Source organism: Hibiscus syriacus, unplaced genomic scaffold (assembly GCF_006381635.1).
Source record: "Hibiscus syriacus cultivar Baekdansim isolate YM2019G1 unplaced genomic scaffold, ASM638163v2 tig00000340_pilon, whole genome shotgun sequence".
NCBI classification, from domain to species: Eukaryota; Viridiplantae; Streptophyta; class Magnoliopsida; order Malvales; family Malvaceae; genus Hibiscus; species Hibiscus syriacus.
The window spans coordinates 11066458-11138546 of record NW_024061783.1 but is presented as its reverse complement, the minus strand read 5'-3'; the positions used below and the strand labels follow the sequence as shown (position 1 = coordinate 11138546).

The 72089-nt window shown below is 33.0% G+C and overlaps 1 protein-coding gene across 1 annotated transcript; it reads right to left on the bottom strand.

The window, feature by feature from the left end:
• Positions 1-35959: 35959 nt before the first annotated feature.
• LOC120204319 (protein NRT1/ PTR FAMILY 4.3-like) lies at positions 35960-38285 on the bottom strand. The gene is made up of 4 exons (XM_039204424.1): positions 38129-38285; positions 37746-37963; positions 37047-37490; positions 35960-36964 (listed from the first exon to the last, which is right to left on the bottom strand). The coding sequence occupies exons 1-4, from the start codon at positions 38268-38270 to the stop codon at positions 36014-36016; spliced, it is 1755 nt and encodes a 584-aa protein (XP_039060355.1). The 5' UTR covers positions 38271-38285; the 3' UTR covers positions 35960-36013.
• Positions 38286-72089: the final 33804 nt, after the last annotated feature.

Here is a 72089-nt window from a genome sequence, read left to right as displayed (position 1 = left end):
CCACATTTCATAAATGTATGCATTATAAGTTAGAGGAAATAACAAATAAAGTAATATTGAGTCTAATAAATACTCACAAAGAGTTTTGGTACTCTAGTAGCTGTTGGATATAGAGGTGGAGTAGTTGGTGGTGCAACAGTTGAAGATGATCGATGTATTGGAGGTTCACCAGTTAAAAATGATCTATTTGTTGGACGTACTGGAGTTGAAGCTGCTCGAAGTGTTGTTGTTAAAGGTGTTGGAGCAATTTCAGATGGCCTAGTGGGACTTGTTGGAGGTGTGATAGGTGCACTTGCTATAGGTGTTGCAAAAAGTGGTGTGTTGAGCCTCGAATTGCCTTTCACCAGACCTCTACTATAACACCCCCAACCCGTACCCGACCCAAATACGAGTCTGAGGTGTCACATTGACTTTTCAAACTTTGACTCTTGACAACATTCAAAGAAAATTTAAAGCTTTCATAAAATCAAAGCGGTTTAATTACATAAATTGACCACAATAACCAAATTCGATCAGAGCATATTTAACTTAATCAATTAGTACATGCCAACTGTATTCAAAATAACCAAACACATTTAAATCATCTATTTTCTGATATGAAATTTGGTAAGGGAGATGCTGACCTGTCTTGCTCTTCTTCGCTTCTCTTCTCGCTTATGTGACCTACGTGTGAAACAATCACACGCTAAGTCTATGACTTAGTGAGGCATAAACAAACTGACTATAGCATATCATAACTAATTCCTATTATGCACATTTCATGTAATCATGATAACCCATAAAATGCATCCAAACATAAATATATATATATATATATATATATATATATATATATCATATACTTACATATTGCTTCACAAAGAAATACCCATAGCATCATATAATTCTGGTAACATATTTCCTAACCCAAAACATATAAAGCATATGTAGTAAATTTCTCATTATCTCTTTAATAGTCTTATTTTCTTCTTTATGTTTTTAGTCATATGTTCTTGTACCTATTCTTCTTAACTAAGCTATATACACATCACCATTATATCACCTATATCATTTCACCATAAAGATTACAAACAAGGCACATAATATCATACAAGGTTCTTTTATATCATCTTCTTTATTAGCCCATGTACACATGTGAGAACTATAGATATGTGAGTCTATAGAGGTTGTGCACTAATGCTGTCACCACAGCTCGTATAAATGCACCAAAGTGCCACGTAGAATTGCACCATAGTGCCACGTAGAAATGCACCGAAGTTCCATATAAAATTTCCCTAAGGACCACGTAGAAAATTCCTTAAGAATCATATACATATACAAAGGATCAAGTATGTGTCTCAAAAGACATAACATATGTTCCAAGGAATACATATATGTCCCGAAGGACCGCGTAGACCCTCGACTCATGGCATGCCAACTATACCCCTAGCTCTCATGACACATAACATGGGCATTATTATCTATGTCATTTCATATTCACCCATTCATAACACTTATCTCTTATCGCATGTCTGATCTCTTATAATCATGTAATCACATAGCTCATGTCATTTCTTGTGAAATCATACATATCATGTAAGACATATCAGACATGTTCACACAAATCACTTCCATATAATTCACATGATTTATTATCTCGTAGATCATATCACATTTTCATACAATATCACAAATCATTGTCATATATGGATATCACATTTATACTTAATCACATAGATAATGTTATATAGCACTAAAATCCCACAGTTCCTATTTCGTAGCTTATATATATATATTGTTCTTATATCTTTTTATAGACATATAAACACCTAGATCATAATTTCCTAATTTATTGTACATAATCATGTCATCATTTATATTCATAACACCTAGCTCATATTTTGTTCTCTTATGCTTACATAGATCCTATAACATATATTGTAGCATACTAACATGTATCACTTATATAAATTCATTTATATCTAAATTTCTTATTTCTCTTAATTCAAGTTTACATTACTCTTATAACCTTTTCCTATAACTTCATAGATCTTTACCATGTAATTTCTATATCATAGCTCATCTAAGCAAATTAATCTTTCTCATACATCTTATCTCTCATATGATTATCATTATTTATGTACAGATCTCCTAATTGATATTCTATTTTCATATTATCCTATAAATCAATGCTAGTTAGTTTATCTCACTTTTCATTTAATACTATAAGTAAATTATAATAGTTTCCATAAACTTGACTCATGTAATTTATGTTTTGCTATTATATCTTCATCTAAACATATATTTACATGTTCATGATCACTTAACTTATTTTCTTGCTAAGGTTATCACATACAACGTTTATTATTATACATGATTCGTGACCTTATAACTTATTTCACATATTCATACAGCTCATAAGATTCACATATAGTTACATATTTCGTTCCCATATAACCCATATCATATAAATTCACATCTCGTAACATATAATATGTACAAAGTATATACACATAATACAAATTAACCATGCTTCTATTCATGCAAACATAAAATATTGGAAACAGAATTGTCACAAGTCTAATTTCCATATAATAATATGCACAATCTAATAATATGCACTCACCTTGGCCTCACTAAGTTCCAATCCACTTTTATGATTTCCTCTCTTTCGATCGAATATTAACTTGATAATCGTTCTAGAACTTGTTCATGTTCGATATCTACATAATCATACATTGATACATATCAGTATCCCATTGATATACTCTAATATATCATTTCTTATACCAAAAGAAATATCTATTTCAATTTCCCCTTAAAGTGCATCGATGCATTCTACAGTGCATCGATGCATTCTTTAACATGTGCATCGATGCACTACCCATACATCGATACACAAATCACCTTTGATGTTTTCATTTTAAGGGGGTGCATCGATGCACTCCTTATGTATCGATGCACTCCTTATGCATCGATGCACTAACTGCATTCGATGTTTCCATTTTTAATGGGTGCATCGATGCACTTCCTGTGCATCGATACACTCTGAACAATTTTTGGAAATTTACCCTTGATGCATCGGTGCACATTGAATGTGCAGCGATGCACATAGCCCAGAATTCATTTTGAAGCCCAAAAATCATCAACTCTTCCCTTAATTCTTTTATTTTAAGCCCCTATTATGTCATTAAACTCAACTATCATTACTTAAACCAACTTATATCCATGTAAATCATCTTTAACCTTAAAATCCTATCTTCCTTATGAAATTCAAGAATCATTCTCAATTTCTAACATGTTCCAAATTCTATTTTATTACTTCATATCTCTTAATTAGATTGATGACAAGTCAAATTTAACTTCCAATTCAAGTTATGAACTCTATTCTAAGATTTCTTTTAAGAACCTCAAATCTTTAATCCCTCCTAACTCCATCATACTTTGATTTTAAGATAACTTAAGCTTTCTTTAAACTTAGTTATCATCTAATAATCAAAAACCAATCTTATATTTAACCAAAAACCCAATAATCAGAAAACTCACCTTTGGCTCTTGGTTTTCACGCGTGAAGGAAGAAGAAAGATGAAGAGAACTCTGGAACTTATTTTCCCTCTTCCCACGTGGTTCCTTATCTTATAAGGGAAAAATAAAAATCTTCTTTATCAAATGACCATTTTTCCCTTTGCTTAATCTAATAATTACTAACAACTTTTATGATTTATTTCCAAATAAATCATTGTACTAATCAATCGTTCTACTCTAGTCACCAAATTCTGAAACTTTACAATTTGATCACTAACCCGGTATTGAGGATGTTACATCTACATGTCCTTATATTGTGGTATGCTTTACCACATTTCTTGCACTTAATTTCTAGGGTCCTTTTCCCCTACTAGGACCACTTTTTTATTCATCTTCTGTAACACCCCCAAACCGTATTCGACCCAGATCCGAGTCCGATGTGTCACATTGAATTTTCAAAACTCTGTTCCTTAAAAATCCACCAAAATCTTAAATTCATCATTTGAGAAAATGAATACTTTATATTAATAAATACAATCAAATTGTTTTGCAAATCGATCAGAGAATATTCAATTCAAATCTTGTAACTACATGCCAACTAAGTTCTATAAAACAAAATACATATATTTAATATGTTTCTGATATGATATTTGTAAGGAAGATGTTGACCTGTCTTGCTCCTCTTTACTTCTCTTCTCGCTTTCCAAACCTACGTGTGAAACATTCACACGCTAAGTCGATGACTTAGTGAGGCATTAACGTATAAAAGTAACTCTAACTACTTATCCATGCATGAACATATCATATCATGATGCCACACCAAAACAATATAACATTATATACAATGTAATATACACATATACATATCACACATTATTTCCATCGCTAACCTTATTCCACTATCAACATTCCTATAGTTTATATCTTATAATCATATCCTCTTATATATATATTCTTTTAGTCAACATATGATTCATTTAACCGAGCAATACACACATCACCATATAAATCATATAATACAATTCATATCATAAAAGCATATACATTACATGTAATATATTTATTATTATCTCTTTGTTAGCCTATGTACATATGTGAGAACTATAGATATGCGAGTACATTGAGGTTGTGTACTATGCTGTCACCATAGTTCGTATGGGGTCCCACTAGGGGCATGTGAAATTTGTCCCAAATGACCTATGTATATCCCGAATGACCTATGTATGTCCTGAATGACCTATGAACTCTCGCTCTTGGCATGCCAACTATACCTCTAGCTCTCCTTACACATAACATGGGCATTATATCATTTCATATATTCATATAATCATATAGTTCACTTTCATATGTTTCTTATCTCTTGTGATCATATAATCACATGACTTTGTATCATATTCCACATATTCATATCACATAACTCATGTCACTTTGCATTGTTTCACATAAGCATATTTCATATCTTGTTCACATATATTTCCTATATAACCTCTATCATATGATTCATATAATTCATTATGTCAATATCATATAACTTATGTAAACATTTATATATATATCACTTATATTATATCTTATCACACTATCATATATTCATACAATCATGTCACACATATACAATAACATATAACTCATACACACATGCTCATGTTCATGAATTTATGCATAATACTATAGGAAATAGACTTGTCGCAAGTCTTATTTCCATTAAATATCATATACTATCTAATATGCACTCACCTGGCCTCACTAGTCAATATCAATTCTTTATCTCATCTTGATGGCTATTACTTGACACTTTGTCCGAACATTGCTCTCTATTGATATCTACACAATAATAAATGGATCCATATAAATATTCTAATTGATATACTCTAATCGTTCATTTCTTAAACTAAAAAGAAAGGCTAATTACATCTTTTATTTAAGGTAGGCATCGGTGCACTCTGTAGTGCATCGATACATTCCTTAACATGTGTATCGATGCACTAACTATGCATCGATAGACAAATTATGTTCGGTGTTTTCATTTTAAGAGATACATCGATATATTTCCTGTGCATCGATACACACTGAATAATTTCTGGAAATTTACCCTTGATGCATCGGTACATGTTGAATGTGTATCGATGCACACTAGCCCAGAATTCCAATTTAAGCAGGAAAATTACTCAAATTCTACTTAAACCCTTTATATTTCATCCCCTATCATATTCTTAACTCTCATATACATACTTCAACTCATTTCCACTCATTTATCACATCTTAAATCTCAAAATCTTAACCTCCATATGTAATTCAAGAATTATACCAACTTTAGAACATGTTCAAATTCCAATTCTAACACTTCATACATCTTAATTATATGAATGACAAGTCAAATTTAATTTCCAATTATAGTTATGAACTCTATTCCAAGATTTCACTTATAACCATGTCATTTTTAATCCTTTCTAACTTAATTATCATAGAGTTTTAAGCTACCTTAAGCTTTACTTAAGCTTTCTCACTATCCCAAGAATAAAATCAACCTTTAAAATGAAAGAAAATCTTAACTATTGTAATATCCCAAAATTGGGGTTACTGATTAAAATGGAAATTTTGAAACTTTGAGGATTGATTTTAAAAGATTGAAAAGTATAACAAATTAAATAGAAATATTTAAGTAGTGGATTAAATTGTAAGGATGTAAAGAATGAAGGTTATTATGGTCTTTTCAACATTAAGGATATTTTCTCTTCTTTATTTAAGGATAAACAAGTGGGATTTAAGGGAGAAGTCTAGAAGCTTATTCTTCTTCTTGCTTTATTCTTCCCGTGAGCTCCTTGGTTAAGGTGAGTATGATTTCTATGGACTATTTCTTAATGTTTAAGTGAGTTTTGATTCTTAAGGTATTAAGAAAGCTTAAGAAAAGCTTAAGTTATCTTGAAATTAAAGGATGGAGGAGTTAGGAGAGATTAAAGATTATGAACTCTTGAATGAAAATTTGGAATAAAGTTGATAAGTGGAAATTGAGATTAGATTTGACTTGTCAATGAATGAATTAAGAGATTTGGAGTGATAGAATTGGATTTAGAACATATAGAAATTTTGGTATGATTCTTGAATTCCATTTGGAAGGTAGGATTTTGAGGATAAAGATATGATAAATGAGTTTAAGCATGAGTATGTAAGTTAAGAATAAGAAAGGGGATGATATATGAAGCAATTAAGCTGAAAATAGTGAATTTTCGTGCATAAAATGGAATTTCTAGGTTGTGTGCATCAATGCATCTTCAATGTGTATCGAGGCACTCTCAAATAAATAAACATCAAATGCAATTAGTGCATCGATGCACCCCCTTAAAAGGAAAACATTGAATGTAATTTGTGTACCGATGCATGGATAGTGTATCGATGCACATGTTAAGGAATGCATCGATGCACTGTAGAATGTACCGATGCACTTCAAGGGGAAATAGAATTAGACCTTTCTTTTGGTCTAAGAAATGATAGATTAGAATACATCAATTGGATATTGATATGTATCAATGTATGATTATGTAGATATCGAGCACGAACAAGTTCCGGAATGACTATCAAGTTAAGATTCGATCGAAAGAAATGAATCATAAAATGGGATTATAACTTAGTGAGGCCAAGGTTAGTGCACATTATTTAGAATATGATGTTTAATGGGAAAGAAGACTTGTGACAAGTCTATTTCCAATAGTAAAATGCATGAATTCCTAGATAGAAGTATGTATTTGTTATGGTTCATATATGTGCATAAGTCGATGTGGTGATATGTTATTATATATGTTGCATGATTTGTGTAAATACATATTAGTGTGATAAGTTATGTGAAATAGTGAAAATGATCTATATGATTATCTAAGAATGTGAAATAAGAGGTATGATAAGGATATAAGAAATGTTATTAACAGGTGACATACGTTATGAGCTAAAGAATTATATAATATATGTAAACATAAGGTAACCCAAGGGTAAGCGATATAATATGATATAACTGATTATACAAGAAAGGTTATGAGTTCTATGTAATATAGGAATATGAAATCTTATGAAAAGTGATATGAATTACTTGAAAAATAAGCTATGTGATTACAAGGATATGTGATACATGAAATTGAATCATATGTTTATGTGAAAATGAGAAATAATATGAGCACATGTATATGTGATTATGAATGATAGGAATATGAGAAAAAAGTATATATGATAATATGAAATGTTATAAGAAGCTATGTGCCTATGTGATAAGAATATGTGAAATGATATAAAGATAATGCCCATGTTATATGTTATGAGATCTAGAGATATAATTGGCATGCCAAGAGTTGAGGGATTATCAGTGGTCATTCGGGACATAGTGGTCCTTCGGGACACAGTGGTCCTTCGGGGCATAGTGGTCCTACGGGACAAATTCTACGCGCCCCTAGTGGGAATTTTACGAGCTGTGGTGACAGCATAGTGCACAACCTCTATGTACTCACGTATCTTTAGCTCTCAGAAATGTTCATGGGCTAAACAAAGATATAACAATAAATACATTACATGTGAAGAATATGCTTTTGTGATATATGATGATATTTGTATTGTTTGGTTTATGAGTCATATATGTTGGTGGAAAAGATTAGTACAAGAAGATATGATTAACTTATATAAATGTTAATAAATTGGATAGTGAAATAAGATTAATGAAGTAAATGATGAGTGATTTGTATCTGTGTACATTTAATTATACGTAATGTTATATTGTTTTGTGTAATAACATGGTATGATATGTTCGTGCATGGTTAAAAAGTTAGAGTTTCTCTTATGAGTTTAATGCCTCACTAAGTCATAAACTGAGCGTGTGAATATTTTGCACGTAGGGTTGAGAAGCGAGAATGGAAGTAGCGAGGAGCAAGACAGGTTAGTATCTTCCTTACGAGGATCAGATCAGAAACATATTGAACATATGAATTTTGTTTATAGAGTTAGTTGCCATGTAGTTACAAGATTTGAATTAAATATGCTCTGATCGGTTTTAAAGAAACAATTTGATTATAATTATTAATGTAAAGTACTCATTTTCTTAAATGATGAATTTAATATTTTACGAAATTGTAAAGAACAGAGCTTTGAAAAGCCAATGTGACACCTCAGACTCGGATCTGGGTCGGATACGGGTTGGGGGTGTTACATTTAATGGTATCAGTGCTAAGGTTTAGTTGATTCTAGGCTTAAACCGAAGTTAAATGAGATTTAAAATGTGTACATGCCAACACAAAGTCAATAATTTCTGATCTGATAATTGTAAGGAGTATATTGTCTTGTTAATAGAATAAGATTAGTATGATATAGTAGAAATCTGATTACAATAGTTTCGAAATAAATTGAGAGGTAAATATGATTGTGATAGCAATTCACCTGCCCTGGCCAGGCAGGATGAAGAGAGGACACATTAGGAAATGCCTCGTAAGATCAAAGATTGATTTCAGAAGTTGAAATCATATTAGAATAGTGATAGCAGGTTTTCACAGTTTTGAATCGGAAAAATGAGGTAAAGTATTCTTATTATTTCATGGATAAGATAGAATATGGTGAACAAGTGTCACCATAAGAAAGTTAAAAGATCTAAAGATGTGGTTAGAATTTGTAGAAGTGTTCAAGAATAAGTGCATCAATGACAAGCGTATAAGATATAGAAAGCCAGAGTTTATGAGTTGAAACAAAGGAATAGTGTTGTGTATAAGCAAAAGTGTGGATATGATAAGAGGTTGCAATTTAAATGGAAAGAGTTGGCATTGGCTAACCAGATTATGTGATGAAAGGTGTATTGAAGTTGAAAGATTTTAAGATATTGACAGGTTAAAATAACCAAATATAAAGTGGATCTGGATACAGTTGTATATTTGGATCTTAGTAATGTGATATAGTGAAGGAAGTGAGGATTTGTATATTTGAGTGAATCTAAAGATTTATAAGAAGAGTTTAAGAATGGATACATCAGTGATCAGTTTATAAAACAAAGAAAGTCAGAATGTTAAGTTTGAACAATGGAAATCACATGGTGTATGTGAATGAATATGAATTTGATAAGTTAAGTAAACTATGATTGAGATAATTCTGAGTGGAAAGAGTGTATATGATTAATTGATTAGGGCTTGTGCCCTAGATTTAACAATTGTTATTGACTAGCTGTAAGAGTAAATGTGATAGAGTTATAAGATTGGAAGAAAATATAAAGTGGAGTTAATCAAGTATGATATGAATCTGGATGTGGTTATGTATTTTGATTATACAGATATGATGTAGGCAAGGAGATAAATATTGGTATATTTTAAAAAAGGGGCTTTAAAGAAGAAATACAAGTACGATAGAGGATAAAGAATGAGATTCTGTATGAGTAAGTTGATTATTAAAGTTATGAGGAGGTGATAAAGATTGGTAATCAGAGATGAGTATAAGTGATAGGAAAAAAGTATGTGAGCATGAAAGAAAAGATATGATTTATGTATAATGAGATTTTGATTTTGAATGAATAAAGGAATAAGGAAATAAAAAGGATTGAATTTAACGGATCAAATATAATAAAGATTATATGGAAGTGTAGATGATAAGTTTGATATAGAAGTAAGAAAAATGTGTAAGGTGAGGTGAAAAGATTGTTTGATTCCGTGAAGTATATGTTTAAATAAATTTGGAAAATATTTAAGGTTGTGTGCTTAGTCAAATGTTGATGGAATAAGAATTTGGTTATTGTTATAAGGTAGTTAGAGATGGATTTATGATGTTGAGTGATGAAAATGGATGTTACTGTCTACGTGACGAGTGACATTATATGGATTTTAGAAAGGTCAAAGGAAAATGCAGAATCGAATGAGAGAAAAGTCATAAATGGATTAATGTTATTGGTTATTGTGTATATGATAAGTGACAGTAGATAAATGTATAAAGGAAAAAGGTGGTTGAAGAAATAAATGAAGGAAAGATTAAGTAAATGAGGCAACATGAGAACACTAGAAGATATGTTCTTATTGGTATGTGTAATGAAAATTCGAGGATGAATTTTCTTAAAAGGAGGGGAGATTTGTAATATCCTAAAATTGGGGTTAATGACTAAAATGGAAATTTTAAAACTTTGAGGTTTAATTTTGAAAGATTGAAAAGTATAAGAAATTAAATAGGAATATTTAAGTAGTGGATTAAATTGCAAGGACGTAAAGAATGAAGGTTATTATGGTCTTTTCAACATTAAGGATATTTTCTCTTCTTTATTTAAGGATAAACACGTGGGATTTAAGGGAGAAGTCTAGAAGCTTATTCTTCTTCTAGCTTTCTTCTTTCCGTAAGCTCCTTGGTTAAGGTGAGTATGATTTCTGTGGACTATTTCTTATTGTTTAAGTGAGTTTTGATTCTTAAGGTATTATGAAAGCTTAAGAAAAGCTTAAGTTATCTTGAAATCAAAGGAGGAAGGAGTTAGGAGAGATTAAAGATTATGAACTCTTGAATGAAAATTTGGAATAAAGTTGATAAGTGGAAATTGAGATTAGATTTGACTTGTCAATGAATGAATTAAGAGATTTGGAGTGATAGAATTGGATTTAGAACATATAGAAAATTTGGTATGTTCTTGAATTCCATTCGGAAGGTAGGATTTTAAGGATAAAGATATGATAAATGAGTTTAAGCATGAGTATGTAAGTTAAGAATAAGAAAGGGGATGATATATGAAGCAATTAAGCTGAAAAGAGTGAATTTTCGTGCATAAAATTGAATTTCTTGGTTGTGTGCATTGATGCATCTTCAATGTGTATCAATGCACTCTCAAATAAATAAACATCAAATGCAATTAGTGCATTGATGCATAAGGAGTGCATCGATGCACCCCCTTAAAATGAAAACATCGAATGTAATTTGTGTACCGATGCATGGATAGTGCATCGATGCACATGTTAAGGAACGCATCGATGCACTGTAGAATGTACTGATGCACTTCAAGGGGAAATAGAATTAGACCTATCTTTTGGTGTAAGAAATTATAGATTAGAATACATCAATTGGATATTGATATGTATCAATGTATGACTATGTAGATATAGAGCACGAACAAGTTCCGGGATGACTATCATGTTAAGATTCGATCGAAAGAAAGGAATCATAAAATGAGATTGGAACTTAGTGAGGCCAAGGTGAGTGCACATTATTTAGAATATGATGTTTAATGGGAAAGAAGACTTGCGATAAGTCTATTTCCAATAGTAAAATGCATGAATTCCTAGATAGAAGTATATATTTGTTATGGTTCATATGTGTGCATAAGTCGATGTGGTGACATGTTATTGTATATGTTGCATGATTTGTGTAAATACATATTAGTGCGATAAGTTATGTGAAATAGTGAAAATGATATATATGATTATCTAAGAATATGAAATAAGAGGTATGATAAGGACATAAGAAATGTTATGAACAGGTGACATACGCTCTGAGCTAAAGAATTATATAATATATGTAAACATAAGGTAACCCAATGGTAAGCGATATAATATGATATAAGTGATTATACAAGAAAGTTTACGAGTTCTATGTAATATAGGAATATGAAATCTTATGAAACGTGATATGAATTACGTGAAAAATAAGCTATGTGATTACAAGGATATGTGATATATGAAAGTGAATCATAAGTTTATGTGAAAATGAGAAATGATATGAGCACATGTATATGTGATTATGAATGACAGGAATATGAGAAAAAAAGTATATGTGATTATATGAAATGTGATAAAAAGCTATGTGCCTATTTGATAAGAATATGTGAAATGATATAAAGATAATGCCCATGTTATATGTTATGAGATCTAGAGATATAATTGGCATGCCAAGAGTCGAGGGATTATCAGTGGTCCTTCGGGACATAGTGGTCCTTTGGGACATAGTGGTACTTCGGGACACAGTGGTCCTTCGAGATATAGTGGTCCTATTGGACAAATTCTACGCGCCCCTAGTGGGAATTTTACGAGCTGTGGTGACAGCATAGTGCACAACCTCTATGTACTCACGTATCTTTAGCTCTCAGAAATGTTCATGGGCTAAACAAAGATATAACAATAAATACATTACACGTGAAGAATATGCTTTTGTGATATATGATGATATTTGTATTGTTTTGTTTATGAGTCATATATGTTGGTGGAAAAGATTAGGACAAGAAGATATGATTAACTTATATAAATGTTAATAAATTGGATAGTGAAATAAGATTAATGAAGTAAATGATGAGTGATCTGTATCTTTGTACATTTAATTATACGTAATGTTATATTGTTTTGTGTGATAACATGGTATGATATATTCATGCATGGTTAAAAAGTTAGAGTTTCTCTTATGAGTTTAATGCCTCACTAAGTCATAGACTTAGCGTGTGAATGTTTCACACGTAGGGTTGAGAAGTGAGAATGGAAGTAGCGAGGAGCAAGGCATGCCAGTATCTTCATTACGAGGATCAGATCAGAAACATATTGAACATATGAATTTTGTTTATAGAGTTAGTTGGCATTTAGTTACAAGATTTGAATTGAATATGCTCTGATCAGTTTTGAAGAAACAATTTGATTATAATTATTAATGTAAAGTACCCATTTTCTTAAATGATGAATTTAATATTTTACGGAATTATAAAGAACAGAGTTTTGAAAAGCCAATGTGACACCTCGGACTCGGATCCGGGTCGGATCCGGGTTGGGGGTGTTACAACTATAGACCAACTTACCTTATGCAAGAACCCATAGTGGTGGAGAGGAAGAAGCAACTGAAGAAGACTCTAGAGAATTTCTCTCATTCCACGTGCTATATAACCTCTAAAAGAAAGATAAAAAATCTTCTTGTTAAATGACCATTTTACCCTTCTTTCTTGCAATCTTTACTAAAAAATTCTTCATAGAATATTTTCAATTAAATACCTGAACTTTTATCTTATTTTGAAATTAAGCACAAACTTTTCAAAATTTCCATTTTAGCCACTATCCCTTATTTTGGGATATTACATCATCAGCCTTTCTCCTTTGTTTCTTAGGTCTACCAGGTGGCCTTTTTTGAACTGGTGGGAGTATTGGCTCTATTGATGGGATTGGTTTCCACTGATAGGGTAGATAAAATTGGAGTAGAGTTGGATTTGAGTTGACCTATGATAACATTTCAAAACATAGTTCTCTGGCCTCTATTGAATTAATAGCATCACTGAGACATCATGTGAACATGGGATCCCTGTTGACAAAATCTTCTTTTAGATAGAAGCAACAAATATGTAGTAGTAATTGCATACTAAAGTAATACCTGTAAGACCCCATTTCCTACAAGAACAATCTTCAACTTCTAGATCTACCACATGTTAATTAGATGGGTCAAATGCAACTTCATATCTTGGACCCCTAGCATGTGATGGCCAACACCTTTAAGACAAATTAAACACCATAAATCAATATACATGCTGTCAATTTATGACACAATAAACCAGTATACATAATAGCATGTCAAATACCTAATAGATTGCCCAATTAATGTGTCCACCTTGTTTTGAACTTTAGGACACAATAAACCAGTGTACTTCTGAATTGATTCTCCCTTTTTAGATATTCGATGCATCATCTTCGTACGAATAATCTCCATCATAGTCATGATGGGCTTGTCCCTTGCCTCAAGAATCATCTGAGTAATAAGATTATTGAAATTAATAAAATCAATAAAATTTATGAAATTGTATTAACTTATTAAAACATTCTGAGTAGTTGTTTAGTAGGATGTCACAGTTTGACCTTGTGGGAAAATGAGACTTTGAACACATTTTAGGATCCATTAACTTTAACCAATTATGAGCATCATATGATAACCCTCGCATTTATACCATTTCTCTCTCAAAATCCCTTACAGTAGTTGCCCTTGTTGCTTTCCACAAAGCATCTTTCAATGCTTTTCCTTTATAGCCCTCAACGTCTTGAAATTGGAATATAAATGCCTAACACAAGTTCAGTGTTCAGCATTAGGAAATAATTCAAGAATAGAGTCAACCAGTCCCTGTCAAAATACAATACATAATTTAGATCAGCCTGAATAAAAAAATATTACAATTGTCACACCCCAATTTAGGGGTTATGTTTCTTCTATATTAAATATGGAAATTAAATAACTTTTTAATTAAAGTATTGGGTCCAAAAGAATTTTGGAGAAAATTCATGGACTTTAGTTATAATTTTCTCCTCCTTTGTTATTATAAATTTAAGAGATTTCTAGAATAAATTATTTTGTTATTGTGAAGTGATATGAAGTTTGGTTGGCAAATAATTTTTTTTATCAGACCAGTAGTTTATTAAACAAATTGAGGATAATGAATTAGGTAGGATACAAATAAATTGTTGGGTGAGATAGGAAATAAAATAAGGATTTTTTATCCACTTGCATTGAAAACTTTCCTCAAGTGTCTGCCCCAACACCCTATCCTTATCCATATCTCTCTGTCACCGCCTTTGATCTCACCAGAGGTATTCTACTAAAGAGAGACAGCCTTCATTTGTTGACCTCAACTCTATTGAATATTCCATTTCCAAGAAAGACAGTGATGCCGTGAAAGAGGAACTTGATTCAACTTACTGAAACTGGATGGGCCAAGAAATGGAGTTCACAATCGTATGTCTCTCGTCGTACGGTTAGTCTCCGATATCGAGTCTGAAGTTTTGGGAAAAGTGATCACTCAAATGTTACCCTGCATACGCATAAGCATACATACATCTCTTCGGGAGTTGAATAGCCTCAGTATTAAAAATGCAGAAAATCCTGTAATTCTATGTGTTTGAAATGATGCAACATTTCTTTTCACAGTAGTTGGGATAACATGGTTTTTGGGAGTTCTTGCTAACCAGTTTCTTGGGGATTGGGGTTTCTTTGTACCATATTAAATCGAAAACATTTCGTTGATAGTGTTGGCAGTGTGGAGCATTTCGTCTGGGTTCGTCTCTCTCTTACCTCCAAAAAAATAAATAAATAAATAAATGAATGAAGAGCGGAGATCACTCAGCCATTAATGTCCCGGAGTTGAGTGCCGTTGAAAAAGGCAAAGCGCCTCATTTTTACTACCAGGGAGCAAAAGAGCGGATTCAAGAAAGGGTTGGGTATTTCTGACTTCCTTCTTTATTGCAGCTTTAGCTACAGTTGCCACCATGAGAACTAGTGATGAAACGCTTCCTTTCTTCACCCAATTCTTACAGTTCGAAGCCAGTTATGATGATCTCCCCACATTCATATTTTGTGTGATTATAATGGCACTAGTTGGTGGATATCACGTCCTTTCCCTACCTTTCTCCATAGTCACTATCGTTCGCCCTCATGCGGTTGCGCCTAGATTCCTTATCTTTATTTTGGACACTATATTAGAAGTTGTAAAGAACCCTGAACTCATGCATGAATTGATGAGTGAAATAAGGAAGGAAATAAGAAAACCATGAATAGAAAAGAGAGAGCACGTGGGCTGTTTGAAAAAGTTAATAAAGGATGAAGGGTAAATCACAACACGAGTCATCCAAGTTTGGTGAGAATTCAAATTTGTCTTCTAGTTTCTATAAAGTTATGAATGTTGTCTAATGGTTTGAATAAGATTATTTTGGTCACTCACCTTGGTAGATAAGTATTAAATTGGCTCTTTGAGTTCTTAATTTGGTCAGTTATGTGCCTCTATTATAAAAAGGATTTTTAATAATTTATTTTATGGCGAGGAAATTTATTTTATATTTGGGTTCGTATATTTGAAGGTTTGGGTTCTTGAGATAAAGATTGGAAGTTAGAAATTGAGATTGATGAGCTTGAATTCAAGAGTTATTGTTTGGGTTTTATCGACGTCTTGAGTCCAAATCCGAAGTTCGTTTTGCCAAATTCGTACCCGGTGAGCTGTTTTCAATGATTTATCTTCGGATTCAATATGGTTTCTCAATTAAGTTCCGTTTCTGACGTAAATTCGGTTTCCTTGTATCCGAGGAATTATTCGACATTAACTTCAAGATCGAGGGCGTTCGAATGGAATTTAAATGGTCGATCAGTATGGCATGGAAAACGAGGTAATACTTTACTACCTCTTTATGCTTTATAGAATATGTTGGTATTGGTAAATGCATGAATGAAAATGTTTGGGCTCATACGTGTAATTAATGAAGTTCTACCTCGATACGAATGCGGTAGAAAGTAGGTAATTGAATTTGACTCAGATGATTATTATAAGAATTGGAGGACAGTTGGAATTAAATTACATGTTCTGAAATTAAGTGATAAATGAATCAACCATGGATATGTAGATTATAATTTATCTCATTAAAGGTAATTGGATAATAAATTATGAGAATATATCGATTAGGTAAAATTATGAAAATACCCATAGATTGTAAAATGATAAGAATTGTCCCTGTGAGTTGATTAATAACTCTGAAAAGACTTATTGATCTGATAAAACTACATATGTGTATAAGGAATGCTAGTTTGCTTAGAAAATTTGGATAATCAGTTTTAACTCCAAGAGGCTTTGTGCAATATACTAGAAGTCTGTTAAGGGAATCATTTCAAGATCAGAGAATGTTCAAGAAAGCAATAAATCATAGGATCTCTAAATTATATTATTTTTTTAAGAGTTAATACCGAAATTATCTGGTTAAGAAATTACGAAAATGCCTTTGAGAGATAAAATAGTGTGAATTAACCCTGTATGAAAAAGTACTTTGACGATTTGTACTTAACTCGATTAAGTACGAATTTAATTGTTAAGATCCTGTCTTTGTACATAAAAAAATTATAATATTCCGTTTGTAAAATCTAAGAAGACAATTGACCCGAAAATATTCGAATAAGGAGTAAATACTTGAAGATTAATTTATCGGAGGTATTCTGCTGTCAGAATTGTTCGAAAGAACTGAAGACCGGATGGAAGGAAATGATTGAAATATTCTAGAATTGTAAAATGACCAAAATACCCCTGGAATGGAAATGACTCAAGAATGTCACCAAGCTCAGGAATGAATGGATATACTCAAGCTTTGAAATGAATAGAAAAATATTGAGCACTAAAATGACCAAAATACCCTATTGGCCTAGAATAAGTAAATGTCTTGGATTAATTAAGGAATCCAAATAAACATGGATGTTGTACTGCTCTTAAAAGTTATGGAACGCAGTTTAAGTGATCAACCAACGTTAGTGTTATATCATTACCTGAATGATATAAGTACCACTTGAATGTTTGTTCATCTTCTTAAATTTGGATCGATGATAATTCTGGAAGTACTTGGCTCAGCTCAACTCTAGAGTGCATACAGTACTAATAAGTGGGTATTCGTGAGTCAAATCAACCACGAATACCAGAAGGACTTTATTATATGAATAAATTGAACTGAAATGAAGTACAACGTGTATTTGAAATTCAGAAACGTCTGAATTATTCTGGAAAACTTTAAAGTAATCGGGATAGACTTGCTTACCAAACGAACTAAGTAACATCAATGACTAAGGATTAAATAGGTGATTTGATGAGTTTGGAAATACTGTTGAACTTACATTATGAATTGCCATTATGGGTTATGAGCCATGGATCAAGTGCGTCAGTATTTCCTAACATTGTTGAAACATGGAAATGAAATAAAGACCGTTGGAAGATTTATTCAGTGATGATTATGGGGATGATCTATGGATCTGCATTATGGTATTAAAGAGTGAATACACTGGAATGATAATGAATTGACTTGTTGACATGCATCCATTTGAGAGTTGTGTAACTTGACTTGTTTGATAATATGATCGATAGTCGTAGATTGTAAATGACTTGAATCTTTGATTCTATATTTCATCTAAAATCACTTCGGTCATGTTTGAAAAAAAAACAAGTAACGCAGAAGGAAAAGATTCTGAATATCTCATTTGGTTCAATTGGGCTGAAATCCTATGAATTCAAAGTATATTCCTGAATACCCCTGATTGTTTGGGTAATGGAATCACTCGCAGTAAATCTGAATTAATTTAGAATTATTATGTATAAAGGTTCCTGAACGTTTTCCTAATGCACACGAAAATATAGTGGGATTCTAATGTATCAACCTTAAATGTCTGGCTAGATCGGTTAGTAATCGATTCTCCTCAATAGGACCTTATTCCTGGAATTCGATCAAATTTCAGAAGTTTCATGTTATCCAAAATGATAACTACAATGGCCTCTGAAAATACTTGGATTCTCTAGTGTGTTCCCTACTTATTACTGAACTGTTTTATTGGTTTTAATATGTGGTACACTGAATTCATTGGTTATTGTTTTATGGATGCACCAATTTAATGTGACAATTTATTGAATATGGCTGCTATCTAATTTTTGTTTTGAAATGGAATATGATTACCATGTTTTTTGGATTTATGGAATTTATGTCACGGTGCAATTGAATTTTGGAATTGAATTTCGATGGAATAGCTCTGATCAAGCTAAATGGGCCTAATGTGACTCTTGAGGGCCCCAAGATGTTTCATTAGGTCGGCTTTCCTTTGCTGTGTGCTTAGGGTAAGCTATATGGACTTATTGACTTGGGCTAAAGGATACAAGCTTCATAGCCTATCCTTAAGTCGGCTTTCTTTTTGCTATGTGCATAAAGTAAGCTATATGGAAAATAATTTTGGGAACTACTGATGGTGTACCAGAAAAGGGTTTAAACTATGATTTTCAAAAGTTAAACTCTTTTACGAATTTGTGAGATTTACTGGACTATGATTTTTTTTAATGTACCTATTATGATTTTATTATACTGTTGGAACACACTAGACATCCTATTCGATCTCCTGAAAATGTCATACTTTGAAAGGTTTCTTATGAACTGAGATTCAAGGCTTCTACTCGATGAACTTCTAAGAGAACCCCAAATTATTCTGCAAACTAATATACGTATGATTCAATAAGGAAATTATATGGCTTTACATTATCTACATGTCATGTAGCATGATCTGGTAGTTCTGTATTACTGAGCTTTCTGAAGCTCACTCTATTACTCAACATTGCAGGTTAAAAGAATTGTACCCGTGCAGCCATCAACATCAGTAAGGTAGTTCTTCCGGCGTTGTTTTCAGAGTATGATACATGTGATTAGGGGGCATGTAGATTGTATTTTGTTTTATATACGAGTCTGAAAATATGTTTTATTTCTGAATGCTGATAAAGAAATTATGAGTTACATGTTTTAATAAAAGTTTTAAATTTTCTGCTATTTTTACAATGGGTCGCTACGGTGACCCTAATGTGACACTCCAGATCGGATCGGGATATCCGCATCGGTCTGAGGGGGTTACAACAACTTGTAAAAAATAGTTCTTATACAAAGTTAAAAGTATTTATACCTTTTGTTTATCAGACTTAAATGTCACATGATGAGAATTAACTATGTCCAAGTCCTCTACCAGTAGTTGTACGAACCATTGCCAACTATCTCAATTTTCAGGTTCAACATCAACCACTGCTATGGGATAAATGCAATCATTTGCATCAATTCCCACAATATCCAATAAAAAACCTTCGTAATAACCCTTTAGAAAGCATCGATCAAGAGAAATGAAGGGTCTGCAGTGATTCTTAAATCCAACCTTGCAAGCCTCCTAACATATATAAAACCTAACAAACAACCTATTATCTAACTTGCATATTGTGGTTGTACCAAGATTTGAGTGTCTCATTTCTCCTATGTATTTATAGATTTATTTGTTATATTGTTCTCTAAATGAACCTATGACCATCTGTACAACCAATTTTCTAGCCCTATAACATTTTTCTAAACACACATAGATTCCATGAGCTTCTCTAATATCTTGCTGCAGTGAGATAATTGAATAATTTAGATCAATCTTAAATTTGGGTAAATATGTTTTGGCAATCCATTTTGCAGACATTAACCTTTGATTTCTTATTCATCTTTGACAATCATGTTCATCCTTAAGTGTCTTAATCAACTATGTGTCATCATTAAGACCCTTAGGGTTCAACTTAAATGCCATAATATCCAAGAACATGTACCATTACTACACACAGCATGCACTCTTCGATTATCATTCTTCTTGAATGACATGCTAAACCTTTCAACCCTATTATACTGTCTAATTGCCTCTTTTAAGACTTCCTTACCAGCAAATATGAGATTTTTCTTTAAAAGATGACATGTCATATCTAGTTTAGTATTAAATTTAGGAAATCTTTTTTTCATACTATCACCAGTGCTATCAAAAGAAGAAGCACTATGCAATGACTCTACTTCAGCATCACCACTATCAGAATAAAAATTATCAGAAGCAGTATTAGGCACAAACCCTAGATTTTTTGTACACAACCAGTGACAAATATATCACAAACATCTTCAGGTGCATCAAAAACATCATTTTCACTATCCATAAACTCAGACTTCGAAGTTCCATGTTAAAATGGGCAATAATCAGAACCTTCATATTCTGAGATTTATTGTATAATGGTTTCTGATAGAGAAAAGTAGAAGAAAACAAAATTTAAGGAAACTGACAAAAATAGACAAGAAAAGAAAAGAAAAGAAATATAAGTGGTCCACCACTAACAACAATATAAGGTCAAAACAGTTTATATTAAAACTCCCTACAACTTATGGACCACAACAACATAAAAGTTTCAACAACCAAACACTTTACAAAGCATACACTGGTCCACCACCGAATTTAGGTCCCAACAACCAACAATATCAATTTTATCATTTTATATTCAATACACATGCATACACACTTTCCAACACACATGCATACATTATAATATTAAGGGTAAAGTATAAAATTGGGATTGTCCAAGTCTTCTTCTAGTAAACAACAACTCAAAATGATGATAAAACAAATAATTAAAAACAAAATGAATAAAACAATAATAATACATCTAAAATCCATTGCAATCCCAACACATTAATGATTGTTTTGATTCTTACTGCATTCCCAACATATAATTTTACACAAGTTTTTTTTGTTTTAAATTCAAACAATACATCTAACAACAAGCATAATCTCAAGCATAATCCCAATATTTCAAACGATTTAAACACACTTTGATAATCTATAAAAAAATTTACCCATGAATCAAATAAGACATTCATCAAATATAACTTACCATTTGTCACACTCGAACAAACATTTGATCGAGTCCTCTCTCTCATTTTAGTCTTCCCACGATCGATAATCAAGAGAAAACCCTTAAAAATCCCAAATTGAATCTAAACCCAATTTTATCACTGAATGAATTTCTTTTACGGTTAAACCTTTTTCATTATTCCCAAATATCAAAATGACACAGTTTAGCAAATTATGTTTTAATGTTTGGAAAATATAAACAGAGCTAGTAACATGGCGTTATACCCCACTAACAGTGGGTGACGACAGGGACAAAAATGAAAACGAAAATAAAAGTTCGATGACTATAATACAAGTTTCAAAAGTTGGGTGACCAAATTGTGAGCGCCCTAAAAGTTCGGGGACTATTTATATACTTTACCCTTAATAAAATGATTTTGATATAACAATGATGTCATAAGTATTAATTTTGTAAACATATTATAAACTCATATTCGGTTCAAAATTTTTCCCAAATGCTCTAAGATTATTTTTCAAGAAAGAAATATATGTCAAAAAATAATTTTAAATATTTTGGACAATTTACGTGACTTAAAATATTTTCAAAGTGTTAAAAATAATCCACTTTTTAAAATACTAAAACAAAGTTTCAAAAATGGGTCCAATAAGTCTCATGATCTTGAAACTCTTCGACACCCATATTTCTAACAGTTAAATTTTTTATCTCAGATCAAGAGTTTTGAAACTCCTACAAAAGTTTCAAAATTTCATGTAGGTAGTTATTTAATTTATTACTGTAAACGGCTCTAAACTTCATTCAACCTCTTCAAGTGAATAGAAATCAATGAGAGAATATAAAAATAATATAAAAGGAATATTGTATCAGTTAAGAATAAAAAAGAGAGGTATTCAAAATATGTAGGAGCTAAAAATCTTGCTTTCTGCCATAATTCTTTAGTTTATCGAAAACTAGCTTGTTTTTTATTATAATTTTTAGTCCAGTGTTTTTGGGTGATGTGAGCTTATATTATGCAAACAAATTACTTCGTGATTTGTTTGGATTCTTTATGGTTTATTAATTGTATTTCTTCTTTAGAAAAATTATACTCAAGATTTTGGGTATGAATCTCACGAATATTGTAAGATTATACATTGTCCTTAAATGTTGAACAAATTAATAAGTTTATAAAATTTAGTGTGGATAGTTAAGATAGTTAATTTAAACTTGATTATATCTCTCTATAGAAAAAACTTTATATTACATAAATTCTAAAATTAGATGAAAAACAAAGCATTACAATGTTACTTATGCAACTAACTATGAATGAACAAATTACATAAATTCTTAGTGTCACTACAGTAAAACTGGCTTTTTGCGGTGTTTTTTTACCTATAACGGCGTTTTAAGTGCCGCAAAAAACACCTGTGGTGTTATGACAAACACCGTAAAAAGTGCCTCTGAAAAATAGCGCTGCTAAAATTCGCGGCGTTTGTTAACAAAAAACGCCGCAATAGGTAACGATATATAGCGGCGTTTGTTGAACAAACACCACAATAGGTTCTGATATTTAGTGGCGTTTGTTTTAAAACGTTGCAATAGGTTTTGAGATTTAGCGGCGTTTTTGGATACAAACGCCGCTAAAGGTCTGGTATATAGAGGCATTTTTAGGATACAAACGCCGCTAAAGGTTTGGTATATAGCGATGTTTTCAGTATATAAATGCCGCTAAAGGTCTGGTATATAGCGACATTTTTAAAATACAAATGCCGCTAAAGATCTGATATATAGCGTCGTTTTTAGTATACAAACACCGCAAAGGTCTGGTATATAGCGGCGTTTTTAGAATAGAAATGCCGCTAAAGGTTGATATATAGCGGCCTTTGTTAAAAAAAATGCTTTAATTGGTGTTAATAATTTGCGGCATTTTTTGATACAAACGCCGCTAAATGTATGATATATTGTAGCGTTTTTTGTTACAAACGCCGCTAAATAACACATAATTTAACAAATTAAAAAATATTGTCGACTACCCCAAATATGTTTTTTCAACCTGTTCTATTATCCAACAAACATGACAACAATAACATCAAACTCTATATCCATAACAATCAACATCAAATCCAATATAATAAATAAAAGTTTTCATTAATGTAATATAAGTTCAGTTAAACACGGTTTAATAACATTAACAGAATGCTGATAACATAAATGAGACTATGATGGTGGATTTTGAGGTTGATTTTTCTGTATCATATGCATCATATTATTGAGTCGTTTTTCAAATTCTTCACATCTCTGCTGATATGTTGCTTCTCTCTGTGTTGTCGCTCCTTCCATTGCGTCATTTTCCGCTTTCAAGTTAGCCATTTGTTGATCCATCTCAGCCAAATTTTGTTTTAAACTACTAACTTCTAATTGGGAAGATTAAGACTGTGATGGCGTGTACTGTGATGAACTAAATCCAAAATATTTGGTGGGAGTAACAAATGATCCTTGACAACGCACACGGCCATATCTTTCAGGACCCAAAATGTTATTAATAGCTCGATTTTCAATGTCATCATCATTAACAAGACCTTGACTCAAACCAGTCGTATAATACTCCGCCCTTTTCTCCCTCAATTTATCCTAGTAATAAGGTGAATAATTAATTAAAATAAAAAATGTCATGGTACAAATATAAATAAAGTCAGGTAAATTTAAAACATCTATCCAATAAGCGTACCATAATTTCTGCAGCTTCATCAGTCATAGGAGTGTCATCCTTCTTCGTATGTGTCATGTCGAATAATTGGATGCGACCAACTTTAGAACCGGATGTATTTTCCTACAATGTACCATAATATAATTACTATGAGTTAGTATGTACATGGAATACAAAAAACAATGTCAATAATCTATAATACCTCCTCATTAGCTATACAAGCAAAACTCTTCGATCCAGCCGTGTGCGTAAACTTTTGATGTTGTCTGCTAGCAACACCAACATGCTCTCGGTCCTACAATGTCAAACAACCACTTCTAATGATAATTTATAATTCCTTACAATTATTTCTGAAAAATACATCATACCTGTCCTTTTTGTGAACTCCAAAATCTGACTGCATCTTCCGATTAGTACCTGAGCATTCCAGGTGGGACTGTTTGCAGCTTCTCTTCAAGGCTGAGATCATCCTTGAAGTATTTCTTCTTTAAGGAGCTCTTGTGGTCCCTTCATCTCTTCCCTAACGATTGCTTCACATAATCGCTAGAGACCTCTAAAAAAAATTTCTCCTATACAGCAAATAAGTGTGCACCGTAAGTATACATTAGTATTGAATTTCTATAGAGTATATACTAATAATGACATTATTACCTTAACAAAATCCAACGCCTGATTTTTGTTACTATTAGGCATTTCGCGTCATGACTCATAATTGATTGGTAACAGATTCGCATTACGTCCAACTATGCCTAAGTAACCTGCTAGAAGACGTGCTTCTGGGCCAATAGGTTGACCGACATCGTTTCTTGAAACTTTGACACGATGCCGAGGAGGAAGTTTATATAATTCCTTCAAAGTTGTACATCCTCGAGTCTTGTGCGTTCCAGCATTTTCAACTATATAAGAAATTATTAAATGTTAGTTTTGAAAATGAACAATGTAGTAAATAAAGTTTCGAAGATTACCTTGAATTTCTACTTCTTCTTCAACAGTTTCAGGAACTTCGGAAGACCCAGGTGCATTCGATTCATCGTTATTTCTTTCTTCATGATATATGTAATAAACAAACATATGTAATAAAAAATGAATTAATTAATGAATATATTGAAAGACAACATCTTAAAGGTTATAACATTATAAATAAATAAATGAAGATATAAAATCGTACGACATTCTTATGTAATGTCAGTTGTCATAAATATCTTCATCAACGTCCTCCCGAACCCATTGAAATTGTATTGTATTTATGATAGTTTCATCTAAGTTTTGTGGTAGTAGAGGTAAACATTCTGATCTTGTTTCAATTTCATCTCTACTTCCATCCCCGATGTCTATCAAGTCTCTGGGAGTATTTTGGAGCACAACATACCAACCGTCATCCAATGGATCGTGACAATAAAATACTTGTTTTACTTGAGAAGAAAATACATATGGTTCATCCATCAAACGTTGACCCATATGAATTAATCGAGAGAAATTCACCATTATAAACCCTAATTTATCTATTTTTATTCATCTGTTTACATCAACCCAGTCACTCCGAAACAACACAACCTTTCATTTTCCATAATAATCTAACTCAATAATGTCCGTAAGATTTCTATAATAATCGACCTCTCCCTCCTGCGGATTATTGTCCCTGACATTAGCATAACTTGTAGTTGACGAAGTAACTTCGACTCCACAATTTTGTGTCCTCCTTAATCTTTCACGAGATTTCGTGTGGAACCTGAACCCATTAATGAGGAAGGCATTATATCTTTTAATTATTCTATTCGTACCTTGAGAAAGCCATTTAACATCTTCACTAACTTCTTTCCCACTCCAAACCTATTACACATGAATGGTGAATTAATTTGCATTGATTTCGATATAAAAAACAAGACATATATTATTTATAAGTATTTGGAATGATTTAGTTGCTTACCGTCTGGCCTAACCACTCATGAAAAGTTTTTGTGAATAACTTATGTATCTCTCGCTGTTGTAATCTTCTGGAGCGTGCACGAGATCTCAACACTTCTTTAAACTCACTATAAAGTATATTATGTCATTAAAAATGATTTAGCATAAAAAAGAGATTTCATTAGGATTGGGTTCGAAAGACTTACGTGTGAAAGGGATCTATTGAATCGTGATGGAAGAGAACATATCGGTGAGCTTGAACCCAAGACGTGTCATCTAAGTGTGCAATTTCAACTTTCCCTAATGGTTGACCATAACTTCCAAACAAATAATGTTGAGGTAAGTCGTTAGTACTTAACACATTATTTTGATTTGGTTTATTCCATCTTGTTTCAACATCTTCCAAATATTTAGAGAAAAATGTCATACATTCCTCTGCAAAATACCCTTAAGCAATTGATCCTTCCGGATAACGCTTATTACGACAGTAAGACTTCAACTTGCCCAAGAACATATACACAAAACAACATAGTACGTAAATACATTTTATTAAAATATATAATCAATAGTAAACTGTAAAGTATCATTCAATTAACACCTCTCTAAAGGGTACATCCATCGATAGAAAACTGGTCCACCAACTTTTGCTTTGTGAGGAAGATGAATTAGTAGATGCACCATAATTGTGAAGAATGAAGGTGGAAATATCTTCTCCAAGCTGCATAAAGTCAAGGCAACTCGATCTTGTAGTTTATCAAGTTATTCAACCATTAGAACTTTCCCACAGATAGCTTTCATTATATTAAAAAGTTCAATTATACAAGACGTCACCTTACTTGACATACAACCACGAACAGCTACTGGCAGTAAATCTTGCATTAATATGTGATAATCATGTGACTTTAAACCATAAAGTCTTCGATCTTTAACACTGACACATCGAGAAATGTTTGATGTATACCCATCTAGGACCTTTACATCCTTCAACACCGTGCAAAACACTTCTTTTTCTTTCTTCGAAAGAGAAAAAATAGAAGGCGGCAAGAAATATCTTCTATTCGGATGTAATTGCGGATGAAGATCATGCCGAATTCCATGTCCACCAAGTCAAGTCGACTCTTAAGATTATCTTTAGATTTTCTGACATCATTCAGAATGGTCCCGATAATATTCTCACAAACATTCTTCTCAATATGCATTACATCAAGATTATGTCTCAAAATCTGCTTCTTCCAATAAGGCAACTCGAAGAATATACTCCTCTTTTTCCACAAGTCTACCTCATTTGGATCATCCTCTTCATCAGACTCATGATCACTCTGTTAGTCAACTTCAACCTCTTCATTGACCTGCTTTGCCTTTTTTTATCGTGTACTACTTGGTTGATTCATCTTTCCATAATTAAAATTGATATTTTTCAACATTCTGAATATTTTAGACCCGGTTGTTTGGTTAGGAGCATTTCGAAACTCTTCATCACCATCAAACATATTCTTTTGACATCTAAATCTATGATTATCAGGTAACCACCGACGATGTCCCATATAAGAGAACTTTTTTCCATTAACCAACCACTTCGAACATGTTTGTGCAGCACAACAAGGACAAGCATAACGACCTTTGGTACTCCAACCAGATAAATTTGCATAAGCTGGAAAATCATTAATTGTCCATAATAAAGTCGCGCGTAAATTAAAGTTCTCTTTTGTCAACACATCGTACGTTTCGACCCTTTCCCATAACTGTTTCAACTCAGTAATTAGCGGCTGCATGTAAATATCAATATCATTTCCGGGGCCTTTCTCGCTAGGGATTATCATGGATAAGATGAAAGATGATTGTTTCATACAAATCCAGGGAGGCAAATTGTATGGAACAAGTACAACAGGCCATGTACTATACGAAGTACACATTATTTTGAATGGATTAAAGCCATCAGTTGCAAGACCGAGCCTGACATTTCGAGGATCTTTGGAAAAACTTGGATACTTGTTGTCAAATGACTTACAAGCTAAAGAATCTGCAGGATGCCGTAATACTCCATCATCGGTTCTGCCATCATGATGCCACCTCATAGAGTCAGCAGTCTTGGAGGACATAAACAATCTTTGCAGCCTAGGTATTAGAGGGAAATATCACAGAATCTTGACCGGTTTCTTTCTTGATCGTGCTTGAGCTTCATACTCAGTAACATTTTTTGCCTCCATAGTCATCCATTGAGATTTTCCGCATACATGACAAGATTCCTGATTTTTTTATCATCCCAATACAACATGCAATCATTCAGACAACTATGAATTTTTTCATATCCAAGACCCAAATATTTTATCATTTTCTTCATATCTTTGCATGATTGAGGGATTTTTGCAAAAGGAAACACTTCTCATAGTAACTCCAACAATTGCATAAAGGAGTTTCCAGTCCACCCTCCCAGTCATTTTAAATGGAAAAGATGAATGCATAACGAAAGCTTTGAAAACTTTGATCCCTCATAAGTTTGTTCATTCATTTCATTCAGCAACTTGTAAAACTTTGCCGCTTCTTCATTTGGCTCTTCATCACATCCAATTCTTTCCGTCTCAATGAAATCATTAACATCATCCTGACAATAATTTTCTATAACATACGGTTGTTGATTGTGCATATTAAATGCATCTCGTAGCATCCCTTCCATGTCATCTTCTCTGAAAGTTGGATAGTGAGAAGGAGCGAGATAAGTCGAATAACTCATGGAAGCAGATCTATTTGATACAAACTCTCCATGAAAGATCCATTTTCTATACCCCCGAACAAATCCAAAAATAACTAGATGCTCGTACACAACTTCATGAATGTACCAATTAATGTTCACACAATTCTTATAAGGGCAAAAAATCATATTCTCTTGGCTTGCATTCACAAAAGCTAAATTTAGAAAGTTTTCGACTCCATTTCGATATTCGACGCTTACCCTTGAGAAATCCATCCAACTCTTATCCATTTCGTATTTCTGGAGTTTCAATTTAAAATGTTAATTGGTAATATTATAGATACATTTACAACCTAAACATAAGCATTAAACTATCAGATATAGTCCATAATAATTTAAAACCTAAATTGGAGCTGCTCAACTCAATTAGCAGCTACATATATAATTCAAACCGATGAAAGTGTATAACAAAATATGCAAGAAAATATCAAATCTAAACAAGAATACTTTAATTTCACTCATAAGCACGCATAATTTAATTTCACATAATAATTTAAGTTCACATTTATTTGCTAATACTATAGAGAAAAGTATAACCTAAACAGAAGTTATAATTTAATTTGTAATTTTTCAATATAAATCGACATCATAATAAATTCACACTAGAGGAATACCACGCTCGGACCTTTATATATAATGCAATCATAATAAGTTTGTCTCTTAAAACAATACTTCATTTGTGTCTTAAAACAACACTTCATTATTTGTCTCTTAAAAACAACACTTCATGCATCCTATGCATGAAGACATCTACCTTCAAAAACTCTCTAGAAGTGCAACTAAAATAATTAGCTCCTTGCACCATCTAAAGCTTTGTTTTATTCAAAGTTTAAAATGTTTATGCATTTAAAAATCATTAGTAATTAAAATATTTTGGTTGTACTACTGAGCCGTGCCGTCACTGCTACTCATGCTCCATTGCCAGCACATAGTAAAAATGTTGGATTATTTTGGTGGATATATTCTTATTCGATCATTTTGAACCTGGTAATTTTCATCTTAATTAGAACATTAATAATTACTTTTATTAACTTGAATTCTGTTATTTGTTCATGTATTATGTATAAATTGTAGACTGTATTGATGTTCTTTAGTTTTATCATTTATGTCTACATATTATTAGGCCAGTACTATAATTTTAAAATTTGAGAATTATCGCGACTACATTAATCATCGATACTAAATTAATCAAATCAATATTATATTAATTCATTACGCATCCTATGCATGAAGACATCTACCTTCAAAAACTCTCTAGAAGTACAACTAAAATAAGCCCTCATTACTCATATCTATGTCAAGAAAAGGAGGAACTGAGTATGTTGGATATATGTGCGTTGTTATTGTTATAGACTAAGAAAAGTTTAATAGTAACATGGGTTTCACGTTCAAGCATATTATCTTGAGGAACAAAGCAATCACGCTGGTATCGTTCAAGGGTCTTGTTTGTACTGCCAAAGAACAAAGTAAATGATGAAGTTGCATGCAAGGACTTGAGAAAGTAAAAGAAAATTCTTTCAAAGCAGGCCTTAAATGTTTGATCGTGTACTACTGTTCAATAATTATTTAACTTTAACCAACTGGCGCAAAGCAAGGTTCAAACTTTACTGCAGACATCATAAATATTTAATTTTAGTTCAAAATATATCTGTGAATAAAATGATAATAGATGGTATACATGTTGTAATTCTAGATGACCAAGAAGAAAATGATACCCCATTTTTATAATCCAAATCAAGATTCAAATATCTAATTCTACAATATGTATCAGTATCGCAAATATAGATAATATCTGGGGTGTTCGATTCTAAAAAGCATAGTAATTTTAACAACTTAATCTAAATGTTATTCGAATATTCAAAGACAGATCAAATATCTAATGACATCCAAATCTACAATCCGAATTACAATTCCTTTGAAATTAAAGATTAACCAGATCCTTTGCTCGGATTAGAGAAACAAAATGAAAGTAAATGGGGATAAATTTTCCAATGTAATCAATGTTCTAGCGTAGTTCTAGCGCAGTTCTAGCATTGCCTAGACAAGACAGATTTAGAATCATTATAAATCAATTAACCATGAAAAATAACATTCTAAATAACTAGCAATGGAATTATGCTCCCAAAGTACATGGTTCCATAATATTAAATGAAGCTACACTATTCCTTTCTCAGATAAAATTGAAAGCTAAAGCTAAACAAAAGATTCAGATTTCACCAAAGAACCTAAAGCTAGCGATCTAAAGTCCTATGTGCTTCATTTATCATGTGTACAAATTACTGATATTTGGTTTAACAAATTAAATGAAATAAAAGGGAAATCATAGTGATGGACAGGGCACTTAAGAATCAGATTTGTCCCGGAAACATTTGTCTATTAAGACATCACAGCTATGGTAATATGAAAATGCAGACACATAAGCACAAACAGTATACAACTTAAGTTTTACAATATCGAACTTTCATAAAAGGTTTTCTGCATTGATTAAATTAAATCACAGGAATTTATTATATTCATGAACCATAATAAATGATGATTATTTTAGTTTGAGGTTTGAGTACCTGGATGAGCCAAAGCCTTCCGGTCACCGGCCGAGCAGACAACTCGTACGATGAAGGAGGCAATAAGAGGATTATCCCTTGTCAGATTTGAAATTTCTGGGTATAATCTAACGTGCAACAACATGTTTTTCTCCACAGATAAATGCCTTCATGTCAATGAATAAAAATAAAAAAAAAAAGTTCAATCTTAATGAAAAAGAAACAAGTTTGTCCCATAGCCATCAAAATTTCACTCAACCCCAGAATTTTGGCAGGGTCATAAACGAAGGTTAAAGTTCAAATAATCAACCAGGAAACAAGATTTTCTGTATGCTTATTAAAATTCAGATTCTTTAGTGCTTTAATGCATACATACGTACCATTCGTTTAGTGCAAAAAAATACCTTGTTGAAAGATAAAACCCACGGCGTAATTACAAACAGTGATATGGACGAAAGCAGCAGGGGTTTTGTTTATGGATTGATGGAGGTGCGAGAGTCAACGGTGATGGCACGACACTGGAACCGACGACGTGAATGATGGCCACTGCAAGGTAGATTGCGGCATTTTGTTTGTGAGGGAGAGCGGAGGATAGATGGAGACGATAATAGGGCTCAGGATTCGAATATCTAATTTGGGGATTTAATATCAATTTGCGGTGTTTGTAATCCAAACACCGTTATAGTTATATTATATCGCTGCATTTTCTATAAACGCCAGTATAGTCCATATATTGCGGCATTTTTGTTTAAAAATGCTCCAAAAGTACAAATATATTGCGGCGTTTTGTGAACAACCGCCACTATATCTTACACCTATTGCAGCGTTTATATAAAAACGATGCTAAAGTACTATTCTATGTCGGCATTTGTTATAAACGCCACTACTGTGCAAATATTTTGCATCGTTTGTGTTTAAAAACGCTACTATATATTACAATTATTGCGGCGTTTGTACAAAAACGCCGCTATAGTAGAATTTATTAGCGACACTTATACACAAACGCCACTATAGATTAACTATATTGCGGTGCTTTTAGATATAAATGCCACAAAAAGTTAGTTATATAGCGGCATTTTTGGATACAAACGTCGCTAAATACCTTTATATAAATAAATATTTGATTTCTTCTCTACATAAACTAAAATTAATACCATGTATTTTTATGTAATTAACAACAACCATACATTTTAATTAAGACATAACTGATGCATAAAACTACTTAACAACAAAATACATTATAATTTATAAACATTAATTAAAGTTATTCATAAACATTCTTCGCCATATTACACCTACTGCGGCGTTTGTACTTTAAAGTTATGCATAAACAGTCTTCACCATAAAATTAATACTTAACAACAGAATACATTAAAATTTAGAAACATTAAAGTTATACATACAAAGTCTTCACCATATTGTTCACTTGAATTTATTATTCACTGCTCCTTCTTGTGGAAAGGACATAAGAAAGTTGTTTTCCTTCTTTGACGACGCATCGTTGCGTTTTTCCTCTGTGTAAACTCTATATGGAGAAACTCTTCATCCATTTCACCAAATAAATCTCATACATCCGGTTCACCAAGAAGATTCCTTGCACGCTGTAGTGCTTCACTTGAAACAGATAACAACCTTCCACCTACAGTATGAAACTTGATTGGAGGTGGCTTTGGAACTGAATCAAACATTAAAAAAATTAAATAGAAGATAGAAAAGTTTACTTGGAGTATCAGTAAAGGCAACGTCGTCTTCATTGAGGATATATATTACTTTTGCAATTGAAGATTCTTTCAACGCCACAGATTTAGCAATTTCAGTTCTAAACATCGGGTCTTTATCCACTTTTCTATCATCGTTCTCAATAAGCTTTGAAAATTCCTACATGCGTGCGATCTATGAAATTTGGGAGTACAAAATAAAAATATAGTGGCATAAACTTTCAGCGATTAATTATTACCTACAATTAGGAGATCGGCCATGGAAGGTTATTTTGCAATATGAGGGTCTTTCGGGTCATCATCGACTTTCGACGGCAAGTTCAGATTGATAGCCTCCCAACGATAATTCGATCCATCGTCAGAGGAAAGACGCCATGTGGACATTCCGACGATAATTTGTCTTACTGAATGAAACACCTGCTATTTGTACCACAACCATTTGTTCATGTTTTGAAAAGCTATTATTATCATATTCGAAAGCTATTATTTTTGTATTCGAAAGCAGAAAAAGACAGCTCCCAAGCAGTAAACAGTAAAACAATATGTATAGATATTCTTTTCCTATTCGAAAGATATTATTTTTCTCCATTACACCAGCTTTCTGGGTTTTCCCCATTTTCAGAATACCAACAAAAAAATGAAAAAGTTTTGTACTTAGAGAAGGGATCAAACTGTGCAATCGTGAGATAACTGTTCGCCGGTGAGAGGACTAATTTGGTCGCCGAGAAAAACAGAAGAGGACGTCGCTTGGAATCGGATGAGTGTTGTTGTTGTACCAGAGAAATCCCTTTTAGGGAAGCAGCGTTGAAATGAATTTAGGGATCGGGTTAGAGAAAAGGGTGGAGCATATATTTACCCTTTGGCGGCGTTTTTTAAACAAACGCCACTGTAGTACACATTTTTGCGGCGTTTTTTTAAAAACGCCACTATAAACAAACATATACAAACACCGCTAAATTATTAATCTATTGCGGCGTTTTTTGCACAAACGCCGCTATAAACAAACCTATTGCGGCGTTTGTTTGATAAACGCCGGTAAATTAATTCTCTATAGCATCGTTTGTTGGATAAATACCACTATAAAAAACCCTGTTGCAGCGCTTTTATACAAACGCCGCTAAATTACTACTCTATTGCGGCATTTATTGAAAAAACGCCACTGTAAACAAATATATTCCGGCATTTTAGCTATAAACGCCTCTAAATTACCACTCTATTGCGGCGTTTGTTGGAAAAACGCCGCTAAAGTATAATTTGGTGGCGTTTGGATAGTAAACGCCGCTACATGCTTAAATTTTGTGGCGTTTACCCTAAAAACGCCGCTATAGAACACTTTTATTGTAGTGTGTGGATAGTTAAGATGTTAATTTAAACCTGATCATACCTCGATAGAAAAACTTTATATTACATAAATTCTAAAATTAGATGGAAATAAAAGCATAACAATGTTACTTATGCAACTATGAATGAACAGGAAAACACTGCAACTCATTTCATTTGGGTCAACTGTGGGTTCCATGTCAGTCTTTTAGCAAACATATTGAAAGATAGATAGATATAATTTTATATTCAATAGTGTGTGAAGAGGCCTAATGGTGAAGTATGTTGCGAGAGAGAAAAATGTTTGAGACATGTTTCTTAGCCGGTGCATATATGGCAATAATAACATGCATACCACCTCCCTCTACTATAATTTCCTAATTGCTTTCCTTCCTTTTACATAGGCCACCTTTTCATCAAAAACACACACATATATATATATGAGATACTATCCAATTATACATTTACTTTTTTTAGTTTTACACAGATTTAGAATTGTCGGATAAGTGAAAATAGGCGATTGAGATTAAAAGTAAAAAATGAAAAGATATTCACGAAAAAAATAAAGGGTTAATCTTAGTCATCTGTTTTCACTTATCAAATTGTTATAAATCTGTGTAAAACTAAAAAAGATTTACATTATATAAGTTATATATATAATTTGTTGCCATTTGACTTTATTTGGATTATGTTTCATATTCATGCATCGCATCGTAGAAGTTAGATCAGCTGGCCCTAAAAGAAGGGTCCCTCTTTCCTGGCAAGAAAGCACTAGCTAGCTCGCCACTTACTGCTTTCATGCTCCTTTCTTGTCATTCCAAGAAAGCAATTAATATTCATAAGGTGCTCTTCCATGATCAACGGGTGATCTTAATCTGGATATATAATGGTTACAAAGGTCTAACATTAAGAGAATGCATTGAATCCTTGTAAAAGGGTCAACGTCAAACTTTATATAGATATCCATACATTGGTTGGGATCCTTAACTAAAATTGAAGTGCACATCATCTTTTTCTTCTTGATTTTGAAACTTAAAATAAAACAATATTACCCTCTCAGTTATTCATGCTTTGCCCTAATTAATTCATATTGACATGTGTCGCATACCTAATTTTGATGATGAGTCTCCTAGAGAAGACCTTTTGCATACACAAGACCTCTAATTCAAAATTTGCTTAAATGATACCAAACTACTCACCACTTAAAAAAAAAACAATATAATTTTTGAGACTTCAAATACTGCATAATCACGTATCTGTTCAAAACAACAGGAACAGACAATCTAGTACGATGCACTTAATTATAGTAACTTCTACACTTGTTTATACAAACCCTGTATACGTTTTAAAAGAGATTTTGGGATCTTTATGATATCATCATACAAGATATTAGTGGATAATATTGCCTTGAAATATACATATCATATGTAGAAATGGAAGTCCCATGCAATTTTATGGTATATTGTCATCTCCAACCTCTTTTGCCTCATGCGGTGCTGTGGGTGGTGGTGGATAGGAATGGTTAGAATGCCATGTAGCCCAGAAGAGATAGTTTATGAAGTTGAGAAAGCTGACGACTGCTAGCAACCAGTAGAAAAGATCAAGCCGGTCTTTGTTTAGATCATTGTGACTAAGCCAACCGCCGCCATGGGAAGAAGCCGAAGTGATCTTGTTTACGAGGGAGACAAGCAATGAGCTCAAGTAGAAGCCAAATGAGTAAGAGCAATAAGTTATGGCTGTCAAAAAGGCTTGCATCCCTTTCAAGGACTGCTTGTAGAAGAACTCAATGAGGCCAATCGCAGTAAGCATTTCTGATAACCCAAAGATTAGGAACTGTGGGGTGATCCAAAAAATGGATATTGTTTTCCCCGAATATAAGGCCGAATCCCTTCTCTTCTTCTCCATTAAAGCAGCCGATATCATCGAAAATGTTGCGAGGAAAAGACCCGAGCCTATCCTTTGAAAAGGGGAGATCCCGGATTTGTGTCCGGTGATTTTGGCGGCGAAGGGGACGAAGAACTTGTCGTATAAAGGGACAATGAAGATGAGCATGATGTAAGGGATGGATTGAAGGGAAGCTGGAGGGATATGGAAAGAGTTTCTTAGCTTAGTGTCCATGGCTCTTCCTTGTTGCACTGAGAATGTTTGGAGCTGAGCCAAAATGGTGTTGAAAACGATGGTGCAACCAAATATAGGGATTACTGAAATCAATATCTTCACGTTCTCCACTTGGTTTACACTGCATAACCTCCATGGACTCTCCTTTCTGTTGCTATTGCCATCTTCAACTTTGATGCATGCCTTGTCCAAGAACTTAAACCTCTGAGTGTGAAGCATATTGCAATTAGAATTAGGATTAGATGGACAAATTAGCTTTCTCTTTAGTACTGCCGCCACTAGAACCTATAGAAACATACGTAAATGAAAGTTAAACATTAATTAAAGAAATTAATGGAGGTTGAAATGAGAGGTGAGATTTGATTACTTGAGCAAGGGGGGTGAATATGCTTCCCTGAGGAGGCTTGTTCCTGTAATACACAGTCCCAGAAACCAAGCTAATTAGTCCCATGCCCATTACGGCTGCCGACAACCCGAATCCGACATCCATACCGGCATGAGTTTGGACCCATACAAGAACAGTAAGGGCAATGAGTTCACCCATGGAGAAGGCAAAATATGCAGCATTGAAGTAGGTTGAGAGCTTCTTAGTGTGTGAAGGGTTGGTTTGAATGTTGAACTGATCAGCCCCGTGAGCAATCATGTTGGGTTTAACACATCCACTTCCTAATGCCACCAAGTATAGTGCTACAAAGAAAATCAAGCCCTTCACCCCCTTTGCTTCTTCACATTTCCCTCCATCAACAACCAAGTTGCACTTTGGTGGCTTCAGTTGGGGAACATGAGCTTGGACTGACAGCAATATGAATCCCTACAAAATAAGTAATTTTTTTTTAATAAAGAAGGCCATAGTTGAGGATATTGAGATTTGATCCCTATATTTTCAGTATCAGATTCAAGTGGCCTTTCTTTTTAAAAAAAAAGGGGTACAGTGCCTGCCAAACTTGTACTGCAGATGAGCAAGTTAAGCCACTATTGTTGAAAGGAGAGAGGGAGAGACAAAAAGAAAAGCAAATAACATAAAAGTGTGAGTGAATATATTATAAATATAAAGAAGAAAGCTTACAGAAAGCTCCACAAAGCCAAAGATAAGCATGGTCCAGAAACTCCCAAGAAAAGAGTCAGAGAGGTAACCACCAACGAGGGCCAAAAGGAATATTGTTCCCACAAAATTTGTCACTATGTTTGCAGAGTTTGAGAGGGAGAAATGCATCTCATTTATCACATATGTAATCAGGTTGTTCCCTACTGCCGCTATTGCCATTATCTCAAATGCTTGAAGCCCTGAATTCATCATGGAATTATAACCAAAAAACACATGTTAACTTTCACCTTTGATTGCATGAAGCACCCAGGTTAGATGTTTTGTATATGATCCATTTAGTTTTACTTTCGAAACAAGATGTTCAAACTCAGAAAAACAAGATGTTCAGAGAAGAAGAAACAAACCAAGGACAAATGAAGCAGCTCTGAAGCCACCATGTTTGTTAGGGTTTGAAGGCTTCCCTCGCCAATCAACTGTGCTTCCTTCTTCCTTGATGTTGAGGTTCATCTCAGTCTCTCCTTTGAGCTTCCCTCTTCTTTCTTCCATATGCACCTTCTCAAGACACAAGGGAGAGGATGCTCTTTACTATGTCAAACGTGGCTGATTTAGAGGCAATTTATAATAATCCAATGCCAAGCGACCCCCTCCTAGATTTTACGCAAATTTAAGTCCCACACGCACTATCACCTCGTGGATTAGACTTGCATGTCATGTGATATGTTATCCCAAATGTATAATCCCAAACTAACCTTCACCTGCAGCGACCGATCCATAAATTTTCTAAGGTGGATATATATATATATATATAAATAATATAATTTTTTATATAAAATAGACACAAATAAAATTTTATAGTAAATACTCTCAGTAAAGTGAACTATTAATATGAAGAAATTCGAAATTCAAGTTGAGCGCGTGCCCACTCTAAACAAAGACTACATCCACCCCTATTCACATGTATGTTATTTATTTGGATCCAAGACTTTTATGTCTCAATTTAAATTTTTATTTAAAAATTAATACTATGTTTTAAAAAATATATTTTTAAAGAAAATTAATTTAATAAAACCCACTTATTTTAAAAAATAAAATTCCTCTTATTTAAGATTTTTTTTATTTATAGTGAAAAGAGGGAACAAAGTTATTGTTGCTATTGGAAAAGGAGCGTGAGCATTGTATCTGTGTCCATATGATTTTGCCTTCTATTCTTTTTTGTTTGTCATCTAATGGTGGTCCACAATTAATGGATATTTTTATTTCTTATTAATTTTTTTTCTTTTAAAATCATATATTCAACGAGTACATTTATTTAGGGGTGAGTAAAACTCGACTCAACTCGAATTAACTTCGAGTTGTAATTTCATAAATTCAACTCGACTCGAAAAAATTTCAAATTCGAAAAAATTTCAAATTCAAATTGAGTTGTAAAATACAACTCGAATAACTCGAATTTTTTAGTAATTAATATATTGATTTTAAAGTTTGAGTTTACTCCCTCGACTTTGTATGGTATATTTAAATCACATATGAAAAAAAATAAAAAAGTGTATGTATTGTATATAATTATAAAATAACATTTAAATTGGAATCAAATGATGTCATAATATTGTAAATATTTACATTAAATTTAAATAGAAACTTAGAAATTTGACTCGACTCGAATTTTTTAAACCCGACTCGACTCGAAAAAATTTCAAGTCAACTCCGAGTTATAAAATAGGACTTGTAAACTCAAAAAAGTCGAATTTTTTTTACTTTATTCAACTCTAAATCAAGTGATGTCACCCCTAGATTTAGAATTTGTAAAAATAAAAAATAATATATTCCATTTATGAATTAACATATAAAAAGTAAATATATATTTGTATGGTTAGTTGTTATAAATATTTTTTTTCTTTTAAATTAAGATTTTAAAAGAGTAAAATATACGATTTTGATAGAGATGATCAAATTTTACTGAATTATTGTTTCAAAGAATTAATATTTGATGTGTTGATAATTTATAATTTTATATACCATCATTGAATTATATGATGTCAATTTTTAAAATTAAATTTCTGTTTGATAAACTAGAAAACTGAGTACAAAAATCGTAAGTGTTGAAAAATTAAATATTGAGGAGTGGAATGTTGAATTTAAATTAAAAACATGTTTGGTACTCTATTTAAAATTAAATATTAGATATAATTAAATTATTTTATAAATATAAATTTTAAAATTAATATAGTTAAAATAAATAAAAGGTATTATAAATATTCACTATTAAGTGATAAGCATTTCGTTTTCTACTTAAAATCTTCACAAACAAATTGTAATAAATAATTTTAACTCTAAATTATCAAGCATGTTTAAAATATTAATTGTTGAAATTATTGATTTTCATTGAATTGAATTTTTTTTTATTGTCCTTTCAGTTTCAGAGCTTCGTCCTAATTAATCTGGATCGATCAAATCTATCCTAAAATTATTTATATTCACTCTTGATGATATATCATGACCATATTTATTAGTAATATATATATATATATACTGCTATTATATCAAATACTTATATAAGTTTGAAAATAATTTTTTCGATTAATCTAAGGTGATTATAAGATAGTATTTGTTCTAAAAATTCTCAATCATTTAAAATGAAAGCTCAATCATCCTTACAATATCTGATACTTAAACCTGAGACCTCTAAGGATAAAACTATCCCTTCAGCTTACTATACTAAAATCAAGTTTAGTATATGTTCTCATCAACTTGATATATCATACTTGAGCGATCGACCCACAAAATTTTAATAATATACAATGGAAATTTTAAGATATATTAATTTTTTTTGGATTAAGATAAAGTAATTACAAAGTAATATATGTTTTAAGTACTCTAAATCATTTGACAATGAACTCTCAATCACTCTTGCAGTTGCTGGTGTTCGAACCCATGACCTCTAAAAACAACGATTCTTTTAACCACATAGATAAATTAGTTCGGGTAAGATATATTAATATATAAACTTTAACGGTTACATACATCAATATAATATTCATTTAGTTTTTGTATTATATGATAACATGTGCCCTTAATTATTTTTGCTATTACATGCTCAATGTCGTACTTAGTGTCATTGGATCTAATCGATTCCATGTATTTCCTTGTCTTTTCATAATTGAAATAATATATAAGAATAATATATAAAAATATAATAATATTAGTAATAAGAGCAAGTCATTAAAAATATATAGTTGCATAAAGGTACAAATTATCCAATCAGTTTAAAAAGGATATATAAAAATTTCCTAAAATTTTAACCGTTTAAGTTTTCATCTCTTTTCATAATCAAAATAATATATCAACACCTCAAACTGTATTTACTCTAGATTAATCAAAAAAATATTGACTATCCACGCCGCTCTTTCTTTTCTCCAAAAAGGATCATTTGTTTTTTTATAAAAAAATTGGTTTGTAGGCAATAACACTCAGGGGTATTCAAAATTGGGTACCTAAAATACTGGGTATTTGAAATTTTCGGTACCAAAATATCGGCCCGTGTCCTGACCCATTAAGTCCAAGTACCTGTAAAATCTGGGTACCGCATTTTCAGGTCACTAATCCTTGGTTTATATTTTTTAAAAATATTACATAGAAAAATTCTAAAATTTAAATATTTATAAATTATAATATTAATCTACTAGTAAAATTTAAAAATTTAAATTATATAATTAAAAGAAAAATCTTATTAAAATATACAATTAAATTTAAAATATTTTAAAATTAAAAGAAATAATTTATATTTTTATGGTGTAATAATTTAAAAAATTAATAATTTAGAATATTATAGTGAAATGGTTTAAGAAATTGAGAATATAAAATATTATGATGAAATAATTTGAGAATTAGAAATAAAAAGTTTAATATAAAATAAAAAATATAAGAAATCGGGTATTGTGTCGGCGAGTACCCAATTAAAGGATATTTTGTGACCTGGGCTAGACCCAAAAACTTGGAAAAATAGCAGGTCGAGTACATGACCCAAAAATTGAGTATTTTTATTATAAATACTCGGTATTTTTTAATCAGGCCGGCGAGTCAACGGGTAGGGTATTTTTGAACATCCCTAGTAACACCAGCCTTGGTGTTGATTGTCGTCATCGATCTTTCTTTGTTATTTACTTTTATTTCATATTTTTATTTTCTTATTTCTAGTAATTCTGCCTTTTTGAAAAGATTTTTTGTATCTTTATGACACGTTTTCTTTTCCTTTTGGCACGTTTTTCAATTTTATATTTCGATCGTTTGGTCATCTTTGTCGTTTATTTTTTCTTAGAGTTGGATTTGATGTCGCCTCAATTGATCAAGATGATACTCATTTGTTATCTCGTTAATCTTCTCTGTTTTGAATCCTCGAATTAGATTTGGATACGTAGCCTGGTTTCGTAGATGGTTTTCTCACAGTGCTTGGCTCTGATTTGTATTTGTCGATGGTCTTTCAATAGTTTATGGGAATTCATACGATGTCAACTTCTGCAACCACCCCAACTTATCTTGGAGGAGCCAAAAGTGTTGCCAATTTCAATGATGTACAATCCAATTTTGGCAATCAGCAGCAGCAATATGCTCAGCATCAACCAATGCTGCAGAATCAACAGTCATATCATCAAGCAATGCAATAACCAACAGAGCTATCAAGGGTAGACTTTCAACCAAGATTCAACATTGTTATCACTTGAGTCTTTAATAAAGGAGTATATGGCGAGCCAGTTAGCATCACTAATAGCATTGGAAAAATAAAGTTGGACAACTTGCTAATGCTTTAAGCAATAGGTAGCTAGGTACATTGCCAAGCGACACCGAAATTCCTAAAGTTCATGGGAAGGTACATTACAACGAGAATTGTAAATCCATCACTACGCAAAGTGGGATCCATCTTGGGAAACCCACCATTGAAAACAAGACGAACAATAAAAGGATAGATCAACAAACCAATGATAAGGAGGTAGCAAAAGATGTGTAACACCCTAACTCGTACCCGACCCGGATACGAATCTGAGGTGTCACATAGACTTTTCAAACCATAAACTATTAACATATAAGGACAAATTAAAATTTTAATTAAAATAAAAATATAGAAACCCTTAATTTAAAATTAGATAACCAAATTCACATTCATACTTACATAAAAGCTTTAATAATTTACATGGATACAAAAGTATGAGTTTACAAAATAGATCAGAGAATTTCAAATTAAACGTATAATACATGCCAACAGTTTACAAAATTTCATAAAACCTACATTCAATTTGTCTTGATCTGATCTTCAAGGGTGTACACTATCCTCTCCTAGCTTTATTCTTCCGACTTCTTCAAACCTACGTGTGAAACAATCACACGCTAAGTTGATGACTTAGTGAGGCAAATGCAAAAGAGTACTAAACTTATAAACGAAGTCTTTATTTATATTATCTAAATATTGTATCAAGAATTCCAATTTATTTATCACAACAAGAATGTATACTTTTGTATATTATTCAATTTATAACTTTGTTTCCAAATGCCCAACGTATACTACTGAGAACTCTAGGTATTTGAGTACATTGAGGTTATGCACTAATGTTGTCACCACATCTCGTAATTTACACCGAAGTGCCAAATAATTGTCCCGAATGACCACATAGAACCCTCGACTCTTGGCATGCCAACTATACCTCTAATCCTCATACATACACATTGGGCTTTTAACCACATAATTATTTATCATTCCTTATTCAAAGTGTATCTTGTTCACATATGCACTTTCACATCGAATATCTTTGTATTCATATATTCACATTCCACATTTCACATTTTCATAATTATACATTCATAAAAATCAAAATATAGCTTAAATAATATAACTTGCATAAAACAATGTAAAATATAGCATAAAAGAATTTAGAAGGTTTTCGATCGAAAACTTTGAGGTGGGCTTATTGCAATCCGCCCTTTAATTTAATATAAAACCAATGAGTTGCACTCACCTTTGCCTCACTGCAGTCCTAAACGAAGTCCTTAATACTTTTGATCGAAACTTAAAATGTTGAGCTGAATGGAAGTTGACTTTGTTCCATGTCTATACAAAATAGTCGAAAATCAATATTGTAACACTACTAACCTGTACCCGACCCGGATACGAATCCGAGGTGTCACATTGACTTTTCAAAACACATGTAATTAACAAATAATAACAAAATTAATATTTTTAATCAATAAGAAAAGGTATAAAGCACTTAAATAATATAATAATTTCACATACTTATTTACATAAAAACTTGATAATTTACATAAATACAAAATATATAAGTTTACAAAATAGATCAGAGCATTTCCAAATTAAACGCATAATACATGCCAACAATTACAATATTACAAAACACCTACATTTAATTTGTTCTGATATGATCTTGAAAGGTGTTCACTATCCACGCTAACGTTACTCTTCTGTTTTCTTCAAACCTACGCGTGAGAAAAATCACACGCTATATCGATGACTTAGTGAGATAAATACTAATAGTGCTAATTTAGTAAACAAAATCTTATTTGTTTTATTCAAAATGTTTTACAAAGAACTCTCATTATTTTTCATATCAAAAGTATACTTATGATTAGTTTCACTTTGTATATCTTTGTTCCAAATGCCCAAGGTATACAACTGAGAACGCTAGGTATTTGAATACATTGAGGTTGTGCACTAATGATGTCACCACATATCGTAATTTTCACCAAAGTGCCATAAAATTGTCCCGAATGATCATATAGGTTTGCACCGAAGTGCCACATATTTGTCCCGAAGGACCACATAATTATCCCGAAGGACCATATAAGTCCCTTGACTCTTGGCATTCTAACTATACCTCTAATCCTCATACATATATACTTTGGGCTATTACTGACATAATTATGTTCAATCATTATTCGAAGTGTTTCTTATTCACATAGATACTCTCATATAGAGTCTTTTCACATTTACTTGTTTAGATTTCACATTTCCATAATCATATAATCATAAAACATAGCTTGTATAATATAAATTGAATAAAACATTGTAATATAACATAAAAGAAATATAAAGTTTTTGATCGAAAACACGGAGGTTGGCTTATCGTAAGCCTTCCTCAATTCTATTATAAAACCGAGAAGTTACACTCACCTTTGCCTCACTGAAGTTCTAAGCAAAAATCCTTAACCCCTTCGAATTGGTACTTAATATGTCGACTTGACCGAAAGTCAATTACGTTCAATCACTACACGAAACAATCGAAAGTCAATAGCGTTCTTTTAATCATTTATATCTAATCAGAATAACTTGTGATGCAAGAAACTCTAAATTTCTATTTCATGCCTAAAAGTATCGATACCATCTCTACAGTACCGATACTACATGCCTTTGCATTTTGTAATCATATCTTAAAAATGGTATCGATACAATATCGATACCCGCTCAATTGGTATCGATACTAGCCTCACGAAATACACATACTATCCCTTGAAGTATCAGTACTGTTCTAACGGTACCGATACTCGAAGCCCATAATGGTCATTTTCACTTCGAAAATAAACCCAAAATCTTCTTAAATCCCTTATATAATCCCTCATAAAGCTCTTAAACTAAACCTCTTTCATTCAAGCCAACTTTCCTCCAATTACTACTGCTTAGCATACAAAATCTCACTAAAACACTTACCTTTAAAAATTATGTCATGTTTTCAACCAAACTCTTAATTATTCTAATACTCCTAATCCTTTAATTAACTCATTTTACAAGTCAAATATCTCATTAAAACTTCAAAAACTGCTCCATAACAAAATTACATTTCAAAACTCATTTTACAATTTCATCTCTAATACACACATCTTGTTGTTTTAATACTATATAAGCTTTCCTTAAGCTTATACAACACCCAACTTTCATAACCAAACCAAAATTAAAGGAAAACAATAACTTTCATATTCTTACCTTTGTATAGAGAGGTGCACGGCAAAAAGAAGAAGGAAAGAAAAAAGAAAAGCTTCCAAAACTCCACTCCACGTGTTTAACTCCTGTATAAAGGAAATAATTATCCTTTATCATAAAAATACCATAATGCCCTCTCTAATATCTCAAAATTTCCATCAAGCCCTAAACAGAAATTCCACCATTAATCCTTAAATTTATCAAATTATTCTAATTCAATCACCGAATTTAAAATTCTTACATTTTAACCACTAACCCGATAATTGGGATACTACAAATCTACCCCTTAAGAAAATTCGTTCTCGAATTTTCATTACACAAAAAAGGTGGGGATATTTCTTCCTCATATCTTCTTTATGCTCCCACGTAGCTTCTTCTACTTTATGGTTCCTCCAAAGAACCTTAACTAATGGAATAGTCTTATTCCGCAACTGCTTGCTCTCAAAAGATAGAATCTAAATCTATTCTTCCTCATATGTCAAATCAGATTGAACTTCTATTTCATCTGGAGTTATAATTTGAGCAGGATCGAATCGATACCGTCGAAGTATAGATGCATGGAAGACATTATGGATCTTTTCCATCTCTGGTGGCAACGCTAATTGATAGGCTATTGGTCCCACTCTTTTCAGATCTTTATAAGGTCTAATGAACCTAGGACTCAGTTTTCCTTTACGGCCAGAGCGAAGTACTTTCTTCCGAGATGATACTTTCAAAAACACCTTATCATCTTCTTGAAATTCAATTTCTTTTTTTTCAAACCGGCATATGATTTTTATCTATTTGAGGCCACTTTCAAATTGTGTTGAATCACTTGAACATTTTCTTTTACTTCTTTAATCAAGTCTGGATCATGTACTTCCTGATCTCTTAATTTATATCAATTGAGTGGCGTTATATACTTTCTTCCATACAATGCTTCATACGGCGCCATGTTGATGTTGGACTGGTAGCTGTTATTATAAGCAAATTTAACAATTGGTAAATACTTTTCCCACAATCCAGTAAAATCAATAACACACGCTCTCAACATATCTTCCAAAATCTAAATTGTTCGTTCTGATTGACCAGCAATCTTAGGATGAAAAGCAGTGCTAAAATTCAATCGGGTACCCAAAGCTCCTTGCAAAGACTTCCAAAATCTTGAAATGAACATAGGATCTCTATAAGAAACTATTGAAATTGGAAAGCCATGAAGTCACACTATCTCCTTGATATACAATTCCACATGTTTCTCCATAGAGAAATCAGTTCACACAGTGATGAGATGCGTAGTCTTTGTAAGGTGATCCATAATTACCCAAACTGAATCCTTTTTCCCCGGCAATAAGGGTAAACTTGTTACGAAATCCATTGTAATGTTTTTCCATTTTTACTGAGGAATTGAGATGGGTTGCAATAATCCTGAAGGTACTTGATGTTCAGCTTTCACTTGTTGACAATTTAAGCACTTTGCTATAAATTCTGTAATATCTCTCTTCATGTCTAACCACCAAAAATGCTCTTTTAAATCTTTATACATATTGTTTCCTCCTGGTGCATCATTAAAGGACAACAATGTGCTTCATACAATATATCTCTTTTCAACTCGTCATCATAAGGAACGTACACTCGATTTTTTAAATATAAACACCCATTCGACTTAACATCAAAGTCCTTGAGTCCACCTTTCTCTCCTTGTTCGAACCAAGTTAAACACTTATAATTTTTTTTGCAAATCCTTAATCTACTCTAACAATAATGGCTTCAACATCAACTCAGCCATCAATGCACCATTTTCTTTTAGCACTATTCGAGCATCCAAACTATGCAAAGCGGTAAAAGTCTTCCGACTAAAAGCATCTGCTATAATGTTGGTTTTCCTGAGATAATAATAAATTATTGCATTATAATATTTCAGAAACTCCATCTATATTTTTTGCCTCAAATGTAACTCCTTCTGTGTCAATAAATACCTTAAACTTTTATGACCAGTAAAGATGTAGCAACGCTCACCATATAAATAGTGTCTCTAAATTTTGAATACAAAGACCACATCTGCTAACTCCAAGTCATACGTCAGATAATTCTTTTCATGAGGCTTAAGCTATCTTGAAGAATAAGAAACTAATTTCCTATCTTGCATTAAAACACAACCCAATCCATTATGGGAAGCATCGCTAAAAATAGTGAATTCTTTGTTTGATTCCGGTTGCACTAATCTGAACCTTATGTTAGAACTTTCTTCAATGCTTTAAAGCTCTTCTGACAATCAAAATTCCATTCAAAATGAACATCTTTTCTTAACAATTTGGTTAAAGGCAGAGATATCATCGAATGTTTTTGACAAACCTTCGATAATAACCTGAGAGACCAAAGAAATTTTGAAATTCTGACACATTCTTCGGAATCTCCCATTCTAACACATCTTTAACTTTTGAGGATCTACCCGAATACCCTCAGCAGAAACCACATATCCTAGAAATGCCACTTCATATAACCAAAACTCACACTTTGAGAATTTTGCATAAAACTTCTTATCTCGCAACGTTTGAAGAACCACACGAAGATAGACATCATGCTCTTCTTTTGACTTAGAATACACCAAGATGTCATCAATAAAAACGAACACAAACTGATCAAGATACGATTGAAAATTTATATTCATCAAGTCGATGAACGTTGCGGGTGCATTAGTTAACCCAAATGACATTACTATGAATTCGTAATGACCATACCGAGTCCTAAACGCCATTTTTGGAATATCTTTTTCTTGGATCTTTAACTGGTGATACCCTAAACGTAAATCAATCTTTGAAAACACTACAGCTCCCTTGAGTTGATCAAATAAATCGTCTATCCTTGGAAGATGATACTTGTTCTTTATAGTCACCTTGTTAAGCTAACGATAATCAATACAAAGGCGCATTAAACCATCTTTCTTCTTTACGAATAAAACTAGAGCACCCCAAGGTGACACACTAGGTCTAATAAATCCTTTATCTAAAAGCTCCTACAACTGAGCCTTTAACTCTTTCAATTCATTCGGGGCCATCCCATAAGGAGCCATTAAAATTGGTGTTGATTCTGACATCACTTCAATCTGGAATTCAACCTCCCTATTTAGAGGTAAACCAGGTAATTCATCCGGAAATACTTATGGAAACTCTTTGATTGTCGGAATATCTTCAAGCTTCTTTTCCGGGCCGACATCAACGATATCACATTAGCTAAGGGATTAATTCTTTCACTGACCACACTAACTTCTAATCCTTTAAGACTTATTAACTGAACTCGCTTAAGTTGGCAATCCATGTTGGCATGATAATGATAAAGCCAATTCATACCAAGGATAACCTCAAACTTGTTAAAGGGTAATTCTATTAGATTAACAGAGAATTCAATTCCCTAAATCCATATGGGATACCCTTGATAGATATGTCTCACCCGAGCACTATTTCCTAATGGATTTATCACAATCACCTCACTACGAATAGGCTCTAACGGAATTTTCAAATCTTTAACTAGTTTACTATTGATATATGAATAAGTCGATCCTGGATCAATCATTTGGAAAGTACCTGCAATGATTTCAGGATCATCATAATCTTTATTGGTCTTCAAATTGTACACCCAAGCGGTAGAGAGTATTTCAGGTTGAGCAGTCGACTCCGATTGATTTCTTCCTTTACCTCTACCTCTTCCTCTCATCGGTGATGCCGTGGATCTCTCTGTTTGGGCAGGATCTCCCGTCATCAATGGGAAATCTCGAATAAAATTCCCTACTCTCCATACTTAAAGCAAGCTCCGGAGACCCTTCTACAAACTTCACTATGATTCTTCCCACAATGCTGACATTGTTTCGGCTTTTCCACTTCGAATTCCACCGAATAAGTTTGTCTTGCTCTTCTTGGATTTGATCCTCCACCTGAGGATGCTACAGATTCTGCTCTAGTCTGAGGTCAAGAACTCGAACCTCTACTCTTCTTTGATTGGGAAGTACCTGACGACGCACCCGATCTCTTATTCCATTGCGTCCTTTACTCCGCAAACTTTTCATTTTGAACTTGCTCCAGAGCTTTAGCTCGATTCATAACTTCTTGAAAGGAAGAGATGTTAAGTGCCAATAGCAATTCTTCCAATCTGGGTCGTAAACTCTTCACAAACCAATCACAAGAGTCCTTTTCTATAGGTACCAACTCGACAACAAAGCGACTCAACCTATTGAATTCGTACTCGAACATACACCGTACGATTCCCTTATTTTAGACTCATAAATTCATGTTTCATCTGATGGATGAACTGATCCCCTATATATTTTTTTCTTAAACTCCTCCAGAAAGAAGGTCTAATTCACCTAATCCCTTGAAGCTCTCATTGTCGCAATCGACTACCAAATTCTAGCTTGACCTCTTAATAACGAAACTGCACCATCCAATTTCTCCATTTCAGGTCATGAAGCCACATATCGACAACAACTTGACCTTTCTTAGCTTCTCCCCAAAATTATGGTACTCTCAGGCTTCTCAACTCCTTAGGAACATTTATCTTAGGAACTGAGGGAGCAGCCGGTTGGAAACGCGTCAGGATCGCGTCCAACGTCTGAAAGAAGGTCCCCTGATCTTGCACATGCATTACAGGTTGTGCCTACTCCTCACCATGCCTGATCGGGGCAGGTGAGTTACTACTCTTCTCCATCCTATCTCCCGCTTTACTTTGGGAGCCCTCAAAGTTCGACATCTATTAAGATCAATTTACTAAATGTATTAACAAGGATAACATATTGATCACTTTATCAGATCAAAAAGACTTTATTAAAAGTTGGCATGTACAATTTTTAAAACCAAGAACGACTTTATTTCGAACTTAAAACCACTTAAACATAGCTATGATACCATTAAATGTAACACCCGTAACTCGTACCCGACCCAGATACGAATCCGATGTGTCATATTAACTTTTCAAAACACATGCAATTAACAAATAGTAACAAAAGTAATATTTTATATAGATATGAAAAGGTATAAACCACTTAAATAAGATAATGATTTCACATACTTATTTACATAAAAAATTGATAATTTACATAAATACAAAATATATGAGTTTACAAAATAGATCAGAGCATTTCTAAATTAAACGCGTAATACATGACAACTGTTATAATATTACAAAACTTCTACATTTAATATGTTCTGATATGATCTTCAAAGGTGTACACTATCCACTCTAACGTCACTCTTATGCTTTCTTCAAACCTACGCGTGAGAAAAATCACACGCTAAGTCGATGACTTAGTAAGGCAAATACTAATAGTGCTAATTTAGTAAACACGATCTTATTTGTTTTATTCAAAATGTTTTACAACGAACTCTCATTATTTTCCATATCAAAAGTATACTTATGATTAGTTTCACTTTGTATATCTTTGTTCCAAATGCCCAAGGTATACTATTGAGAACGCTAGGTATTTGAGTACATTGAGGTTGTGCACTAATGTTGTCACCACAACTTGTAATTTACACCAAAGTACCACATAATTGTCCCGAATGACCATATAGGTTTGCACCGAAGTTCCACATATTTGTCCCGAAAGACCACATAATTGTCCCGAATGACCACATAATTATCCTGAATGACCATATAAGACCCTCGACTCTTGGCATGCCAACTATACCTATAATCCTAATACATATACTTTGGGCTATTAATCATATAATTATGTTCAATCATTATTCGAAATGTTTCTTATTCAAATAGATACTCTCATATAGAGTATTTTCACATTCACTTGTTTAGAGTTCACATTTCCATAATCATATAATCATAAAACATTGCTTTTATAATGTAAATTGAATAAAACATTGTAATATAACATAAAAGAAATATAAAGTTTTCGATCGAAAACACAGAGGATGGCTTATCGCAAGCCTTCCTCAATTCTATTATAAAACTGAAAAGTTGCACTCACCTTTGCCTCACTGAAGTTCTAAGCCAAAATCCTTAACCCCTTCGAATTGGTACTTAATATCTCGAGCTGATCGAAATTCGATTACGTTCAATCACTACACAAAACAATCGAAAGTCAATACCATTCTTCGAATCATTTATATCCAATCAGAATAGCTTGTGATGCAAGAAACTCTAAATTTCCATTTCATGCCTAGAAGTATCGATACCATCTCTACATTATCGATACTATCCTTCATTGGTATAGATACCTCCTCAAGGTATCGGTACTGACTTGGCATTCTGTAATCGTATCTTAAAAATGGTATCGATACCATCCCCCGGTATAGATACTACTATCACAGTATCGATACCTTCTTCAACTGGTATCGATACTACCCTTACGAAATACACATATTATACCTTGAAGTATCGGTACTGTTATAATGGTACCGATACTCGAATCCCAGGAGGCCATTTTCACTTCGAAAATCAACCCAAAATCTTCTTAAATCCACCAAAAATCTTCTTAAATCCATTATATCATCCCTCATAAAGCTCTTAAACTAAGCCTCTTTCATTCAAACCAACTTTCCTCCAATTACTACTCCTTAGCATACAAAATCTCACTAAAACACTTACCTTTAAAAATCATTACATGTTTTTAACCAAATTCTTAATCATTTCTAATACTCCTAATCCTTTAATTAACTCATTGACAAGTCAAATATCTCATTAAAACTTCAAAAACTACTCTATAACAAAATTTCATTTCAAAACCCATTTTACAATTTCATCTCTAATACACTCATCTTATTTTTTTTAATACTATATAAGCTTTCCTTAAGCTTATATAACACCCCAACTTTCATAACCAAACCAAAAAGTAAAGGAAAACTATAACTTTTAGATTCTTACCTTTTTATGGAGAGGTGCACGACAAGAAGAAGAAGGAAAATAAGAAAGAAAAGCTTCTAGAACTCCACTGCACGTGTTTAACCCCTATATAAAGGGAATAATTATCTTTTATCATAAAAAGACCATAATGCCCTCTCCAATATCTCAAAATTATATATTGTTTTCACCCGAGCACTATGTCCTAATAGATTTGTCACAATCACCTCGCTACTAATAGATTCTAATGAAATCCTCTAGTCTTTAACCAGTTTACTACTAATATAAGAATAATTCGATCCCGGATCAATCAAAACAAAAACATATTTATCAGCTATCTGAAACGTGCATGCAATGATTTTCAGGATCATCACAATCTTCACTGGTCTTTAGATTATACAATCGAGCGGTGGAACACACTTCAGGTTGAGTAGTCGACTCAGATTGATTCCTTCCTCTACCTCGACCTCTACCTCTCATAGGTGCATCAGTGGATCTTTCTATATAGGTAGGCTCTTCTATCATCAATGGGTAGTCTCGAATAAAGTGCCCTGCCTCTCCACACTTAAAACAAGCTCCGGAGACTCTTTGGTATACACCACTATGGTTTTTCCCACAGTGCTGACATTGCTTCGGCTTGTGCACTCCTGACTCCACTGAATGAGTTTGTCTGACTCTTCTTCGAATTTGATCCACTACCTGAGGATGCTACTGATTCTGCTCTAGTCTGAGGTTTGATTGGTAGACACTGGACGATGCACCAGCTCTCTTATTCTATTGTGTTATTTGATCCACACACCTCTTGTTTTGAGTTTGCTCCAGGGCTTTAGATCTCTTCACTACCTCTTGGAATGAAGAGAGGTTAAGTGCCAACAACAACTCTTTCAGTCGGGGGCGTAAACCATCCACAAACCAATCACAAAAGTCCTTCTCTGTAGGGACCAACTCTGCCAAAAATCGACTAAGCTTGTTGAATTCGCACTCGAACTCATATACAATACGATTTCCTTACTTTAAACTCATGAATTATTGCTTTATCTACCGAATGAATTGATCCCTATGTATGTTCTTAAACTCTTCCAAAAATAATGGCTAAGTCACCTAGTTCTTTGAAGATCGCATCGTCACATTAGACCACCATATTCTGGCTTGACCTTGTAGTCACGAAACTACACCATCCAGTTTCTCCATTTCAGAATAGTGGAGGTTCTCTAACATTATCTTAAGGTCATTAAGCCACAATCGGTGGCAACCGGACCTTCCTCAGCTTCTCCTATAAACTTGTTATCCTAGGTTTATAAGCTCCTTAACAACATTCATCTTAGGAGTGGAGGGAGATGACGGTTGGAAACGCGTCAGAATCACGTCCAACATCTGGAAGAAGGTTCTTTGATCTTGTACATGCACCCCCTATTGTGCCTGTTCCTCTCCCTGCCTGCTTGGGGCAAGTGAGTTGCTACTTTCTTTCATTCTATTTCCCGCTTCACTTCGGAAGCCCTCAAAATCTGACATCTAATAATAAGATCAATTCACTAATATATCTCAGTAAAGATAGCATACTAGTCACCTTATCCGATCAGAAAGACTTAATTAAAAGTTGGCATATACACATTTTAAAACAAAAACGAATTTATTTTGAACTTATAACCAATTAAATCATAGCTCTGATACCATTAAATGTAACACCCCTAACCCATACTCGACCCAGATACGAATCCGATGTGTCACATTGACATTTCAAACCATAAACTATTAACATATAAGGACAAATTAAAATTTTAATTAAAATAAAAGGTGAAAACCCTTAATTTAAAATAAGTTAACCAAATTCACATTCATACTTACATAAAAGCTTTAATAATTTACATGGGTACAAAAGTATGAGTTTACAAAATAGATTAAACGTATAATACATGCCAACAGTTTACAAAATTTCATAAAACCTACATTCAATTTGTCTTGATCTGATCTTCAAGGGTGTACGCTATCCTCTCATAGCTTTATTCTTCCTACTTCTTCAAACCTACGTTTGAAATAATCACACGCTAAGTCGATGACTTAGTGAGGCAAATACAAAAGAGTATTAAACTTATAAACGAAGTCTTTATTTATATTATCCAAATATTGTATCAAGAATTCCAAATTATTTATCACAACAAGAATCTATACTTTTGTATATTATTCGATTTATAACTTTGTTTGCAAATACCCAACGTATACTACTGAGAACTCTAGGTATTTGAGTACAATGAGGTTGTGCACTAATGTTGTCACCAAAGCTCGTAATTTGATCTGAAGTGCCACATAATTATCCCGAAGGACCACATAGGTTTGCACCGAAGTGCCACATAGGTTTGAACTGAAGTCCCACATAATTATCCAGAAGCACCACATAGATTCCTCGACTCTTGGCATGCCAACTATACCACTAATCCTCGTATATATACCTTGGACTTTTAACCACAAAATTATTTATCATTCCTTATTCAAAGTGTATCTTGTTCACATAGGCACTTTCATATCGAATATCTTTGTATTCACATATTCACATTCCACATTTCACATTTTCATAGTTATGCATTCATAAAAATAAAAAAATAGCTTAAATAATATAACTTGCATAAAACAATGTAAAATATAGCAATAAAGAATTTAGAAGGTTTTCAGTCGAAAACTTTGAGGTGGGCTTATTGCAAACCTCCATCGAATCTAATATAAAACCAATGAGTTGCACTCACCTTTGCCTAACTGCAGTCCTAAACGAAGTCCTTAATACTTTTGATCGAAACTTAAAATGTTGAGCTGAACATAAGTTGACTTTGTTCAAAGTTTACAAAAAACAGTCGAAAATCAATATCGTACTTCAAATTACTTATATCTAATCATAATACTTAAACTGAAAGAAACACTTAATTTACTCATTTCATGCTTAGTAGTATCGGTACTACCACTATAGTACCTATACCTCCTTTCTATGGTATCGATACCCCCCTTTGGTACTGATACCATTTTGACATTCTGGATATTTTTCTCGAAAACGGTATCGATATCATACCCTTGGTATCGATACTCCCAACCCAGTATCAATTCCTTATTCAACCAGTACCGATACTACTCTTCAAATTCAACTGATTTTGCCTTGAAGTATTAGTATTGTTCTTCCAGTACCGATACTCTACGCCCATAATTGTCATTTTCAATTCGAAAATCAACCAAAATCTTTCTAACTCTTTTACTTTATCCCTCATTAAGTCTTTAAACTCAAACTTATGCATCCAAACCAACTTGTCTTCATTTACTACTCCGTAACATACAAAATCTCATTAGAACACTTACATCTAAAAATCATACCATGTTTTCAATCATACTCTTTATCCATTTTGAACTTTCTACCTACTTCAATAGCCCATTGACAAGTCAAATTTAGCCATAAAACTACAACACCATATAAAAAATTCATTGCAAAACCCATTTTACAAATCCCTTTCTAATATTCTAATCTTGTTGTTTTAATCCATTACAGGCTTTCCTTAAGCTTTTATAACACCCAAGCTATCAATACCAACCAAATAATTTAGAAACCAACAAAAATTATAGAAACTTACCTTTGCAATGGCTTTCACAGGCAAGGAGAAAGAAGATAGTAAAGTTTCCAGACTTTTCCCTTTCTATTCCACGTGCTATATCCTTTAAAAGAGATAAGATAAAATCTTTCAGGTGAAGATACCATATTTCCCTTCCACTAATCCAAATTTAATATCATGTCCTGACTGGAAGTTTTCACAATAAATCCTTGAATTTTCAAATTATTCTAATTAAACCACTGAGTTTTAAATTCTTACATTTTGGTCACTTACCAGATGAATGGGATGTTACAAATCTCCCCTTAAGAAAATTCATCCTCGAAATTTCATTACACAAAGAGGTGGAGATATTGCTTCCTCATATCTTCTTCACGTTCCCAAGTAACTTCTTCCACTTTATGGTTTCTCCATAGAACCTTACCTAGCGAAATCGTCTTGTTCCTTAACTGCTTGTTCTCATACACTAAAATCTGCATCGGTTCTTCCTCATACGTCAAGTTAGATTGAACTTTTATCTCATTTGGAGTTATGATGTGTGTAGGATCTGATCGATATTGCCTAAGCATAGACATATAGAAGACATTGTGAATCTTTTACATCTTTTGTGGTAATGCTAACTGATATGCCACTGGTCCTACTCTTTTCAAAACTTCATAGGGTCCAATAAACCTTGGACTAAGTTTTACTTTCCGCCCAAAATGAAGTACTATCTTCCAAGGTGATACTTTTAAAAACACTTTGTCACCTACTTGAAATTTAATTTCTTTTCTTTTCAAATTCGCATATGACTTTTTTCTGTCTGATGCCACTTTAAGATTATGCTGGATTACCTGAACCTTTTCTTCAACTTCTTTAATCAAGTTTGGGCCATGAACCTCCCGATCTTTTAATTCATACCAATTAAGTAGCATTCGACATTTCCTTCCATACAATGCTTCATATGGTGCCATATTGATACTTGATTGATAACTGTTATTATATGCAAATTCCGCAAGCGAAAAATAAATTTTCCACGATCCAGAAAAATTGATCACACACATTCTCAACATATCTTCTAGAATCTGAATTGTTCGCTCTAATTGACCATCGGTTTGAGGATGAAAAGCAGTTTTAAAATTTAATCGGGTACCCAAAGCTCCTTGCAAAGACTTCCAAAATCTCGAAGTAAATCTGGGATCACTATCAGAAACTATTGAGATTAGAACACCATGTAGTCGAACTATCTCCTTGATATACAATTCAACATGCTTTTCTATTAAGTAATCCGTTCACACAGGAATGAAATGTGTAGTCTTTTTGAGGCGATCTACAATTACCCAAATTGTATCCTTTTTGTTTGGTGACAACAACAAACTTGTTACGAAATCCATTGTAATTCTTTCCCATTATCACTGAGGATTGAAAATTGGTTGTAACAGTCCTAAAGGCACTTGGTGCTCAGCTTTTAGTTGTTGACAATTAAGACACTTTGATACAAATTCCGTAATGTCTTTTTTTATGCCTGGCCACCAAAAAAGTCCTTTCAAATCTTGATACATCTGGTTTCCTCCTGGGTGCATAGTTAAGGGACTACAATGTGCTTTATACAAGATCTTTCTTTTTAGCTCGTCATTATTGGGGATGGAAACTCAGTTTTTAAAGTATAAACACCCATATAATTTTACATCAAAGTCTTTGAGTTCACTATTTTCTAATTGCTCAAATCAGCCTAAACATTTATCATCCTTCTTTTGCAACTCCTTTATCCGCTCTAACAATAATGATTTCAACATTAACTCAGCCATCAATGCTCTATTGTCCTTTAACACTATTCGGGCATCCAATCTACGTAAAGTGGAAAAAGTCTTCCGACTAAGAGCATCATCTACTACATTGGCTTTCCTGGGGTAGTAATCTATAACCGCATCGTAGTTCTTAAGTAACTCAATCAATCTTATTTGTCTCAAATTTAACTCCTTTTGAGTCAACAAATACTTCAAATGTTTGTTATCGGTGAAAATGTAGCAACACTCACCATATAAATAATGTCGCCAAATTTTCAGTGCAAAGACCACCGCTGCCAACTCAAGATCATGCGTCATATAGTTCTTCTCATGGGGATTAAGTTGTCTTGAAGCATAAGCGACTACCTTTCCATCTTGTATTAAAACATATCCCAAACCATTATGGGAAGCGTCACTAAAAATCGTGAAATCCTTGTTCGATTACGGTTGCACTAACACTGGAGCTTCTGTCAAAACTTTCTTCAATGCTTCAAAATTATTTTGAAAATCAGGATTACAATCAAAAGACATATTTTCTTAACAATTTGGTTAAAGGCAGAGATATCATCCAAAAGTTTTTGATAAACCTTCGATAATAAACTGCGAAACCCAAGAAACTCTGAACCTCTTATACAATCTTCAAAATTTCCCATTCCAACATAAGTTTAACCTTCTGAGGATCTACTCGAATTCTCTCAGTAGAAACCACGTGTCCAAGGAATGCCACTTTCTTTAGCCAAAACTCGCACTTAGAGAATTTTGCATAAAGCTTCTTGTCTTTTAACGTTTGAAGAATCACACGAAGATGTGCATCATGCTCCTCCTTTGACTTCGAATACACTAAAATGTCATCAATACAAATGACCATGAACTGATCAAGGTACGGTTGGAAAACTCTATTCATAAGGTCCATAAATGTTGCAGTTGCGTTAGTTAACCCGAATGACATTATTACAAATTCAAAATGAACATATCGAGTCCTAAACGCCGTTTTTATTAACATCTTTTTCTTGTATCTTCAACTGATGGTCTCCTGAGCGTAAATCAATTTTTGAAAACACGGAAGCTCCTTTGTTTTGATCAAATAAATCGTCGATCTTTGGAAGAGGATACTTGTTCTTTATGGTCACCTTGTTGAGTTATCGATAATCAATACAAAGTCGAATTGAACCGCCTTTTTTCTTTACAAATAAAACTGGAGCACCCCAAGGTGACACACTGGGTCTAATAAATCCTTTATATAAAAGCTCCTACAACTGAATCTTTAACTCTTTCAATTCCTTTGGGGCCATCATATAAGGGGCCATTGAAATTGGTGCTAATCCTGGCATCATTTCGATCTGAAATTCAACCTCCCTATCTAGAGGTAATCCTGGCCATTCTTCTGGAAATTCTCTGACTGTTGAAATATCTTCAAACTTTCTTTCTTTGACTCTTACATCGATTACATTGGAAATATACATTTGACATCTTTATAGAATTAACTTCCGAGCCGACATCAATGATATAACATTAGCTAGGGGGTTGATTCTTTCACTGATCACACTAAACCTCCAATCCATCTAGACTTGTTAACAGAACTCGTTTAAGTCGATAATCCACAATATCATGATAATGGTAAATCCAATCCATACCAAGGATAACCTCAAACTCATCAAAGGGTAATTCTATTAGATTAACAGTGATTTCAATTCCCTAGATCCATATGGGACACCCTCGATAGATTTGTTTCACCCGACCACTATGTCATAATATATTTGTCATGATCACCTCGATACTAATAGGTTCTAACAAAATCCTCAAGTCTTTAACCAGTTTACTACTAACATAAGAATAATTCGATCCTGGATCAATCAAAACTAAAATAGATTTACCAGCTATTTAAAAAGTACCTACAATGATTTTAGGATCATCACAATCTTCACTGGTCTTTAGATTATACACTCGAGCGGTGGAACGCACTTTAGGTTGAGCGGTCGACTCGGATTGATTCCTTCCTCTACCTCAACCTCTACCTCTAATAAGTGCAGTAATGGATCTTTCTGTTTGGGCATGCTCTCCCGTCACCAATGGGATTCTTGAATAAAGTGTCTGACCTCTCCACACATAAAACAAGTTCCGGAGACTACTCGATATACACCATTATGGTTTTTCCGATGGTGCTGACATTGCTTCGGCTTGTCCACTCCTGACTCCACTGAATGAGTTTTTCTGACTCTTCCCAGATTTGATCCTCTACCTGAGGATGGTGTTGATTCTGCTCTAGTCTGAGGTCGAGAACTCGAACCTTAACTTTTCTTTAATTGGGAGGCACTGAACGACGCACCAGCTCTCTTATTCCATTGTGTCCTTTACTCTATAAACCTCTCATTTTGAGCTCGCTCCAAGGATTTAGCTCTGTTCACTACTAATCACAAACCAATCACACGAGTCCTTCTCTGTACGGACCAACTCTACCATAAATCGACTCATCTTGTTGAATTCACACTCGAACTCATATATAGTGTGATTTCCTTATTTTAAACTCATGAATTCTTGGTTCATCTGTCGAATGAAATGATCCCTTATATATTTGTTCTTAAACTTTTCCAAAAAGAATGGCCAAGTCACCTAGTCCCTTGAAACTTGCATCGTCACATTAGACTATCATATTATTGCTTCACCTCGCAGTCACGAAACTACACCATCCAGTTTCTCTATTTCAGAATAGTGGAGGTTCTCTAATATTATCTTAAGGTCATTAAGCCATAAATCAGCGGCAATCGAACCTTCCTCAACTTCTCCTCTAAATTCGGGTGCTTCTAGGCTTCTAATCTCCTTAGCAACATCAATCTTAGGATCAGAGGGAGCTGATGGTTGGAAACGCGTCAGAATTACGTCCAACGTCTAGAAGAAGGTTCCCTGATCTTGTACAGGCATCCCATATTGTGCCTGTTCCTCACCCTGCCTGCTCGGGGCAGGTGAGTTGCTACTTTCTTCCATTCTATCTCCCGCTTCACTTCGAGAGCCCTCAAAATCCTACATCTAATAAGATCAATTCACTAATATATCTCAGTAAGGATACCATATTAGTCATCTTATCAGATCAGAAAAACTTAATTAAAAGTTGGCATGTACACTTTTAAAACAAAAACGACTTTATTTCGAACTTAAAATAATTAAACCATAGCTCTGATACCATTAAATGTAGCACCCCTAACCCGTACCTGACCCGGATATGAATCTGAGGTGTCACATTGACTTTTCAAATCATAAACAATTAACATATAAGGACAAATTAAAATTTTAATTAAAATAAAAAGGTGGAAACCCTTAAATTAAAATAAGGTAACCAAATTCACATTCATACTTACATAAAAGCTTTAATAATTTACATGGATAAAAAATTATGAGTTTACAAAATAGATCAGAGCATTTCAAATTAAAATTATAATACATGCCAACAGTTTACAAAATTTCATAAAACCTATATTCAATTTATCTTGATCTGATCTTTAAGGGTGTACGTTATCCTCTCCTAGCTTTATTCTTCCTACTTCTTCAAACCTTCGTGTGAATCAATCACAAACTAAGTTGATGACTTAGTAAGGCAAATACAAAAGAGTACGAAACTTATAAACGAAGTCTTTATTTATATTATCTAAATATTGTATCAATAATTCCAAATTATTTATCACAACAAGAATGTACACTTTTGTATATTATTCGATTTATAATTTTGTTTCCAAATGCCCAACGTATACTACTGAGAATTCTAGGTATTTGAGTACATTGAGGTTGTGCACTAATGATGTCACTAAAGCTCGTAATTTGCACTGAAGTGCCACATAGGTTTGCACTGAAGTACCACATAATTACCCCGTAGGACCATATAAAACCCTCGACTCTTGGCATGCCAACTATACCACTAATCCTCATACATATAACTTGGGCTTTTAACCACATAATTATTTATCATTCCTTATTCAAAGTGTATCTTGTTCACATAGGCACTTTCACATCGAATATCTTTGTATTCACATATTCAAATTCCACATTTCACATTTTCATAGATATGCATTCATTAAAATCAAAATATATCTTAAATAATATAACTTGCATAAAACAATGTAAAATATAGCATAAAAGAATTTAGAAGGTTTTCAATCGAAAACTTTGAGGTGGGCTTATCGTAATCCTTCCTCAAATCTAATATAAAACCAATGAGTTGCACACACCTTTGCCTAACTACAATCCTAAATGAAGTCCTTAATACTTTTGGTTGAAACTTAAAATGTCGAGCTGAACAGAAGTTGACTTTGTTCAACGTCTGCACAAAACAGTCAAAAATCAATATCGTACTTCAAATTACTTATATCCAATCATAATACTTAAAACGGAAGAAACAATCAATTTCCTCATTTCATGCTTAGTAGTATCGGTTCTACCACTATAGTACTAATACCTCACTTTTATGGTATCGATACCCCCTTTGGTACCGATGACATTCTAAAAATTTGTCTCGGAAATGGTATCGATATCATACCCTTGGTATCGATACTCCCAACCCAGTATCGCTACCTTACTCAACCAGTACTGATACTACTCTTCAAATTCAACTAACTTTCCTTGAAGTATCGATACTGTTCTTCCAGTACTGATATTCCACGCCCATAATTGTCATTTTCAATTTGAAAACCAACCAAATCTTCCTAACTATCTTACTTTATCCCTCATTAAGCCTTTAAACTCAAACTTATGCACCCAAACCAACTTGTCTTTATTTACTACTCCCAAACATACAAAATCTCATTAGAACACTTCTTAAAAACCATACCATTTCAACATATCTCCCAAACATACAAAATTAACAAGTCAAATTTAGCCATAAAACTACAAACACTACACTATATCAAAAATTCATTTCAAAACCCATTTTACAAATCCCTTTATAATAACCTCCTCTTGTTGTTTTAAACCATTTAAGCTTTTATAACACCCAATCTAAGAACACCAACCAAATAATTTAGAAACAACAAAAATCATAGAAACTTACCTATGCAATAACTTCCACAGGCAAGGAGAAAGAAGATAGTAAAGTTTCCAGACTTTTCCCCTTCTATTCCACGTGTTATATCCCTTAAAAGAGAGAAGATAAAATCTTTCAGGTAAAAAGACCATATTTCCCTTTCACTAATCCAAATTTAATATCAAGTCCTGACCGAAAATTTCTACATTAAATCCTTGAATTTTAAAATTATTCTAATTAAACCACTGATTTTTAAATTCTTACATTTTGGTCACTTACCCGATGAGTGCGATGTTACAAGATGCATCTCTTCCAGATGCTTTAGCAAATGATGCTGGACAAAGTAGAAATTCTGGAGCAATGCCAACAGCATCACCTTAACTAGTACCGCATGCCATACTCGTAATGCCACAGCCAGGACCAAATTAATTTAATCCAAGACATCCTCCACCTTTCCCTCAATGATTCCAAAATACCAAGAGGACCAACAATGCAAGCAGTCTCTTGATGTGATTAAGAAATTGAAGATAAACATTCCATCGATTGATGCCTTGGAACAAATTTTGAACTATGCCAAATTAATAAAAGAAGTGTTTTCAAAGAAACGTAGCATTGGCGAGTTCAAAATCGTTGCACATATTGAAGGGTGTAGTGCCATGATCATGAGTAGATTGCCACTCAAATTGAATGATCCAGGGAGATTTACTATTTTGTGCACTATTGGAAATCAATACATTGCTATAGCATTATGTGATTTAGGTTTCATCATTAACCTAATGCCTTTGTCTATTTTCAGGAAATTTGGGATTGTTGTAGTAACACCAACAATTTTTACACTACAATTTGCTGACTAATCCATTTTTCATCCCGAAGGAAAAATAAACAATGTGCTAGTATAAGTGGACAAGTTCATCTTTCCAGCTGACTTCATTGTCTTGTATTGTGTAGCCGAAAAGGATGTGTCGATTATACTGGGCAGACCCTTCCTTGCTACAACACGAGCACTGATTGATATCCACAAGGGGGAACTCACATTGCGGTTGAATGACAAGCATATTTCATTCAATATTATACAATGCGATGACAATGCTTAATGTTATTATGTTGGCATTATTGAGAGAACAAGGCAAGAACCTATGGATGAATGTTGGAACATGTCTAAGGAGCAAAGGATGAAATACTATGGTGGAAATATACTCCAACACATTGCTTCGATTTGGTCCTATGAAATCAAGCCTGACTAATTCATTCATTTATTATATTTTTTTTATTTTTTTAGATTTTGTTATTTTATTAGTTTTCTTTAGCAATTTTCTTTTGGGACTTTTTTTCTTTCTTTTTTTTCTTTTATTCTCTTTTCAAGTCAGGCTACCACATTGGTTATCGCACCATCAGCCATCACATTCTGCCTTTGCTTTACAGTGTTTTATTGAATTCCATATTGCCATTGCTGCACAACATCTTCGACATCACTAGGGGAGTCTCGTTCTCCTTTTCTTTATTTGTTTTATTTTTTATTTCTTATGCATTGAGAATAATGCACACCTTAGGTTTGGGGGTGTGTTGTCAATTGGTGTTGGGTATATATTAGCATGTCATTGTGTTTGCATGTCATTTTTTTCTTGTTAGCATTAAGAACATAGTAGTAATAGCAAGCTGTTAAGCATATTGTTTGCATTTTGTTGAATATAACATTGTTTAATTTTGCATGAAAAATGCTATGGATTAAGTTGTTGAAATCAAGGAACTTTTGATTCATTTTGATAATACCTAATGATGAAATAAGTTAGAGAATGAAATGTTATGGAGTTGCTTAAAAATTGATTCGAATCGGGGTACATAGGAAAATTCTTTACCTTAGGTGTATGTTCTAAATACTTAGAGACTTTAGAAACTTTTAAATTGAACCCACATCTATAATAGATGTTGTAGCATTTGTAGAACTAGATGTAACCAAAAAATGACTTTAGAGAAAAAAAGAAAAAGAAAATTTTCCAAGCTCTTAGAGGTGCCTAACACTGGCTCTAGTAAAGAAATTAAAACAAAAATGTTAGAGGTGCTCGAAAACTGGCTCTAGCATTAGACAATGAAAAATACTAGAAGTGCCTAACATTGGCTCCAACATAAATTAGGAAATTACTGCAACATTGAAAAATTTTAATTGAGTAGGTTCACATTTTTCTAAATTAGCTAAGTATTGATTGGATACACCTAGCCTGCACACTTTCACATTGTGGACCAGATTTGAATAAGCTTTCGATGCAATTCCTACTTGAGATTATATGAATGTTGTTACATTCCTGCAACATAATTATAAGGGCTGAAAAATAAAGTAAATACTGAATTGGTTTTTCTGGTCTTAATATATGGTGTTGGTGTTTAGTAAGATGCATATCATGTTTGTGTTGCTTGTGGACAAGAAAATATCTAGGTTTGGGGGGTGTGATAACTCTCCAAAAGAGTAATTAATTTAGCACTTTTTACCTAGGTTTGGCTTGGAATTAAGCATGTTTAAAAGTATTTTAGGTTTAGTTTACTCTTATTTTATATATATATATATTTGTCGTGTTTAAATTTTGGTTAACTTGGGCTAATTTTTGGATTTTTCTACTAAAAAGAATGCATATGCTGCAACGAAAAAGAAAATGCTACAACAACTGATGACTCACCAGGCTGGGCAGAACCTTCTGGAACTGGGATAGTTGGTTGGGACGATTGTATCCTCTCCAACCAGTTGTTGTTACGTGTGTTACGTGGAGAATACCCATTGGATAAGACCTCCTCACCTATAAATAGGACCTCCCTTAGCTCATTTAATGATAAATTCTTCATTCTATCATCTTCCACACAGAATGTCTTGTCTCTTTTTGATAGCTTCCTAAGTCGCTCATCTGGGGGAGTGTTGCAGCATCTGGGGATTAGTCTTCGTCGAGTAACATCGCCAGTCAACAAGATCACTCAATTACTTAGACTCCGCCTGAGATAGGGAATGTTAGATAGTTGTTTTTATATAGTTATGGATGTTCAATGTTCTAAACTTAGCCGTTTGGGTGGAACCCTTGTCTTTATGAATGCTATTTAATTTGCTACTTTGTGCCTTATGCTTTTTGAATGGTGAAAGAGATTTATTTATTTAAGTATGCTGTTATTTTATTTAAAGGTAAATTGAATGATTTGCATGCTAATTTCGTCGCGTTGATATTGTGAGAAGCAAATGCATGCTGAGATGTATGCTGCCAAATATTTAGCATCATTTCTATGTGATTGTTTGTCTTAGTGAGAGCTAAGTCATATTGATCCATTAATAGTAATTAATTCTAAATACATTGTAGTTAAGTTAGTTGCATGAATTGAGCAATGAATCCTTTTTAACATCCCACTCTGTTTGATTTCTGACTCTCTATTATTCACAATGTTGTAACATGACCCTGCCTCTATTCCATTATATTTTCTCATTTAATACTTGTTTCCTTCACATTCCATTTCAACCAACATTTATTTACCAAACTCAATTGTTAACTTTATGCTCTCTGTGGGTTTGACATCCGAAATCCCAAAATGATTTCCACTTTATTACTTTGATACGATAGTGCATTCTTGTATTATGCTATAGCATTTTCTAGAGCATCAGCGGTGAAGCAAACGGAGGTCAAAATCGACAGTAACGACTCAGTGGAAGTACTCTGATGACAAAAGAAGCAAAAGTGAAGGAAGAAATATAGAGGGTGGAGGAAAAACGACTAGAACCGGAAAATGAGAAAAAGAATGAGCCAAATTGGTATAAAAAGGTATATATATCTAGGTTTAGGATATTGAAAATGGTTTAATCGCCCTATAGGTCCCTAGACTTCTTAACTTTCATAAAAAACTCAGACCTACCAAAAACTTTATTTTGGTCCTCAAAATACTAAAATAAAATTTAACCCCAAAATCAGGGTGTGACATAATAAGTATTAAGGTCCAAAGTAAAGATAAATGAACAAGATAATCAAATAACTACCAACTACAGAGATGATGAAATTCAAACTAAAAAAGAGAAAAATACTTACAAAAGTAGGACTAAAAAAGTACTATAAAAGTATATGAAAGCATATATTATATTCATAAAAAAGTGTAAGAATTATTTTAAAAATCAAAATCTTCGTCAAGAATTAGACATGATATCTATCACAACAAATAATTTTAGATCACCTAAAATCAAGCTTTACAATCAACTCCCTTTTAGCTAATGCATTCGTCAACCTATTCGCCTTACGATAGACATTGCCAAAACAAATACAATTCAATTTACTACATAATAAATTTATGTTTAATCAAGCTTGGAGTTCAAGTAAAACTTGTAAGCTCTTTTATGTGCATGTGAAAGTTCAAGAACAAGGCTTTAGTTTTCCCAAACTTCTCTAGGAGATGATTCATCATCTAGGTGTCATCAAATGAAAAGCAGTAAGTTCTCACCTATGAGTTAAATTTTGCTTATTATTTGTGACTTGCAAATAATACAATATGTTTTTCTTTGTTTTAGTTATTAAGATGTCTTATAGTATCTTGGGATTTCATGATCTCGAAATTTTTATTGATTCCTCAAATAAAGATGAATAAGTTCTATCTAATCCTCAAATTCAACCAAATACTCCTAATGATCCTTCGAATCTACCTCTAATCCATCTGGTCCAGGCAACATGATTCCAAAGCATATATGAGATGTTTAAACAGTACATGAACACCATGAAACAATCTCAATACTCTGGTTTCTCCTTCCACTCTTGTTTCGAACTATAAAGCTCATGTGGATAAGTTAGCTCAATTTTGAGCCTATACTTCCATCGATCTTGATGATGCCCAACCTGAAGTAGCCAAAAGTATAGGCTAGATAATACTTTGAAGATCCTTAATAAGGAACTTCACTGTTTTGATGAGCATAAACTTGAGTGTCACTTCCTTAATCTCTGATGAAGCTCAGAATTGGTGGGAGACTACCATTTTGATAGTTCTAAAAGAAATAATGACATGGGACTTCTTTCTTCAAAAATTTAAGAGGAACTGTATCATTGACAATTATTCAGTTGTAAGACAAAGGAAGTTTCAGGCATATGAAGCAAGGAAATCGGTCAGTGGATCAGTATGTCTGAGAATTTTGCAAGCTTTGTAAATAATTTTCAGAATATATTAAGACTGAAGAAAAAGTGTCATGTTTTTTTGACGACTTGAATGATGAAATGGGCCCCCACTTCAGTGCCATGGGAAGAACAAATTTCCAAGAGATTGTAAATCGGGTTATTGCCACTGTCTTCTCAAAAAGTCCATGAAAGATGAAATGGTAATTCCCAAAAAGTAGAAAAAGACCTAGAGAATTTGTTAGCTCTCTATTGCATTCAAAGAAACCTTGAGACCAGAGACCAACCTAGTCATATTCTAGTCAGCCTACAAAGACTAATTATTTCCCAAAACCTCAATCAATGACTAGTTCTCCTCGAGCTCCCTCTATAGAGAGTACTAGTGGTTCAGGTAAAGGTTCTCAAGTTCAGATGTGTAATTTCTATTAGAGACGGAATTCAAAGGAGTGTCAATGCAATCAGGTTCTTGTTTCCTTTGGGGTGAGGTGATCAAGGTCACTTCATACAAATACAACACCCTCAATCTGGTTAAATCGAAAATCAGATTAGAGAATGAAAAACTAAATTCATACATTCATTCTTGAACATATCATTTCATATAATAAATTTAAATCTCAATCATAAGATAAACACCATTAGTACTAATTTTCATAGATTTATATTGAATAGGGACAAAAGTGTAACTTTTTAAAATTTTAGAGACTAAATTGTAATTAATCAATAATTAATGGACTAATTTGTAAAATCAATCCAAAGTCAAATTTCTTTAATCTAATTCTTCATTTTTGTCCTTAAACCACTTTTAAAACATTGATAGACTATACTCGTCAAATTATTTCAATTAAAGCATTACTAAGGACTAATTACGAACTTATAACAAATTTTAGGTTTAAAAAGAATTTTTTTCATTTTCCTACATAAACTTTCAAAACTATAGTAAGTTTCAAAATTCTACCCAAAATTTTGAAATTTGGATCAAAGTTCTAAAACCCCAAAACTTGTTGTAAGTTTAAGTATATAAACCCACTAGAGAATCAATTTTGATGATTGTTTGAAGTTTGTTAGGTTAAAAAAAGATTAAGCACATGAATTTAGATCAATTTTATATGAGTCACGTAAATGATTAATTTGATATTTGATATTCAGGTCAGACCATACAGTTCGAGTATTGAATTTCACAAAATAATTCTAAATCTTCAAGATTTAGTAACTTGGGGAATATGTAAATCTAAGTAATCATAAAATCATTAATTAATTCGAAATCTTCAAGATTTAGTAACTCAAGGATTGTACCGGTTATACGTAAATATAACTAATCATAAAATCATTACTTATTATCTTCAAAAAACCATGCTTCAATACTTTATGTACCACCTGATCGTACATAATATTTAAAAAATATTTCAGAAATTTCAATGATCTTGTTATTGTCTTTCCTTTCACACGATTGTTGTTAGACCCTTCCTTGTGTGGTTATCAATGATCTTCAACAAATTAACGAACGGGGTTGGTTCGAGTGGTAAGCAGCTTGATATCGCTTAAGCAAGTATCGAGTTTGAGCCCTTGTGTATGCAGAAAATCCCTGCTGGGAGACTCACCCACCAAAGCTAGGTGTGTGATCCGGATCGGTCCGAATTATTCAAGGCAAAGTGTTAAACTATGTTTTATAATATTTTGATATAACAAATTAAGACAAAATGTTTTTGGACTTGATTGAATTTGTTCAAAGTTTTCAAAAATAATTCAAAGTACATTAAACTAGAATTTGAGCACAAAACATTTTTCTAAGTACGTAGTACCGATATTGTTCTTACAGTGTAGATAGTATATGAACAATACCTATAATGTTCATGTGGTACTAATACCAAAGTTAAGAGAAGTATCGATACTCTTTAGGTTGTATCGATACTACCATATGTTTTCCAAATAGCTCAAATTCCAGAATGCAAAATAGGTACCAATACTCAAAGGAGTATCGATACTACTTTACACACTAGTATCAATACCATGAAACATAGTATCAATATTGATCAAGCCCAATGGTCTTTACTCATTCTAACATATAAAAACAAGTTGAGGACACTTGAAGAAGGTTATACAACACCTATCCAAGTTATCAAACACAAGAGAAGAGTTTTTCAATCTTATTTTCCTTTCTCTTGTAAATATTAGTGTTTTAGTGAGCTTAATTTTGTAAACACCAACCTTGTAAGGGTTTTCTTGTTTACATCTTTTTACTTTTGTAATAGGAGATTGATTCTAGGTTAGTCAAGTGAAAAATTAGGGAGTTGTAAATGTTATCTCTTTATCCTGCAAAAAGAAAGAAAAAATTAGTGGATTTGTTGGAAAATCCTAAGTGAAGAGTGAAAAATTCTTCTCTTATCCTTTTTAATCCTTACTCCCTAAACTTGTGCAAATTTTCCTATATTTTTTAATCCTTACTCCCTAAACTCAAAAAGACAACTCACTCTCTCTTGGAAAATTATTCGGTTGTTCAATTAAGCTTCATAAATCTCAATAATTGGTATCAGATCTTGACTTATTAGAAGGTTTAACAACCTTAAGACGATCATTGAAGAAGCTCTACCAATTCCTATCGCAACTGAAAATATGGCTTCAACCTCCGACTCTCAACTACATTGACGACTCTCAACCGGTTAACAAGCCACCATATTTCAATGGATCAAATTATGCCTATTGGAAGAATAGGATGATTTTCTTCATTCAAGCCAACAATCTAAGAGCTTGGAACTCAATTATGAAGAGATAATCTATTTCAACCGATGAGACGAATGATTGGAGTGATGGAGAGAAGAAGAAGTTCCAACTTAATGCAAAGTCTATGCACATTCTATTTTGTGCATTAGGCCCGGATGGATATGGAAGAGTCTCCTCTTGTTCAAATGTCAAGGAGATATGAGACAAGCTTCAAGTCACTCATGAAGGAAACAATAAAGTGAGGGAAACCAAAATTAGTCTTCTCAACCATAGTTATGAGAATAAACCGAATGAATATATCAAAGCTATAACGGATAGATTTTTCGTGATTGTTAATGGTCTCAAGGGATTTGGAGAAATGGTCCCTAATGAGAAGCTTATGAGGAAAATGATCTACTCTCTTCCAAAGTTTGGAAATCGAAGAAGACAACAATTATCAAAGCTAAAAACCTAAAGTCACTCACTCTTGATGAGCTTATTGGTTCTCTTCTCACTTATGAGTTGAAGGTAAAGATAGAAGAAGATGAAGAACAGAAAAACAAGAAGAATAAGGAGATAGGCATTGCCTTCAAATCCACCAATAAGAGTAATCAAGACTCAAGTGAAGAGATGTATGATGATGAAAAAGAAGAGATGGCCAAGCACTTCAAAAGATTTAAGAGATTCATGACCTCTCAGGAAGTGAAGCATTAATCAAGGAAAAACAAGGGTCCCCTGGTGTGCTTTAAATGTCAAAGAACGAGGCATGTCAAGTATGATTGTCCCCTTTTAAAGAATAATGGATCAAGTAAGAATAAGACATTTACGGCAGCTTGGAGTGATAAAGATGACTCCAATAATGAAGATAAAATAGCCAATCTATGCCTCATGGCCATCGAAGAAGATTCAATTGTAACTTCTAGCTCTAGTGAATCAAATTCTAATTCATTTAATGAGTTACAAGTTGCCTATGATGAATTGTATTTGGAATTTGAGACCATGAATTCAAAATATAAGAAATTGATTTCAAAATTCAAAGTTGAAAATGATTTTCTTTTGAAAGGAAAATTAGATTTTGAAAAACAAAATGAAATTTTGAAAAATGATTTTGAGATTTCAAAAACCAAAATTGAAGATTTGGAAAAATAAAATCTTGAATTGAAAGTTAAGCTTGAATGCTTAACAAAAGAAAAAGAAATCATTTCTATAAACAATTCATCTATGTTAAAAATGGCAAAATGCTCACATTGTCATTTTCATGGTCACTATGTACATACTTTTCCTATAAAGAAAATAAAATCTTTAAAATTAGACAAGTATAGGTTCCTTTGGGAACTAGAGACATTGGCACTAACATTCTAGGACCCAAAGAAATCTGGGTACGAAAATCCAAATGAAT

Coding starts and splice junctions, on each gene's coding strand:
- LOC120204319 (XM_039204424.1), bottom strand. CDS start 38,270: ATGGAAGAAAGAAGAGGGAAGCTCAAAGGAGAGACTGAGATGAACCTC. Junction 37,491..37,745: donor TTGGCTTTGTGGAGCTTTCT/GTAAGCTTTCTT, acceptor CTTATTTTGTAG/GGATTCATATTGCTGTCAGT. Junction 36,965..37,046: donor TATTCACCCCCCTTGCTCAA/GTAATCAAATCT, acceptor ATGTTTCTATAG/GTTCTAGTGGCGGCAGTACT.